The 72089-nt window shown below is 43.4% G+C and overlaps 2 protein-coding genes across 2 annotated transcripts; both read left to right on the top strand.

The window, feature by feature from the left end:
• Positions 1–16765: 16765 nt before the first annotated feature.
• On the top strand, positions 16766–38764 carry ajm1 (apical junction component 1 homolog). The gene is made up of 2 exons (XM_041897479.1): positions 16766–16983; positions 33306–38764. Exon 2 carries the CDS (start codon positions 33360–33362, stop codon positions 36657–36659), a length of 3300 nt encoding a protein of 1099 aa, XP_041753413.1. The 5' UTR covers positions 16766–16983; positions 33306–33359; the 3' UTR covers positions 36660–38764.
• Positions 38765–47843: 9079 nt separating this feature from the next.
• LOC121583185 (SUN domain-containing protein 2-like) lies at positions 47844–54982 on the top strand. The gene is made up of 16 exons (XM_041899383.2): positions 47844–47969; positions 48265–48373; positions 48533–48603; positions 49350–49613; positions 49892–49969; positions 50064–50164; positions 50390–50443; positions 50531–50584; positions 50748–50821; positions 50987–51125; positions 51225–51347; positions 51446–51533; positions 51642–51757; positions 53791–53961; positions 54173–54262; positions 54508–54982. Exons 2-16 carry the CDS (start codon positions 48267–48269, stop codon positions 54619–54621), a joined length of 1644 nt encoding a protein of 547 aa, XP_041755317.2. The 5' UTR covers positions 47844–47969; positions 48265–48266; the 3' UTR covers positions 54622–54982.
• The last annotated feature ends 17107 nt before the right edge of the window (positions 54983–72089 follow it).

Below are 72089 nucleotides of genomic sequence, written 5' to 3'. Positions count from 1 at the left end.
AGTCTGCGACTCTCACATGGATTGGCCGACCATTCCATAAAAATGGAGCTCTATAGGAGAAAGCCCTGCCTCCAGCTGTTTGCTTAGAAATTCTAGGAACAGTAAGGTGTCCTGCGTCTTGTGACCGTAGCGTACATGTAGGTATATACGGCAGGACTAAATCGGCGAGATAGATAGGAGCAAGCCCATGTAATGCTTTGTAGGTTAGCAGTAAAACCTTGAAATCAGCCCTAGCCTTAACAGGAAGCCAGTGTAGAGAGGCTAGCACTGGGGTAATATGATACATTGTTTGGGTTCTAGTCAAGATTCTAGCAGCCATATTTAGCACTAGCTGAAGTTTATTTAGTGCCTTATCCGGGTAGCAGGAGAGTAGAGCATTGCAGTAGTTTAATCTTGAAATGACAAAAGCATGGATTAGTTTTTCTGCATAAAATTTGGACAAAAAGTTTCTGATTTCTACAATGTTACGAAGATGAAAAAAGACTGCTCTTAAAATATTTTTGATATGTTCGTTGGAGAGATCAGGGTCCAGAGTAACGCTGAGGTCCTTCACAGTTTTATTTGAGATGACCGTACAACCATCGAGATTCATTTTAAGATCTGACAGCAGATCTCTTTGTTTCTTGTCAGCCAAAGGCATTATCGTGAGTGAAGGGCAAAACAATCCACCTGTTATACTAGGCTAGCGTAGGCTACATAGCTAGCTAGCTAACATGCTAGCAGAATGTTCTGATAACACTGATGGGCAAACTACACTAAAGATTATCATCATGAACACTCACCTCAATTTGGCTAACATTTTCCCAGCCTAATTGTAACCAAATATCAACACTTATATTCTGTGAAAACAAAAATCGGACATTGTTTGATTTATCATGATGAGCAGTGGTGAAGTGGACGGTATAGGTAGGTATAAGCCGTATACCCACTTAATTTTTTGTGGGCATTGTGTATACTCACTTCTTATTCCCCACGATGCGTATCAAAGTAGTGCAGTGAAGGTATACGCTGTATCAATTAATAAGGCTGATGGAACAGATCAGAATGTTAAGCTTAAAATATTGATAAACAATTATTTCTTCACATTTTAGGTGCAGCAATGTGCACATGGTGGTAAGGCCTACGTTCCAAAATGCAATTTGTGGGAAAACACAGTTCTAAAATGCGCACCCATGCAAGCTGTTTCATGGACAGAGATGGAAAGTTAAGGTCCAGGTTTCAAACAATTAAGGAACAGGAAAAATCTTGAAGTGACAAAAGCATGCTAATGATAGGCCTAACCATCTTCTGGTAGATAAAAAGGCTTTCCTAAAAACCTTCTCAATTGAATGTTAACTAGCTACAAAGTATGTAATGTGCTACAGAAACACCTCTAACCAAACAACAGTGGTCTCCTGATTTGGTTTAAGCATTGTTATGGAGATAGAACATCACATTTAGTTGTTTTTCTATAACAAAAAGTGTGACTTTGAGAGCGAAAACCATATTCTTCTTTTTTTTTACAAAATCAGAAATGTGAATTTCTGACTCCGTTCACAGACTCATTTATCTGTTTCAATAGTAGGACTATTATTAGTCTACTGCTCAGTACAGCTTGGGTTGGCCTGACTGTGAAAGACCAATATGGGATTTATCATTTTAGGTAATTCAGAGTGTCATTTTTTCACACAGGGTGCCTTTCCTTCGCCCAGGTGGGCCGTTTGGGAAGTGTATACCCAGGCACCACCACACCACGCTTGTCTAAAAGCAACGTGATAACGCTGTCCCAATTGTAACGGTGCTGAAATTATGGTTGACCACACACGGATTGCTTGAAAGTATTTAAAATGGTTGGATGACTTTGGAAGTTTCACTATGGGATGGATCACAATTTACAGAACGGTTACCTGGAGGAAAATGGGGGAGGGTCATGCTTTTTCAATTTCAGTTAAGGGGAATTTTTATTTTATTTTATTTTTTATCTAGTCCAGGGGAGGGTCATGTAATTTGTAATTGATGAAATGTCAATATTTCTCAGTGTTTTAGAATTAGTTGCTTATTAGGCTATATATGGATGTGTGCACCGTTGCCGCCCCTCACCTCTGACTCTCCGCTGGGCCTATAGGCTATTTAGTGTGGTCTCAATCAAATGATCCATAGCCTATAGGCTATAGGTTATGAATTGCATGCTGGGAAAAGCACAGAGCAAAATTCTATTTTTAAGATAGCTGCTGGGATGGTGTAAATAAAACTAGGCTGCATTACACACTGCAATGGATATTCCAACCCTGAGCCCTGGCCTGCTCTGGTCTTTCTTGCTGCCTAACCAATGACTGTGCTGTGCAGGCCTATTGTGCCAGTTCAGGAGGACAGTCAAAGGCTTCTTCCGAAAATAACGTTGCCTCACAATGTTTAGAACTGCCACGAGGATGGTAACAGCCTAGTAACGGGCGCTGCCTAGCAACCATCATTATGAAGCATCAAATCTCATGAAAGGGAAAACGGGTACATCGGACTTAGCTAAAACTAGTCTTATTTTTGGTTGGTGCAACAGGTGTAAACTCTGATCCCAAAGTCGAACATAGCTACGCCCGACCTAGCAATTAAGACTAAACGTTTTACGCCCAACTGTTGCAACCGGTCCTTTATTGTTAAAGTAAGGATTAGAGTAGGGTAAGCTGATCCTAGATCTGTGCCTATAGGATCACCTTCTACCCAGAGCCCATACTAAAGGGCTGCAGGTAGGCTATCTGCATGGGATGAAGTTGCCTATGTAAGTGCTGATCTAAGGTCTTCATAATGATTACCTCTATCTCTGATCTAGGTTCTCTATTATGTGAACAACTCATTTTTCTACCAACATTTCAGGCAGACTTATAATTCCAAGCTTACCGATGTGAGAGAAAGATCGTGTATTTACCTGATTTGTTTAATATTAATAGCTAACAATTAATATGCTTAACAATAGTAGAGACATTTTTTAACTACCAATGCTGTGCTTTTCATGAGGAGGCTCCCCTCTAGCGCCCTGCAGCTGGTCTGGGCGTGTAGTCAAGGACATGGGATGGAGATAAACTTCAGGAACAGATAGACCTGTATTGTTACAATTTCTCGTTGCTTACACATAGCCACAAGAAGAAAACAAGGTGGCTCCTGATCTGCCAGGGAGGGGCGTGCTTGTATGAAAAGCAGAGATAGTTTTAGACACTTTGCAGAACATATGAAGAGCTATACAAATTCTGTTGACTCTGTATTAACTTCTGTCTGCAATTGCATAACTAAATACATTTTACATATACTCAGAAGCCGTTGTCTGTGTCATTTTCTAAAGTTTAAAGTTTGTTTAAGAATAAGAGAATATCAGCACTGTGCAAATAATCCTCAACACCAACCAAACAAAGTGAAGGCCAGGCTGTTGAAATTACAGATTTCACATTACAAACATAAAATGATGAGGGGACATTGGAAACTTCAGAAGAGATCGAAAGATCCTTGCGTAACCCAAAATGATTACTCTCATTCTCCCCTCTCTCATTCTGCCCATAAAATATTATATCTGACATGACTCTCTGCAGTGCCGTGTGTGTGTGTGTGTGTATGTGTCAGTGTGTGTGTGTGTGTGTGTATGTGTCAGTGTGTGTGTGTGTGTATGTGTCAGTGTGTGTGTGTGTGTGTGTATGTGTCAGTGTGTGTGTGTGTGTGTGTGTATGTGTCAGTGTGTGTGTGTGTGTGTGTGTATGTGTCAGTGTGTGTGTGTGTGTGTGTATGTGTCAGTGTGTGTGTGTGTGTGTGTGTGTGTATGTGTCAGTGTGTGTGTGTGTGTGTGTGTGTATGTGTCAGTGCGTGTGTGTGTGTGTGTATGTGTCAGTGTGTGTGTGTGTGTGTGTATGTGTCAGTGTGTGTGTGTGTGTGTATGTGTCAGTGTGTGTGTAAGGATTTCTGTTAGCCGGTAATAGCCTGCTTTTGGCCGATAAAAAAAAGAAAAGCAGATCAATAAAATTGTCCTTGGCCAATTGTCCGGGAGAATAAATAAAATCCCATTGCGAAATAATGCATTTTAGCCTATTCATTGATTAAAATACCAGTCGATGTATCGTGACAACTGCTGCTACAGCTCATCAAACAGCTGTTTGTTGCTGCTGGAGTGAAACATGCTTTTATAAGCTCAATCATTGTGCAACAAATTCGAAATACAATGACGTGTTAAAAGTGCTACTATTTTCAGTGGCGTGTATTCATGGATGCCAAGGTAAGCCAGGCTTCCCCAAAACATATACCACGAAAAAAAGAAAAAAACATTGATTTAATTATTTATCTTTTGTCTCTCTGTGTTACATAACTTTCCTTCAATTCGCAAGAGGCTGAATATATCTCATCGGAGAAAGCATCAGAGCGAGCGAAACAGCGCCCCTCTGTCTCTGCATGTGTAGCCCATCTATTTGATGCTGGCTGTCTGATCAAAAAGAGGATGATATTTTTGCAGCCGGTAGCATTGAATGCAAGGGAAGCCAGCGAGCATTTGGCCTCCCTTGATAAAACAATTATACAATAATAGCCAATCAGCGTTGAGCTAAACTGAGTGAGCTCAACTGTGAATGGTCCTGGAACACCAAAGAAAAGTGTCAAGGGAAGCCAGTTTGGATTTGGCATCACACCAATCACACAGATAGAACAATGAGCTTTGCCAATCACATCACATGTTTTTGTTGACATAACTGACTATGACTAACCCACCAGCATGACCCAGTCTCCCACCTCTGCTCAGACAAGATCGGTCTTGATGGACCCCATTGCAACAAAGCCTGGATACTGTTAATTAGGTGCCAAATGGAAGAAAATCGTATTCTACAGTCAGAATGCCTAGAATTTCGATACACCCTACTCAAAAAAACTGTTAGAAAAAGTAATTTATCAGCACTGGATTTGTCAGGGGGTAAATTAGGTTTTCTGAATGCCTGCACATACACATTGTCACAGAGGCCTCTACCGTATATGAAAAGTAATTTAAATGAAATAATCTTCCAATTAACTGATCCATTGGATTAAACTGTTGCACCTGCTCTCAAATGGGCCCCAAATATCAACGGATTTATGAAATGTGTCGCCAAGATTTTCGCCCACATGTTGCTTAATTAGGTTTTTACACTACTGTCCCTTCAGGTCAATTACTTTGACCTTGTCACCCAGTGAGGTCAGATCCCAGCAGGTTACATGCACTGTACTAAGACAATTTGATTGATTGATTAGTTGGTTTAATTTCCTTTCAATGTAACATATGGGCAAACGTTATGTTTCATGTCCCTTAAATTTGCCTTCACGGAACTGACTTAAACTTGGTAAGACAGAAAGAGGTTCATAGAGCGTTCACAACAACCAATAATGGCAGGCTACTTCAAGGGTTTACAGAAATACTATTGACCACAGGAGGTTGGTGGCACCTTAATTGGGGAGGAGGGGCTTGTGGTAACAGCTGGAGCAGAATAGGTGGAATGGTATCAAACATGGTTTCCATGGTTTCTATGTGTTTGATTCCATTCTATTTGCACCGTTCCAGCCATTATTATGAGCCGTCCTCCCTTCAGCAGCCTCCACTGCTATTGAAGTAGACCGTAACCAAGCGAATAATGAAAACCACAACATTTTCCAGATTTGTGAGGTGGCTGGTAGAGCTCCCCCTTTAATCAAACCCTCAGAGATGGGGGTTAATCTATTAATAATGGGAAATTGGTTTGGAGACTGTGGGCTCTGCCAACACATGATGTCCTGAATGCCAAAAACAATAATCAGTCTGTGTAGGGGTGTAGGGGGCTTTAAATAGACTTAAATCTTCTAAATACCACAACAATGAGACCCCCTGGTGAGTAAGGTCACGTCCACCATAGATATACTGTAGTTTACAACTGAGGTATTCTATTAGTGCTGTCTGGGGTAACACTGGTACATGTAAAGCAGTGAATGGAGAATGCAGGACATCAGTTGGGTATGGAATTCATACTGAAATACAGTGTATTTAGAGGCAGTGGTCAAATCAACTGAATTGTTGTAAGTAAAGTTACAACAGACCTGCTCTGACATGATCATCATTGGCTAGCGACACCATGTACACTATGTTACCCAGCAGGAGATGCTGTATTCACCATGTACACTATGTTACCCAGCAGGAGATGCTGTATTCACCATGTACAGTATGTTACCCAGCAGGAGATGCTGTATTCACCATGTACATTATGTTACCCAGCAGGAGATGCTGTATTCACCATGTACACTATGTTACCCAGCAGGAGATGGCTGTATTCCAGGTCAATACCAAAGACCTGACTATGATAGATCTTGAGCCAGTGGAGGAACCTGCCGAGATTAATGACCTATTGAGTCCCCTGTAGCTCAGTTGGTAGAGCATGGCTCTACGTTTCGTGGCTCTTCGTTTCCCACGGGAGGCCAGTATAAAATGTATGGACTCACTAACTGTAAGTCGCTCTGGATAAGAATGTCTACTAAAATGTAAAATGTAAAAAAAATGAGAGAGAGAGAGAGAGAGTCATACCGATGGATTCCATTCAGAAGTTGATCTGCTGAGCAGGCTCTTTTTGGCCTGTATTTCCGCCTCCTGCTCTTCATCGGCCCAGGGGTGTATAGGAGGCTGATGGGCACATCAGTCATAGTCAAGGAGCAGGGCGCATTAATAATGCATGGACAGGGCTGAGCGTTAGCTGAGCATCAGGACTGCAGAGCGCTCATGATTGGGGGAAACCCTCTCCCACAGAGCAGAGTTGGACGAATGCTAATAAGCTAACGTGCTAAGTTATTAGCAGCGCGCTAGGCTATGCTATGCTAGCAGTGGTGTTTCCCTCCATTTTGGTTGTATTTCCCAAACCTGCCAATCAAATATTATAATTTAAATTGTGTAAGAGAGAACATTTCTCTACGTGAAATGAACAAGCTGCCCGTCTCATGATATGCAGGCAGTTGGGTGTTGTCAAGTTGCACATTTTCCCCTGCAGAGTCCAATCAATACTTTGCTTCACCAGATCCTGCTGTGGCTTCCTATATTATCCGTGTTGCTGTGGGCCTGGGGAAATCGTATATCCATATGTGCGCTTGTGGGAATTAACGTGGCCAATGTGTGCATTCATTCCAAGGTCATTGCAAGCATTGGCGATTTTGATGCCAGATAGTATGTCTAGACTATGTTGTAGTTCTTTCTGTCCGGAAATGATTTAATCGAAGGGGGTATATAAGACCTTTACAGAATTGCTTCAGTAGTGTTAAATGATACACAGTAGACATCAATTAACTTTGAGGAGCACAAGCAGAAATGTGACCTGTTACTTACCATGTGTACATGGTCACAGGAAGTAGTTTGGGGGTAGGGGTGCTGCTATTTGCTGAAAAAAATGTTTTTGCCCGCTCTACAGACAGCTATATCAGTCCGCTAATACATGTCTAGTAAAGCCCCAGTGCACAACTTTTGTGAGAATTATTTTTTTGTCCCCCCCAAAAAAAATTTGTTTTATTAATATATATTTTTTTAATTCAGATTTTTCAGGGGGTGCTGCAGCACCCTCAGCACCCCTACTTCCTGTGGTTATGCACGTATAGCTTATCTTAGCCTAGCTACAATGGGCCAAAAGCGCTTGTCTTTAGTCAATATCTACCAAAGTGTCCTTTTCCTATAAACATTTAGCACAAGGCTACAGTATTGCAATAAGCGAGTTTTGTTAAGTAATGGTTGACTAGTAGCCTAGCTTGAGTAATACACTGTATAGAATATCATTGCTGTCAATTGTTGCATTTTTAAAAACGGTGTGGATATTCATCATACATCACATACTGTACATGCAGGTATATGATCCGAGGCCATTACTCTTCATATTGATCGATACTAGTCAATATAAATCAACATTATTGGGATTTCCACCACCCACCACCCACATACCGACAACCCCTCCCCCCAAATAATACTATCTGTCTGGGAGGCATGCATGTTTGTTCTCGGTATGACAATCATTGATTAAACTATACTCTGCAAATTCCTGCATAATCCTATTTGAGGCAGATTATGTTCTTTGGTCCTGCCAGCGCTAGATTGACTGATAGTTCCTGAGAGGCCTCTTCGTCAAGGCAGGCCGAATGGAAGAGGGGCATTGATCCTTTCCTGCAGGCGCCTCCATGCTGCAGACTGATAGCTCGCTAATGTTACTGGTGTCCAGCCCATTAACCTTATAAGGATCTGACCCTTTTTTTTCAATTTTCGCCTAAAATTACATACCCAAATCTAACTGCCTGTAGCTCAGGACCTGAAGCAAGGATATGCATATTATTGATACCATTTGAAAGGAAACACTTTGAAGTTTGTGGAAATGTGAAATTAATGTAGGAGAATATAACACATTAGATCTGGTAAAAGATAATACAAACAAAAAAACTGAAAAAAAACAAAAAATCCTCTTTGAAATGCAAGAGAAAGGCCACAATATAATATTGCAGTTTAGGCGCAATTTACATTTTGGCCACTATATGGCAGGAGTGTGTGTGCAAAGTTTCAGATTGATCCGGTGAAGCATTGCAATACTGGACTATTTTGTATCAAGTCTGCCCAAATGTGCCGAATTGGTCAATTGATACATTTTCAAGTACATAACTATAGAGAACATACAGAAATGATATGGTAATACAAAACGTAAGTTTACACACTCCCAGGAATGTCATACATGATGGATCATTAGTTTATACATGTCACGGTTCAGACAGACGACAAGAGGACCACAATTGCGTCACACCAGAAAGTTTATTTAAACTTAAGGGGAAAGGGATGTAGGGAGTGAGTGAAGGCTCCAGGGGTTATCCCGTCCGATGTGCTGGGTCTGTGCCTCCCCCCAGTGGCAGCGATGCGTCCGATGACGCCGGTGGTTGGTGGTCCAGAAGTCCTGGGGGGGGGAGGAAACACAGACACAACGGGGCGGAATGAAACCAGGCAGCAGTACAGTTCAAGGGAAATCCAAAACACGTAGTAGCAAGGCAGAAGGCTGGTCAGAGTTACCGGGATTGAAGAGTAGTCAGGAGTCGTAATGGCAGAAGCAGGTCTGGATCTCCTGAGGCAGAAGAGTATCCAAAAACCAGGCAGGTCCGGGGTCACAAAACCAGGGTGAGCCAGAAGCGCGAGCAAACAGGTTCCGGGTGTGAGCTTTGCAGACGATCTGACACAGGAGAGCTGAAAGACAGGGCTATAAATACTGGGAGAGGTTAGTGGGTAATGCAGCGCAGCTGGCAGAGTAATTAGAGCCGAGCAGAGCAGGGACAGGTGGAGCTAGTTAGGCTGAGTAGAGAGAGAGTGGTGAGCAGAGTGGAAACAACTTAAGGTGGTAACCCAGTGGAGTGAGAGGGCTCATGACAATACACTAACTTTCACACATCTAGATGGCAGGGCAGGGTGGGTGTAGAGCCAGAGACAGCAGGGGTTCAAACTGTAGAACCAAGTTCCTACATTTGAATATAAAAATGGATTTTATCAAACAAAACTAAGCTACATTTTATCTCTGGGACCCTTAGGATGACAAATCAGAGCAAGATTACTGAATGTAAGTACATTATTTACCTTCAGAGGTGAATGTATCAAACCAGTTGCTGTGATACGTTTTTTTGTTGTTGTGCGCTCTCCTCAAACAATATATTGGACAGTGCAGTTAGATTAACAAGAATTGAAGCTTTCTGCCCATATAACACATGTCTATGTCCTGGAAAGTTTGCTGTTACTTACAACAGTCATGCTAATCACATTAGCGCACATTAGCTCAACCATCCCGTATACGGGACACCTATCCCGTAGAGGTTAAGAATCCATCTGCTCACAGTTAGCAGGCGCTAAGGCTAGTTGAGTGCATACACGTTAGGTATCTATCTACGTGGATGCTATCTATCACTAATGCTAGCATGAAGCGTATGATACCACAATAGGATTATATCTGCATTGCGACATGCAGGGGACTTCAATATTAGGTCAAATATGGTTTATGGGTTTAAGAAAACATTGGGATAAGTTTAATATGATAAGGTAGTAAACAAACAGCCTACATGTACTTAACTATGTATTGTCGTGTACATTCATTATCAATTCAATATTTATATCTTCCATGCAAAATAAAGAATTTATTGCATCATGACTGTGGAAATTGCTCCCTTATTCAATGGAGGGTGTTAGGCAATAGTGTAGTTTAATATGATAAGGTAGTAAACAAACAGCCTACATGTACTTAACTATGTATTGTCGTGTACATTCATTATCAATTCAATATTTATATCTTCCATACAAAATAAAGAATTTATTGCATCATGACTGTGGAAATTGCTCCCTTATTCAATGGAGGGTGTTAGGCAATAGTGTAGTTTAATATGATAAGGTAGTAAACAAACAGCCTACATGTACTTAACTATGTATTGTCGTGTACATTCATTATCAATTCAATATTTATATCTTCCATGCAAAATAAAGAATTTTTGCATCATGACTGTGGAAATTGCTCCCTTATTCAATGGAGGGTGTTAGGCAATAGTGTAGTTTAATATGATAAGGTAGTAAACAAACAGCCTACATGTACTTAACTATGTATTGTCGTGTACATTCATTATCAATTCAATATTTATATCTTCCATGCAAAATAAAGAATTTATTGCATCATGACTGTGGAAATTGCTCCCTTATTCAATGGAGGGTGTTAGGCAATAGTGTAGGTGGTATAGGCTGAGAGACTAGAAAATAATCACGTTACTGTACAATGAGAGCCCCGAAAGCCTTGGCAAATCCATGTCATCTCCACAGAATCCAGCAAATATGGGAGAAATTCTCCCTAGGAATTTGAGAAGTCAATACTAGCCATACATAGACATGACCACACTTGCACAGCAACTGATAAGCCAGCATAGCAACTGATAAACCAGCATAGCAACTGATAAGCCAGCATAGCAACTGATAAACCAGCATAGCAACTGATAAACCAGCTCTTAAATTGAAGTCTCTACCACCCACGTAGAACCCTGAAATTCTTGTGATTTGAATTGAAGAGAGATTCAACGCAGCATAAAGTCATCCACATTTCGTAAATTACATCGTCATAAATAATTCAATTTAAACCGCAAAATGCATTTTAGAGTGTTACATTTAAAAGCACAATATTCTTCCTCCTTTTTTGAATGAAAGACAGAGCATGAAAATTGGAAACCCTAAGGCCATTCTATTCAAACAGTAGTGAGTGATCGGGACACAGTAGTACACACACACACACACACACATTACCCATCCCAAGGACGGGAGGCTCTCTTCTTCCATTGTAGACACGCACACTCTCTCTCTCTCTCTCTCTCTCTCTCACACACACACACACACACACACACACTACCCAACCCACACACACACACTTGCACACTCACACACACACACACCCCCCCCCCACAACCACATTACCCATCCCACTGTGGTATACCCTTACTCAAATAGACACAAATCACTTGTTTAATGGCCTGTTAAAGGAGGTGCTCTCCTGTTTGTGTTTCTCCCAGGTATTGTAAACCTGGAGCGTACAGCCATCTAAAGACCTACTATCACAGCAGAGGAAACAAAACACTTCAAGATAATTCACACTGCCAGGTAAGACAAATAAGGAGATGCTAAAGGAAATCTAATCAAATTGAATTGTATTTGTCACATTCTTCGTTAACAACAAGTAGCTGGGGACCGGTTACATCATGTAACAAAGAGTACAACATCTACCGAACAAAAATATAAACGCAACATGTAAAGTGTTGGTCCCATGTTTCATGAGCTGAAATAAAAGATCCCAGAAATGTTCCATACGCACAAAAAGCATCTTTCTCTCAAATGTTGTGCACAAATTTGTTTACATCCCTGTTAGTGAGCATTTCTCCTTCGCCAATATAATCCATCCACCTGACAGGTGTGGCATATCAAGAAGCTGATTAAACAGCGTGATCATTACACAGGTGCACCTTGTGCTGGGGTCGACAAAAGGCCACTCTAAAATGTGAAGTTTTGTCACACAACACAATGCCACAAATGTCTTAAGTTTTGATGGAGCGTGCAATTGGCATGCTGACTGCAGGAATGTCCACCAGAGCTGCTGCCAGAGAATTGTATGTTCATTTATCTACCGTAAGCCGCCTCCAACGTCATTTTAGAGATTTTGGCAGTACGTCCAACCGGCCTCACAACCCCAGACTACGTGTATGGCATCGTGTTGGCGAGCGGTTTGCTGATGTCAATGTTGTGAACAGAGTGCCCCATGGTGGCGGTGGGGTTATGGTATGGGCAGGCATAAGCTACGGACAACGAACACAAAATTGCATTTTATCGATGGCATTTTGAATGCACAATACCATGACGAGATCCTGAGGCCCATTGTGAGGCTCCTTTTTTTAAGGTATCTGTGACCAACAGATGCATATCTGTATTCCCAGTCATATAAAATCCACAGATTAGGGACAAATTAATTTATTTCAATTGACTGATTTCCTCAAATGAACTGTAGCTCAGTAAAATCAATGAAATTGTTGCATTTAAATTTTTGTTCAGTATACTGTAGATGGCAGAGTCACAGACTTCTGAACAATCTACCACAGAAGGAAAAGATCAAAGTTGTGAATCTAAAGGGGGGAGTTTACCTGTGTGCCTCTGCCATATCATCCTAATACGTGTTGCCTAATGTGTGACGTTCCAGCCATGTACAGTGGCTTGCGAAAGTATTCACCCCCCTTGGGATTTGTTTGTATCATTTGATTTACACAACATGCCTACCACTTTGAAGATGCAAAATATTTTTTCTTGTGAAACAAACAAGAAATAAGACAAAACAACAGACAACTTGAGCGTGCATAACTATTCACCCCCCCCACCCCTCCCAAAGTCAATACTTTGACCCACCTTTTGCAGCAATTACAGCTGCAAGTCTCTTAGGGTATGTCTCTATAAGCTTGGCACATCTAGCCACTGGGATTTTTGCCCATTCTTCAAGGCAAAACTGCTCCAGCTCCTTCAAGTTGGATGGGTTCCGCTGGTGTACAGCAATCTTTAAGTCATACCACATACTCTCAATTGGATTGAGGTCTGGGCTTTGACTAGGCCATTCCAAGACATTCCAAGACATTTAAATGACTAGGCCATTCCAAGACATTTAAATGTTTCCACTTAAACCACTCAAGTGTTGCTTTAGCAGTATGCTTAGGGTCATTGTCCTGCTGGAAGGTGAACCTCCGTCCCAGTCTCAAATCTCTGGAAGACTGAAACAGGTTTCCCTCAAGAATTTCTCTGTATTTAGCGCCATCCATCATTCCTTCAAGTTTCCCAGTCCCTGACGATGAAAAACATCCCCACAGCATGATGCTGCCACCACCATGCTTCACTGTGGGGATGGTGTTCTCGGGGTGATGAGAGGTGTTGGGTTTGCGCCAGACATAGCGTTTTCCTTGATGGCCAAAAATCGCAATTTTAGTCTCATCTGACCAGAGTACCTTCTTCCATATGTTTGGGGAGTCTCCCACATGGCTTTTGGCGAACACCAAACGAGTTTGCTTATTTTTTTCTTTAAGCAATGGCTTTTTTCTGGCCACTCTTCCGTAAAGCCCAGCTCTGTGGAGTGTACGGCTTAAAGTTGTCCTGTGAACAGATACTCCAATCTCCGCTGTGGAGCTTTGCAGCTCCTTCAGGGTTATCTTTGGTCTCTTTTTTGCTTCTCTGAATAATGCCCTCCTTGCCTGGTCCGTGAGTTTTGGTAGGCGGCCCTCTCTTTGCAGGGTTGTTGTGGTACCATATTCTTTCCATTTTTTAATAATGGATTTAATGGTGCTCCGTGGGATGTTCAAAGTTTCGGATATTGTTTTATAACCCAACACTGATCTGTACTTCTCCACAACTTTACCCCTGACCATTTAAATTACAGGTTGTAATGCAACAAAATAGGGAAAAAATCAAGGGGGATGAATACTTTTGCAAGGCACTGTACCAACTAATTACTGTGGCTAAAGGATACAACCATATTTAAAACCTCATCCTAAATCTCATCAGGTATACAGTGCATTCGGGAAAGTATTCAGATCCCTTGACTTTTTCCACATTTTGTTACGTTACAGTCTTATCCTAAAATGGATTAAATATATATTTTTCCTCATCAATCTACACACAATACCCCATAATGACAAATCAAAAACAGGAGCGTTGCTGCACAGCTATTTTCAGGTCTCTCCAGAGATATTCGATCGGGTTCAAGTCCAGGCTCTGGCTGGGCCACTCGAGGACATTCAGAGACTTGTCCCGAAGCCACTCCTACGTTGTCTTGGCTGTGTGCTTAGGATTGTTTTCCTGTTGGAAGGTGAACCTTCGCCCCAGTCTGAGGTCCTGAGCGCTCTGGAGCAGGTTTTCATCAACAATCTCTCTGTACTTTGCTCCGTTCATCTTTCCCTCGATCCTGACTAGTCTCCCAGTCCCTGCAGCTGAAAAACATCCCCACATCATGATGCTGCCACCACCATGCTTCACCGTATCGATGGTGCCAGGTTTCATCCAGATGTGATGCTTGGCATTCAGCCAAAGAGTTCAATCTTGGTTTCATCAGACCAGAGAATCTTGTTTCTCATGGTCAGAGTCCTTTAGGTGCCTTTTGGCAAACTCCAAGCGGGCTGTCATGTGCCTTTTACTGAGGAGTGTCTTCCCTCTGGCCACTCTACCATAAAAGGCCTGATTGGTGGAGTGCTGCAGAGATGGTTGTCCTTCTGGAAGGTTCTCCCATCTCCACAGAGGAACTCTGGAGCTCTGTCAGAGTGACCATCAGGTTCTTGGTCACCTCCCTGACCAAGGCCCTTCTCCCCCGATTTCTCACTCCTTCCACATTATTTATGGTGAATCCTCATAGTATGGACATTACTATCAGGTTTTCAGCACCATACTACTGCACTTCTGAGGAAGAATCTGAAGCCTGCTTTACAATTACAACCATAGTCATCAATTATCTATTTGTTATTTGTTAATTTTTACTTATCTATTTTTTACCTAACACTTATTTTTCTTAAAACTGCATTGTTGGTTAAGGGCTTGTAAGTAACCATTTCACTGTAAGGTCTACACCTGCTGTTGTATTCGTTGCATGTGGCAAATAAAATTTGATTTGATTTGATTTGATAGTTGCAAGAACCATGACAACGTGAAAGGACATTAACAGAGCCAGCATGGTACAGTTTGGGTCGGCGCTAGTCTGAATCAGGTATGAGAGTCAGCATGACTTTTCTTACTAATAGAGTAGCCTACAAGGCACAGTGATGTGTGTCCTTGAGTATATGGGACAGGCAGAGGCTAAGTAATACATAACTAGAGTTAACCAAGTCCTTGCTGTTATTGATTGATAAGATGGAAACATTTCTCGATCCACCTGACCTAACTGCAAGTCTGGGCTTGTTCATGATAAGGTCCCTACTTTCAAAAATATCCCCTCAGGGTTCGTACTGGGAGTTCATCTCAAAGCATATCCAGCCACTTGAGACGGCAAGGCCCGCCCCCACAATTCCAGATACACATTGCTTATGAATATTCATGATGTAGTAATGAGTTTCCATTTCTAAAAGCCCCTATCTAAACAGAATCAGAAGGCAGACACAATTTATTTTAACAGGGTAAGCTGTGAACAGTGAGCTCAGATCCCATCGTTGATTCCCCTTGTGTTATATTTGTAACATGGTTGACATTTTTGAAATTAGCCATATTGTTATTCCGTTATCTATGTTTTGGAGTCCAGACATAAACATTTGACATTTAATTTGCTTAGTTTTATCAGGAAATATCACTTACTATAGCCTACTCTTGAACAGGGAATTTTCTGTTCAATTGTTTGCAATGAGAACAACATACCACATGTCTCTTTAAGGTCAAGGCTGCAAACCACTGTACTAGCCTACACTTTACACTTCTGTTAGTAACCATGCTGCAGAAATAACATAGTCCATTGGGATATACTTCAAGTTGACACTCCAAGACCAGCAGTAAGCTCATCAATCACAATAACCCTCTACATCTTGCTCTCCTAGGTAGGGGTAGGGGTCATGAGGTCGTGGTCATGGTAACTATCTTAAACTCCACTATGGATATTGTTGAACAAACACTAAGAACAAAACACACTTAAAGGAATATAGTTCGATTTACCATGCCAATGACTGCACTTCTTCTTCGTTGGTTTTATATTAAAAGACCCTCCCCCTTAGACTCAGTCCTCCAAAAACTGTAGGGTGATACTTTAAAATAAAGGGGAAATAATGTACGCTTGTACCTTTAACTAATTAATCAAGTTCAATAATTCAATTGATGAGCGAGATCATGAGGCAATCATGATAAATGTAACCATGTACAAATGTTGACTATAGTCCTGTCATAATACATCTTTATTATGCAGGCTGTATAATAAATCTACAAAATTCATGCCTAGAATGATAATATTTCAAGGTTGATTGTCATGCGTCGATAGCACATAGGTCTACCATCAGTACTAGTTGTTATATTGATAGGCCCTTGGATGAGCAGTAATAATGTAGTGCGTCAGTGTAGCAGTAGCCTAACGTGTAGTCTGCTGTGGTCTCTCTCTCTCTCTCTCTCTCTCTCTCTCTCTCTCTCTCTCTCTCTCTCTCTCTCTCTCTCTCTCTCTCTCTCTCTCTCTCTCTCTCTCTCTCTCTCGCACACACACACACGAATCGGCACGCCCCTTTTAAATGCATATTAGACGCATTGGAAGCTCCGGGTGCAGGTAGTGTGTAGTCAGTCATCCGACGTAGGATAGATGGTGCAGAGCATACGCAGAAATCCACTAGCAGTTGGGAGAGAAGGAAGAGTAGTACATGGTTCACCGATAAGGCGGATTACAGTTCTACCTCTAAAGATGCTCGATGTCGTCGTTGTGTAGCAGCATTGCATCCCTGTCAAAAATGGACAAGCATTCGCATGGAATATGGACTAAAGCGGTAAGAGTCACGTTATTGGTTCTTCACGGTTCTTTCAACAGATATCGACATAAGGAAATATATTTCAGGGGATGTAACATTCTATAGTAGGCTATCCTAACCTATCGTTTTTATCGTTTGCATCTCAAGCGTCCTCTGTCCTCGCATCCCAATTTTCTAGCGTTCACCGACTCATTGGCAAACTATGGATGCATGCTTAAACTAATCACGGGAAGGACAGATCATCATGCAATGATTTTGAGCGCGCTTCACATAGGGAGTGCGTCCATACTCCATACTGGATCGATTACAATTAATTAACGTTTTAAAAGCAATTTTACACTTTGGTAGCCCAACGCAATTTGGATGTGATTAAAATGCGCATCAAATGTGTTTGAACTCTACCACCATAGCCTATAAAACCAGAATTAAAACCAGAATAAACATCTGTTTTCACCCGAATATAGGCTACTGCCTACTGCTGCATTTTGCGTTCTTATAGAGAGGTCAAATATCCTGAAATATAGCATTCTTCATCCACAATAAACCGTCTCCTTCCCGCCATAGCCTGTGTCACATCTTGAATTGATAACGTGGGACCTCACAACTCGACGAATTCAAAGCATGTGCTGTCATGGTAATAACCTTACCATCCCCCAAGCATGTAGCTTTACTACACTGTTACTACACAGTAAACCACGTGACCCAGGGGGGGAAAAAAACAAGCTTCATGGGCTTCCCAACTGAGATTAAACTCCAGCTAAGCATGATGAAATGGCCTGCTGAGGTCACGTGGTGGAGGATGCTGAGACTCAATGCATGCCTTGCCTTGCAACAAGAGCAGAGTGGTATAGGGCCATAATGCATTACTGGGTGCAGTCAATGAAGCATACAACTGCAGGAGGTATGATGCCTTTTGCTTGGCTCAATGGCCCATCACTGTTGAGTAGAAATTATTCTATGTTTAGGCTACAATTGAGAGATCAGTTTTAAGGATAGGTTTGTAGAAAAGGTGTGTAGCCTATGTGGTTGTAATACATCCACAGGCAGTATTGCTGTTGACCATTAAATGATATTCGCATAAAACATGCAATATTAATAAATACACTCAATGCCATGATTAAGGATATCGAATGGATGGTCTGTGGTATTTAATTTAGGGCCAGGCCAGCTTGCATCAGCAGCAGTGGTCTAGCCTGGTCCCAGATCTGTTTGTGCTGTCTTTGCAACTCCAATGGTCATTGCCAGGTCGCAGTTGTAAATGAGAACTTGTTCTCAACTGGCTTACCTGGTTAAATAAAGGTGAAATAAAATAAATAAATAAAAAATTGTTTGGCCTGACAATAACCATAGGAGTTGGCAAGACAGCACAAACGTATCTGGGACCAGGCTAACAGTGAACAACCATCGATGTGAAGTGACAAATGGCACAGGGCCAACATTGCAATGGACTTTCCTAGAGTAAGTGAAGTCCTACTATTGATCACTAATGGCATTTTTAGCAGATGCTCTTATGAATTAATTGATACTTAGTCACACACACATCATAGCCAGCTTGTTTTGTAGGGTGCCATGCACACCTTTCACCATGGATGAAGAGTAGATATCATTTGTCTTGAGCAGGGACGGATTACCGAATGGGCACGCAGGGCTGGGGCCCCCCTGGAGGTCGGGGGGCCCTCAGAGACCTCCAGGGGGGCCCCCAGATAGCATATAGAATTACAGGTAATTAGCTTTGAAACTGCAACATTTTCTCTCAGCCTCATGGCAAAATGTGTAGAATAGCAGGAAATGTGCTTATTTCCAAAATAGTAATAATAATAAATAAAAAAAAATATATATATAATTGTTTTTTGGCGGGTGGGGGAGTTCGGTTTCCTGGGGCCCCAAAGTAGTCCAGCCCTGGTCTTGAGGTGTTTTTGTAAAGTTTGTTAAAATTCTTAAAAAATATTTTTACCTTAAAATGCCTAAGTGGTAGATGGTATTATTAGTGTGTTTTTCTGGACTCAAAGTGTACCTTGAGGTCGGCATGTGAAAAATGATTGTTCTTCATGTACACTACACATTGTCCACCCATGCCCAAATGAACTCACACGTGGCATGTGACACACACACACACTAACCCTGCTTTTGACTGGTTCCTTACGAAACCCAAACAAAAAAAGGCCATGATTTGGGGGATTTTCACGAAACGTAATCCATGGAATAGTCCTTTGGAGGAAGGATTGTTGACATATGTTTGACATTTGTATCTAAAAGCATAATTGAGAAATAATTAAAGTCGGCATATCTATGACATTTTGGCCTTACCCAGGCCTCCTTTAAGACTCCATAATGTTTCATCTGTTGATGCTACAAAGCAAAAACTGGTTTCATAAGAAGCTTTACTGCTTGCTCTGTAATATGATTAGTATTTAGATTTAAATAAAACAATTAGTACATTCATTTATGAATATAGAATAATATAAACATGAATATATTCATATAAAAAAAGTATAAATGTTGATTTGGCAAATTTTGCAATATATTGTTGAACATAATGTACTCTATGGGCATATCCCATATCCCGTGGTCCTCTGTAGCTCAGCTGGTAGAGCACGGCGCTTGTAACGCCAAGGTAGTGGGTTCGATCCCCGGGACCACCCATACACAAAAATGTATGCACGCATGACTGTAAGTCGCTTTGGATAAAAGCGTCTGCTAAATGGCATATTATTATATCAAAGCTCTCGATCCTTCTCAACTCATGACCAGTAATGCATGATGTACTCTAACACCTTAGAATTAACATAGGCCTAACCTCTTGAAAACCCAAGAAGACTAAGTGATCTTGAACATAGCCTCATTGTACAGCTGTGATGACTTATTTTTCAGTCATTCATACCTTCATACATGTTGGCCTAGATGTCACTGTCTCACACATGACCCAGTACATGAAAGCCCTGATATTCTCCCCTGTAGCTGGCCATGTCTTTATGTTCAGTTCTAAGGATCATAGAGCACTAACAATGTTTGGTTGACTGCATGGCTAAATTCAAATGGGTTTCACTCACTAGGCCTACACTATCCACGTGTAGGCATGTTGCTAAGTATTTGAGTACAGCCCAGTTGCTAATGGTTAGCCGCTAGCCCGACTCACTAGGCCAGCTGAACTGCCCTGAGGGCTGGAGTATGCCATGTAATGTGTGTTTTCTACAAAGTGAAAAACATGGCCTTCTGTGTCCTCCGCCCCTACCCCTGCTGTGGCCTAATAACAATGACACATCCCCACTGTTTACAAGCTTAATCACAGGGCGAAAAGTTTTTACATCAGGGGATATCTTTACATGACAAGTTTTTGATTTTCTACAGAATACATATTTTGAAGGCATATTTTGAATTTGTGGATTTGCACTATATCCTGACAAATTCTGAATCTTTTAGACAATATGATATTGGGATTACTCCGAATATCACACATGGACATTTCCTATTGCCGGATATGGACTCATTCAATATCCTGAGATGTGACATCCTATGCTCTCTCTTCATAATAAATAAATAAGTCATTTAGCAGACGCTCTTATCCAGAGCGACTAGGGTTAAGTGCCTTGCTCAAGGGCACATCAACAGATTTTTCACCTAGTCGGCTCGGGGATTAGAACCAGCAACCTTTCGGTTACTGGCACAACGCTCTTAACCACTAAGCTACCTGCTTCATGTTGATGAATACTGACTGTATACATCGCATATCTTGTTTTTTTCAGCACATTCAAGGTATGAAGCTTTATTGATTCCAGATATGCTTCTCTTGGCTGAGGTCCATATCCGGATCTTGATATGCTTTTTGATATGCTGAAAATAAGGAACATTTCTGATGCATTTCTGAGTTTTAAGCACATGCTCAATCCATATTTTCTTTTATGCACAAATCAGTTTTGGATTCCCTTCGGATATCATACATAGTATGGACGGATATTGATTCATTAGATATACTGATATAGGCCTATGTGGACATTTTATTACTGATAGATAATTATTATAAAGCGAGAAAGAGGGGGGCAGATAAAGACTGAGGGATTTGGGGATGGAAAGAGAGAGTGAAAGAGAGAGAGAGGCCTTTGGCAATGCATGGTAAACTGGACTGCTAGGCCACAAATGCCAATATCTCCAGAGTGGCGCAGTGGTCTAAGGCACTGCATCGCAGTGCTAGCTGTGCCACTAGAGATCCTGGTTCGAATCCAGGCTCTGTCATAGCCGGCCGCGACCGGGAGACCAATGGGGCGGCGCGCAATTGGCCCAGTGTCGTCCAGGGTAGGGGAGGGAATGGCCTGCAGGGATGTAGCTCAGTTGATAGAGCATGGTGTTTGCAACGCCAGGGTTGTGGGTTTGATTCCCACAGGGGGTATGAAAAAAAAGAAAAACTTCATGCATTAACTGTAAGTCGCTCTGGATAAGAGCGTCTGCTAAATGACTAAAATGTAAATCTAAGTAAGCCTACAAATACTGACAGCAGACTAGTATATTTTCTCAGCACATACAATGCATATGCACTTGACAGGTCCATATTAGGATCTTGATATGCATTTTGATTAGCTAAATAAGTACAATTTCTGATGCTTATTTGATTTGACGACATGCTCAGTAATTTGACAAATATGAAATTGATATAATTATTTCAGACACTAGCTATAATTATTTTATTCCCTCTGGATAAAGACGCGCACAAACCGCAAGCTAAAAGCATTGTAACTGGTAGCCTAACATCAAGAATCACATATTTTCTGCTGTGGAGTTCCAACTGTCATTTTCGAATTTGGGCGCCACAAATGAGTGTGTAAACGGTGTGTGCTCGAACTGACAACTGGAGAAACAAAGAAGTGAGAAGCTGTTCAGAAAATACCCCAAAGAAGTTCACGCTAAAGTGAGTAGCTAATTTGAGATGTTGTATTTATCTTAGTAACTAGAATCAAGAAATTTAGCTAATTTGGCCAGCAGCCAGTAGGGATAGCTAGCTAGCTAGGCTTGATCGGGGAGATTGATGAGGGGGAAAAAATGATTTAATACATTTAAAATAAGGCTGTAACGTAACAAAATGTGGAAAAAGTCAATGGGTCTGAATACTTTCGGAATGCACAGTATAATCCTGAACTCCTTTCGAGGAAAAGTCCATTGACGCAGTCAGCATGAGCGATCACTAGGACGACCAGATGTAAAACTGATGCGTTGCACCTTTGAGGATGGGAAACACTCGAGCTCGGCTGAGGCCGCCACACGCCATGCTTTGGAATTAAAACAATGTGGTGATTAAATAAGAAGATGAAAGGATCATGAGTTTGCCAACCTATACAGATGGAGAGAGAATATCAGATTACGTCAACATTGCGCCCATTAATGTTGTCCCTGGGTAAGAGATTTACCATTAGTATACCCCCCACATGGGTTCCACATGGGTTCCACTGTAGTACACAGCACAACAGCTTGTGCTGTTCAGCTCTCATTGATAGAAAGGCTGAAACACACGTGTATTGCTGGGCCGCAGCATCAACAGCTACATATTTGGATTATCACTCACTTGACTATAAAGCAGGTCCAAGCTTTAAACTGGCCATTGAAATCCTTTCAATGGATATACCGCACATTGCCACAAAATGACAAACCTGGCGCCATAGTGATATTCTGTAATGAAGAACCCAGTTTTGGTGCTATTGATTTTACAATGAAGTGTGGTCCAATCTCAATATCTGACCGTTCTATTTATACAGTGAAATTCATGCTCAAAGATGAAGCATCCTATGAAACGCTGGCCAGTGCAGTAGTTTCAGTGTTTCCTCTACCACTCTATAGGCAGTGAGCTCTGTTGCAACTTGCCATCCACCTAAAAGAGCTCGGATGTTGCATTGGGTGTCTTTGCGCCTCGCCTGGAAAGCAATTTTAGGGGAAAGACTTAAGTGTGTATGCCTTTGCGTGGCGTTTTTGGTGGGTTCGTTTAGATGACTTCATGCAGTATCCCGGGGGCCTTTGACTGGATTCGACAGATTAGAAAGTGGAGGGTTGTGGATTGAGTGACAGGGCAAACATTGGGATGGGACGAGCCTCTGACGGGGCAGATAGAACGCTGGCAGGGAGTCTGATTGCGATGCAATTAACGAGACCAGTCAGGGGTGGCGAAAATGGGGCAACTGGGGAATGAGATGGGGGGGGTAGATAAAGCGAGAAAGAGGGGGGCAGATAAAGACTGAGGGATTTGGGGATGGAAAGAGAGAGTGAAAGAGAGAGAGAGGCCTTTGGCAATGCATGGTAAACTGGACTGCTAGGCCACGAATGCCAAGTCTCCACGGATGAAGCTTTCGTAAAAACACCATCCAATGTCTCCTCTGCGTGCTTAGCCTCAAAATCAACGTTAATCGCTCATTCTCCTCCGCCGTTACCCAGCCAGAGGTGAGACAAAGCTGCAGCTCTTGTGGGGAAGATGAGAAAGGCATTAGCTAATGTCTTAGAGGTCTCAGAGTATCAAGACGAAGACATGATGAATGCGTTGTATCGCTGTTCTGACGCAGGTCAAGTTCCATTCACTAACACGGATTCAAAACTTAGAATTTTTCAATTTAAATTATTATACAAAATTATTGCAACCAATAGAATGTTATTTATATGGGAGATATAATCTTCCCAGCTCTGCAGATTTTGCTGCGAAGAGACAGAATCATTAGATCATTTGTTTTGGTACTGTCCATTTGTAGCTTGTTTCTGGTCACAGGTCAAGGAATGGCTGAAGGATTGCAATATTTACCTGGAGCTAACCCTGCAGATAGCACTACTGGGTGATCTGAAAAGTCATAGTCAATCAATCAATAATATAATCATACTTTTAGCAAAAAATTGTATTTTCAATTTACAATCTGTAGAAACAATGAGAATAGAAGGGTTCAGAACTTTTGTGAAACATCACAGTACAGTTGAGAAAAATATGGCAAGTAGAAATCCAATATGGATGGTGTTAAGAGATAGATGGAAGGGGTTGAATGGAGCTGAAGGTTGGGACTAATAACAACTAATAACATCAAAATAACTAATGTAAAACATACTGTGTCCATAATAAGTATATAGGTTGAGAACTTTTGTGAAAGAGCACAGTTTGGGGGATATGGCATATAGAAGCAAACCGGATGGACATCATGAAAATGATCGGAGAGGTTGAGGGTAGAGGAAGTTCAGGAGTAAAAACAAACAAAATATAATTATTGTAAAATTGACTGTGTCCATAAAATTTATATAGTTTGTATAAGCTGGAAGTAGAGGCCTAAGCGTTGTTGTTCACTAGTTTACTAGTGGGGTTGGAAAGTAATAAAGGAAAATACATTTAAAAAAAGGATATATGTATATATACAGTATATATATATGCTAGAAAACATATGGGGGATTGGAAGTGATGCAGACAATTACATTGATGGAAGTTACAATCTATCTGCAATAATAAAGCTGATCTACCCCCCCAAAAAATAAAAACAATTAACCAAATGCTGTAAAAAAAAAAAAACACAGGTGATAAGGGGGTTGAGGTTGATGTACTGCTTATAATAGCACACCTCTACTCCAAACTAAAAGTTCTCTATCGAGAGATCTCTACATGGGTGATTCTCAGGAAACTGTTATAAACATGTCTGTAGCAAATTGAGTTACAAAACCGTGATGCATCTGCAAAAATCAACTATCATTCTGAGGACTAAGATTTCTAGTTTTTGGCAAAGTGTCTTATTTTAAATACATTTTACATTTCGCTGAAATTTTATACATTTTCACCCCAAATTGTCATCACTGAATTACATCCGGATTAAATTCTCGGGTCATTTTATACAATTATACAAAATAAAAACCTTATTTATATAAAAACACAAAACATGTTGCTGCAGTTTGTCCAATAATCATCAAAATGGTATACTAGTTGAAGTTTACGTTAAACTATAATATTTATTACGTACAAACACAGTGTCTGTGGGCATGTATCTCATTACCATAACGCTTTTTCAAGTTCCTGTAAAAATTCCAATCCGTTTTTAAATAAAGTTGTATTCAGCCATGATGCATCATCTAGAGGAGAAGTAGAAGTTAAGTTAATTTATTTGCTTATATGCCTTCAGAATGAGGTTCTTATTCTTATACACTCCCTTCACCTCACTTGGCCTTCTCATTACCGAAACGGCTAAAAAGCTCAAATATGGATAAAGTCCGATTTCAATTTATTATAATTATATAATTTCATTTTCAATATTTATATTTTCAGTGTTATGTTTAACTCAGGCCTGTTCATTAGGGGAGCAATGTTAAAAAAAATATAAAACATTTATTTGTTTATTACTTTTTTGGACTGTTACAGTAATTACAATTTTGGGGAAACTGTGATAAAATGCACAATATCTGATCAATAATAATATCTAATCTCAGTGATCCAAGAGGACATTTTGTGAAAAAGTTGACTTGAGAATTTATTGGTCTAATGTCCGTTTCGTGAGAATGACCCACATGTGCGGTGAATGTGTGTGTGTGTCTCTGTACATTTAAGATCCGACTGAGATCCTAAGCAACTAGCCTTGGTTACTAGCCTAGTCACTACTGATATCCTGTGAGGACTATTATTGAGGGCACGATGTTACAGAAAGCTCCTATAGAGAAATACATGGTGTAGAACAGACTTGATTCACTGTCATTTAGAATGAAGAAGTGTGTCAGCTCCATACATTAGCCTATATTCATATCTGCATAATTCTCAGTAGGGGTGTCTGCAAACCTGCTAGAGCAGGTACAAAGAAGTGATGGTGGAAAGGGAATACTCCATGCTACACTGCATCTTGGTGTGTTACCTTGGTCAGAAGCTCAGACACTCAGGAGTTTTGATGAAAGCCACAGAACGAAACGTCTCATTATAGTCTGTGTAATGTTGGAGGGAGATTTCATTTTCCCAGTATCTGCAAAGCTCTGAAAGTTGTACGCCACTGAATAAGCCCCAGGTGTTATTGGGTAAATAGAAGGTTTAGTTGTGTTGCCACTGTGATGTGGCTCAGTTGGTAGTGCATGGTGCTTGCAACAGCAGGGTTGTGGTTTCGATTCCCAAATGGGACCAGTACAATAAAGTACGAAAATGTATGCACTCACTACTGTAAGTTGCTTATGAGTTAAAGTGTCCACTAAAATGTAAATGTGCATTCGATGAAGGGGTGTGTGGTGGGTGGGTGCGGAGAGTAAGAGGTCCCAGGTGTACCCATGTTTTAGGTCCCCCTGAGTCAGGGTAGAGGTCAGATGAGGTTAGGGCGGGGTGGCTGTGACTTGTCACCAGGCAGACCAGCATGGCCAGATGGTCCTATAAGAGATCCGACAGGAGGGAGCCAATAGTAGGAAGACATTCAAGAGGCACTTATCAGCCTTTCACTGATGGGACTCGAATAGTGTCCTCACAAAACATTCCATCGCACCATTCACTTGTTTTTTGCTTCTTTCAAACGATTCCCACAAAATAGAATTGCATAGAATTGCAAATTCCCATATGATGAGGAAGTACTGCTAGTCCTTATTGTGCCCGCACTGTTTTGTACACAGTGAAGGTCCAGGTCATCTCACTCATATAGATAGACAATATGTTGTAATTGTGAGCTGGGCTTGAGTGCTATGCCATTTACAGGGCTGGCCATTGTGCTATCTTACAAATGGAGTAATTAGGGCGGGCTACACAGGAATTGCTGGAGAGCCAGGCCTTTCATGGAGCGGGCCTGTTACTTTGACACTCAGCTCATTTGGCAGAAAGAGGTTAGACTGTATGCAAGGCTGCAGATTGTTTAATAGGCAACACAATGGCACCAGACAGAAACATGTGGATGAGGAAGTGATGAAGAAGGATATCAGATCCCACTATTAGCTAGATGCTGCAATCTCACCATTGCCATAGTAAGAAGTCAGTTCCTCCAGCCTTTTTTTTTGCAGTGTTAAAGTTAATTACCTGCAATTCTACACATTTTGCCACGGTGTGTAAAGCAAATGTTGCAGTTTTAAAGCACATTGTCTAGCGGAGAAAATTAGCAGTTGAAAAAAATGAATCCTGTAATTTTACACATTTTGCTATGATTTATGCCATGTTCATATGATATCTGTGTACGAGTGACTAACAAAATCAATGGGGGCCCCCCTGGAGGTCAGGGACCCTGAACACATGCCCTGCGTGCCTGGTCGGTAATTTGGTGATGATTAGGGCTACTACAAGGTCTAGATAGCTGGCTAGACTACGTTACCTAGTGACCTTTTTATTGTTTTTGACACGGCTAGTTGAGTGACTGACATAAACTGCTGATGCACTACCACTTTTCAAAATGGGGGATCGGGGCCCTACGCACAGCGCAATGTCTGTGTATAGGAAGAGGCGGCTCTGTAAGTAGCTGTCAAGTGGTGGGGTTGACTTTGTTTGGTAATTTTTTTTACATTCTGTTCTCATATTCATGAAAGCACAGCTGACATCTTGTTCAAAATGCCTGCTGCTAAGTCTACATTTGCCCAAGATACAGTATATGAAAACATTTTTGTCTGTAAAATTGGGGGGAGGAGCCACAATGAGTGTCACTCATACCACATTATCTTTCCAGATCTGGTACAAAGCTCATCAGTGTCTATTGGACTGTAATGGATGGTCTAAGGGCCCTCCTGTAGCTCAGTTGGTAGAGCATGGCGCTTGCAACGCCAGGGTTGTGGGTTCGTTTCCCACGGGGGGCCAGTATGAAAATGTATGCACTCACTAACTGTAAGTCGCTCTGGATAAGAGCGTCTGCTAGATGACTAAAATGTCTAACAAAGAAATAGGTGAAGACCGCAATGCTGTATGGTTGCCAGGGGAAATGCATAGGGAAACTGAATGCTCCAAGTGCACTAGTCTTTAAGTGTTACACATTCAGATGGATGAGGGGCTTTCATTGGAGCCATTGATTTGACTCCCTGGCTTGAATCTAATGGCATTTGCCTTTCAACAGGAACATGATGCCTCTTGTTGACTTAAGGGCTTCTAGTGTCTTCACGTACTGTAGAAGCACACAGCTGGGTTCAGCAAGTTGTGGAAGAGAGACCATACAAAGCTAGTCAATTCTGGTCTCTATTTTCGGCTGGCGGTAAGGAGGCGCAAGTGTCAAACGCACGTTAGTTTGCAATTTCGACCTGTTAAAGACAGCGCTCTGTTATTTTCAAAATGTTGCGCAAGGATTGGTAATTTACCTGTCTTATAGCAGCTCGCTTGCGCTCAGATGGGAGGGGTGGAACTATTTGAGGTGTGTCCTTAAAAACATGATCCAAAGTGCGAATTTAAGAGCAGCCAAAAGCTGGTTTTAGTTGGAACGCGTTTGGTTTTGGCATGAACTTTGATAGCGGAAACGCAGCCTATCCAGCCGAGACGCACATTGCCCATATGCGCATGGAATAAAATGCTTTTGGTGCCTGTATAATTCGTATTTAGAAACATAAAAACTATGTAATGTTTTCCGTTTCATATGCCCAAAACCCAAGGCCGCCGTAGGCTACCCTTACCCCAGGTCTACTATAATGAAGGCTGGTTCAACAGCAATGCATTTTTTTTTTCTCCTGCCGATTTTATGATATCATTACATTTTACATGTATTTATTGTTGTTATTGTAAAAAAAAAAAAGATTGTTTTAAATTTAATTTATTAAAACCAAACGTATTAGAATGATTCACCTTGGTTTTATGGTGACGACGTCCGTGGCACGCATACAATGCAACTTTTGGAGATGTGTGAATGGGATCTGATCTGCAAGATGGTTCCGATTATGTTCATAAAACATATTTGGGAGTAGTTTAACGGTGAGGACATTCTGCCTTTCTCTTTATATTGCATCCTTGTCCAGCTACTGTGAAATGTGTGGATGTGCGTAAAACCCTCATAGTCTGTGTTGTTATTAAATGCCCACGGGGAGAAATGATGGTGCCTGTAAGTGTGACAGAGCCTATTTAAAACAAGTTGTTATTTCGTTTCTGTAAAGCATTAAACAAACCATAACGGATTAACATTGGAATTGGAGTTGATTCCAAGGCAATACATAAAATACCATAAATACACAACTTGAAGCAACCGCATAATTTGCCATGGAGCACGTTCTGATCGGCCAACTGATTGGCCAACTTCTTTATTTATCAAAACCCAGCCCTTTCGCGCCAACGCCAGCAAGTCCGCCGATAATTGTGGTTGTGAAAATAGCAAAACTATTTCTGACACACCACCCGAACCTATAGCTCTACCGCCAACGCTTAGATTTACCATTGCATTAGGTTTGTTAAAATAGAGCCCTCTGTGTCAGCGCGTTGCCTATTTCTCCTTTCATGTGCTGAATGACGTAAACATCTGCTGAGTTGGCTTTACACACCACTGCATTTCTTACCAAAGCTCATTGTTTTACACAGTCCCATAACATCCAGAGACAAGGCTCTTATTAACTTCGCTGTTTAATCTTCGCTGTTTAGTTTGTTTGTTAGCTTGTTTTTCAAAATGTTTGTGTCACATGCTATTATGGGGACAACACTGTCCAAAGAACCTAACACTGTCCAAAGAACCTGCCTGCTGGAGCTTGGTACAGACATGGTGTCAATGTGTGTGCATTTAAACGTATCCATATGGCATTGAACACATTTTCAGCAGCAGACCACTTAGTCCTCTCTCCCAAAATAGCATTTTGGAACGACCAGGTTTGTTGCAATAATTGGCGAATTGGGACGGTGCACATGCCAGATCAGCGTAGCGATTGTATATCAGCCGTGTAGAGAATTTTGCTCATGAATGAACTGCACAGCCATGCAGAATCTTAGCTGAATAATTAATATCCATCTACGCAGGCAGAGGTACCAGGTTAAAATGGTATGGGCATGTAGACTTAGCTGGCACCTGCAACCATTCACACACATTCGCACGGTCAAATCAAATTGTATTGGTCACATACACATATTTAGCTGATGTTATTGCGGGTGTAGCGAAATGCTTATATTCCTAGCTCCAGCAGCGCAGTAGTATCTAACAATTCACAACAATACACCAAAATCTAAAAGTAAAAGAATGCACAAAAAAAGATATATACTGCAAAGTCGCTTAGGAGCTAGAAGCAGAGCTGCATTGTCTGTCGGTGCCATCTTGATTCCATTAGATGCGAAGACCCTAGAAAGCATAGTGCAGTGGAAGAGAAAGGTGGATGGAGAGGACCAGTCGGGCTGTATCACCGCCTGGTACGGCAACTGCACCGCCCGCAACCGCAGGGCTCTCCAGAGGGTGGTGCGGTCTGCCGAACGCATTACCGGGGGCAAACTACCCGCCCTCCAAGACACCTACAGCACCCGATGTCACAGGAAGGCCAAAAAGATCATCAACGACATCAACCACCCGAGCCACTGCCTGTTCAACCCGCTATCATCCAGAAGGCGAGGTCAGTACAGGTGCATCAAAGCTGGGACCGAGAGAATGAAAAACAGCTTCTATCTCAAGGCCATCACTGTTGTCGATGTGTGCAGAGGGTCCCTGGTTCAAACCCAGGTAGGGACGAGTAGGTGGACGGAAGCAAAACTGTTACACTATGATGGAGTAGTAATAGAATGAGCTAAACCTTACAGGGATACTTTGGGATTTTGGCAATGAAGCCCTTTATCTAGTTCCCCAGTGTCAGATGAACTCATGGATACCATTTGTATGTCTCTGCATCCAGTGTGAAGGAAGTTAGAGGTAGTTTTGCGAGCCAATGCTAACTAGCACTAGCAAAATGACTGTAAGTCTATGGTATCTTCTAGCATGCTAGCAGTTACTATAGGCTTCCAGTCATTGCACTAACGCTAGTTGGCAATTGCGCTAACACTAGTTAGCAATTGCGCTAACACTAGTTAGCAACTTCCTTCCTGGAGGGGTCCGGGGGTAGAATCTGAGGAAGATATGTAACTTGTTGTAACTTGTCACTCTGATGTTAAAAGCGAGTCTCGGCAGAAATTAAACCATAAAAAATAAAATAATAATTGCAGTGGCGGTAACTAATTTAGAGGAAACACTGAAGTCACTACTAATACTTTTACAGTGCATTTCTCTCTCCTTGCAAATTGTGTGTCTCTGTCATTCACGTTTATGTTCCGGTTGTGCTGAGCCATTTAAAACAGGGCGAGATAATCCTGTTACGAGAGCTGAGAATGCATCTCCCTTCCTGCGCTGGCATATCAACATACAGACGGATTCATGAAAGATCACGTGGGGATTCCGTTGTGGATCGGTGTGATGCATATAGGGTTATTTTTATACGTTTTTCTTTGCAGAGGCTGAGTGCGGTGTGGCCACCCGGTGGTCACGTGATCTTGAGGGATCATGAGAAGCCGCCAAGTGAGACACACCATGGATAAACACAATCCTCTGGGGAATGTGTGTGATGCTTTATGGTCTTCATTTACATATCCCTGAGATCCGACCAGAAACACAACACAATGCAAGCTTCTTGTTCCTCACACTTGAGCATCTTTTTAATGAATGCCTAATACAGTTAACCCTTAAAGACTAGAAGGTGGGGGGGGCTTGGCTTAAGACTCCCTCTCTAGACAAGAGGACAGCGAATTGACCCAATTTTCTTATTCATCTCATGTGTCACAGTAACACAGTTGCAGCTTGTGGTTTGGCTGAATGCATTAATAGGAGGTACATGACAAGTACTGTATATGACAATTATTGTCTTATTTAACATTTAGCCATCAGCTTTTCCCATAAGTCTTCACCTTACAGCAAGCATTCATGTTTTTAACCATAGGCATGTATAATTATTTCTGATGTGCGGGCGAGGCATTTGAGGTATATCTAGATGGTGTCTCTCAAGCAACTTGTACATTATACCACAACAATCGTGTGCCCTTTAGGTTGAATAATGCACCTTGGTTTGTAAGTAGCAGCGGTGACAGTTTCTGGTTCTCTTACTTGGGGCCCCATAGGAGTTACAGAGCTGGCGTTGTCGTGGTGTTGCTACATTGCAGGTGCCCATATGAACGTGCAGCGTATGTTTCACTGCATATCTGTCTAGTCTGAGGAAATCTATTTAGCATCAAGCTGTGGGAGCACCTGCATCTACACATGACCTAATATGACTAGACTCCCATTGACTGGGAGAAAAGGTTATCTGTAGGTCAAATCCTTACAACATGCTATACTTCCAAGTATTACATTTAATCATAAATCCATCATCTTTGTCTGTTGTCAGATAAAGGAGGTATGTTAGCGAGCTTAGTACTATTTCAGGCGTTTATAAATTCATGGTGTACTTGCAGTTTGGTGTACTCTTGATGTCACGGTTGTTGTCGGGAGTAAATGAGATTGTTGTTCTGTCTCTGGCAGTGTTGGCAGCTTGGTCCCTTGACATTTAGCTAAGACAAGATGAAGTGAAAAGCCTCAAGAGAAACTATTTTGAGCCTTGAATCCATTTCTTGCTGTTCTGCTGTCAACTGTGATAAGAACAAGACGTTGGGAACAGTGTTTTAATGAAGCTGTGCAAATGGAACGTTTAGTAAGACAAGTTGCTTCTTTTGTAATGGGGTATTTACGGGTTAGGAATGTACAGCAGTTTATATTAATCTGGGGATCCGATAAAGGTTTATAAAACAATCTACATTTATACACAATATATTCATACTTTATGATAATGGGAAAAACAGTTGCAGATGTAACACATTGATTCCATTCATGTTCCATCCACACAGCTTTGATATTATTAATGCCGTGGTCAGTACAGGCCTGTTATGAATCAAGCCTACTATGCAATACTCAAACAGCAACATTAAGATTCAAATTATTTATTTAGTGTGAAGCTTGTGTGTGTGAATTATTTACGCTGGGTTATTTAGTGTGAAGCTTGTGTGTGTGTGAGAATAATTTACGCTGGGTTATTTAGTGTGAAGCTTGTGTGTGTGAGCGTAAACAAAGCCCAGTTAGATAGACTGTCTTGACTGCTTGCTAGAGCTGGTTCCGCTCAGTCTATCTATGGGGATCAGGATTAAGATAGCTCTCGGTGTGCTTCTCCTGTGCACCATGGGCAAAGTGTGTTGAGTAATGTTTTATTTTAACCTTAGGGCTAGACGCAGTGTGAACAGCAAATGCACGTTGATCTCATTGATTTACCAGTAGAGATTTGTGGTAATTCCAGTTCTTTGTCTATGTGAGTGTTTCATGGTCCCACGTTTTACGTCAAGCTCTTCACCCTCTACAATGTCAATCATCCTTTATGAATTTGTATATTCAATATATGTTATGAATATTACATTGCTCACATGAACATCACTTTTGCTTACATATGCTACTTTCTTTTTACCTCTGCAGGGAACGTCAACCTTAAATCAACTTGATGGAGAAAACTAGAAGAGTCCCTTTAAGATGACACGCACAGACCCGCCTGACATACTGGTATCGACTGTGTATAAAGATAAAGAAGTGTTCCCCATTTCTTCGCACTCCAAGTCCTCCCAACCCCCCGAACAATGTGATTCCCCAAACCGAAGCACACTGGAGAACAATCAGGATAACAAGAGGCACTGCCGTACCTTTGACTACAAGTCACTAGAGCACCCCAAACACCACACATTCTCAATGGAGCACCCTTACAGGAGGGCTGACAGGCATGCAGCCAATCCAGACGTGGCCTGGAATGCCTTGGGCCGCCAGCAGGGATACCGCTTTTCTGCACCGGACATTTTCAATCACAGACTGACCCCTCAGCCAATGGTCTCAGACATGGCTAGTGAGGTGGTTGTTCCAGTGCAAAGGAAAAGGACCAGGTCAAAAAGTGCCCCCAGAGTCCAAACCAACCTAACCCCTGTGTCCTTTGAGGAGTCCCCTTCCATGGGGAGGAGGGGTAGGGAGGCCCGGAGGGAACCTAGGGACCCTAACTGGAGACCAGAGGTGTCACCACGTAGGGAGTGCTCCTATGCAGCAACCAGGGCACTCATGCACGAGGTGCATCCCATCAAGCTCCAGCCACAGAGGAGTGATGTCAGCCGATATTCACCCCTTTATGTTGCTGACCATGTAGAAGAGGGAGGGCCGGACAAGCCGGCCACCAGCCCTCACGTCAGGTGTCGGGTGGACATTAAACCAGATGCGGCTGTCTTGCAAAATGCTGGACGCAAGCCTGCTACACCCAGAGTTGACATACCTTGGCAGAGGTACCCTAGTGGAGGAAGCAGGAGCCTGACAGTACCTCGCCATTTCACCTTCTCAAGGACCTCAACTCCCACTGACTCTTTCGGTGGTGAGTACAGGCAGGCATACCAGTATTCCCGCAGCATGCCAAATAGTTACATTCAGCCCATGGAGATGCCTCTGCAAAGAATGCCTTCCCCAGGTGATTACTATGGTAGGGAACGCAGGGCTCATTCCAGCCCCAATGTGCCAACCAAATTATTTTATGCAGACGACCCTGGGAGGTATGTGGCCACAGCCCCTCCCCAACCAAGGACTTACTATCAGGATGATCGCTATAGTATGCCAAGCCAAAACCTTACTCCCAAAATGCAGTATGTACAGGATCCAAGGACCCACGTGGTGCATACTGTACCAGCCCAATCCTATTACACAGAGGTAGAGCCTTACCCATACCCAGTTCAAGCTGCATATCCGAAAGCCTATGCAGCAAGTGAACCAGGGCCATATATCATTCAGACCCCGCCGGCAAGAACATTCTATGGGGATGATCTAAGGACTTATCAAATTCAGTCCGTTCCTCCACGGATATATTACGCAAATGAGATGTATACACCTTCACAGGAGCATCACATTCCAGCAAGGGCATATTATACAGAGGGGCGTCGACATGCGCGAGTCGTCCAGCCTCAACCAGATGACTGGTATGGCTCTGAGGTGTCTGGTTATTCCACCCATCACCCTGCCTCGTATGGCTCTCAGGTCACCCCGACCAGAGCTGTTAGGCAAGAGCCGGCGCTAACACCATGGTATGCAAACCCATGCATTGAGCCGCCACGAATCGGCACCGATTCCAAACCTTACTCGAGGTCTTGGGATAACATCCTCAATTCCCGTGTGGAGAGGGAGCAGCCTATTCCAGTTCAGCGGGGTCGGAGTTATGAGAATCTTATTGCCCAAGCAAAGCGCACTGCGTCCGAAGATGACAGACCACAGCCAGTAGTTGTCAACCTTTCCAGTTCACCGAGACGTTATGCAGCCTTGTCTTTGTCTGATAACTCTCTAATTGACAAAAGCCCAACATCAGAGTCAGGGAAGACTACCTCCAGTAAGCTCTGGTTCGTCGCCCCTGAGATCACCATCACTGATAATGACATTCGACCAGGCAACCTTAACAAGTTCGAGGCACGAAGAGCCAGCTGGGATGTGCTGCACTCTAAAAGTGCTGTGGTTCCAGAAGCTTCTCAGCCAGACACTATGTCCTGCTCTGTGGACTCTACCAAAGAAAAGACGCACAACAGCGCCTCTCTACAGCAAAGCCTGGAGCAACTTGATGAGCTTCTAGCTGATCTTGTTACTGACTACAAGCCCCCTGCTAGTAGGAGGCCAAGTGAGGACTTGCTGGACCAACTCAAGAAGCTGATCGATGAAGAAGAAGCAGCATCTCTGTCCAGAAAGGGTTCAAAGGCAGGGTCAGAGGAACCACCCCTGGACAAGCAACCCACCTCTATAAGAATGAACCCTGACGCCCTTCGAGATATGGATTGCAGCAGTGATGCCCTGAGGAGTACAGACGAGTGCTCCCCAGACCAGAGCCCAGACGAGGACGACAGCATGATGTGCTCAAACAACAAATGCCGACGGACAGAGACCCTATTCAACGCTTGCCTCTACTTCAAATCCTGCCACAGCTGCTACACTTATTACTGCTCCCGCAACTGCCGCAGGGAGGACTGGGACATTCACAAAGAGAGCTGCCTGTATGGCCGAATCGGCAGCGTGTGCCGCCATATCATCAAGCACTGCCGGGAGACTGTCGAGGTCCACAAAGCCTTCTCGCGCATTGCCAAAGTTGGCTTCCTTTCCCGGGGAAGGGGAGTGCTCTTCCTGGGATTCCCAAACCCAGGGTTGTCCGGTAACTTCCTACAGTACGGCCTGGAGAGCCTCCAGATGTCCCCGACTTACCTGTCTCTACGGGAGCTGGACGGCTTCAAGGACAACCTGGGGGAGTATTGCAAGGAGCTCCAGGAGGCAGGCAAGGACTATGACCCAAACGAATGTTTCCTTTTGAATGTATCCATTGCCGTCGGCGAACAAATGCCCGATGGACCTTCACCAAGGAATCAAGCCCCAACTGTCAGGAAATATGCCAAGGTGGCGCTCGCCTCCTACAGCCCGGAGAAGAGTAAGGTTCACAAGAAAGAGAGGGATATGGAGACGTTGATCCTCACGCCACCCCCTGGAATGGCTGACATCGACAAAGAGGGAGAGGAGGGCAGGAAGGCCAGGGAGATCTGCTTCATCAACATCCAGCGCGAGCTGCGAATTCGAGGGGTTTTTCTACGCCACGAATATCCAAAGGTATACCAGCAGCTCTGCGAGTTTGTGGAAAGTAACAGGAGGTTCACCCCCACAACCATCTACCCCATTGACAAGAGGACTGGTAAGCAGTTCATGTGCATGATCATGGCTGCTTCTGAGCCTAGAACACTGGACTGGGTAGGCACCCCCCATCTCCTCGATGACATTATTTAAGTGCACCTTTGGTTGTACATATATATGTATAGAAATACATATATATTGTTATACATATCTATATATCAAGCCTATTTATTATAAATGTTTGTAGATATGTATTTTACTATTGAAAAGAGATATATTCATGTCTGTGTGGTCAGTATTATTCATTATTTGAATATTGCCTGTCAGATGCGGATATGAGTACAATAGGCTACATTATTGATTTATTTTCATCTTTGAACTTAATTCAGCATTTAAATGGATTCACAACATTATTCATTTATTGATGCCAGGTCATTTTCTATAACATTATTCTGCATTATTCTTGTCGGGGTAGGATATTTGGTAGTAAAACTTTTTTTGTATTAATTAATTCAAACATTTCTGAAAGCATTATTTGAGGCTAAGTAAAAAGTGATTAAGTAAAAAGTGACTATTTTTCATATCTGATTGAAGTGGCATAATAATGCAGAAAATGTTAAAACATTTATTATTTTTTTAGCTACTCTAATATGTTCTATGCAAAGGAAAATGCTTAATGGGATAATTTCGACATTCTAGTAAAACTGTTATTTGCGCTTGATAAAATAATACAGAAATACTATTTATATTATATTATATTATACAATATTATATTATATTATATTATCCAGTATCCACAGGACAAAACTATCCTTCTTTTAGAATTTCACATATTTTATTAACTCTTTAACAAAAAGAAACAGTTTCTGATGTAATTGAAATGAATGAGATTAGCAAAATACAATACTTTGGGTGGATTTAAACTAGTTCCTCAGAATGCTCAGAAAGACACTTTTTAATGAAAAAAAAGGAAAGCTGTGCCAGTCTAATCCTCTTAGAAAGAGGTTTCGAAGTCTCACTGCTTAGATGGTAGTGCTGTAAATTGTTACCTTATTCCTGAAAGTGGTTTTATTAATGTGAGTTTCAATATAATTAATTCAATGGTGCTTTAATGTATGCTTGGTAGAATTACTGGAGCAATAATGGACTTGAAGATAAACGTAAAATTATTGATATGGTACCAGTCGTCTGCTATACACAATAGGTGTTGACTTGTACTGTTCAATTTGAAACACTGTGAATAGTAAAATAATTAAATCATTCTTCAACTTTAGACATGGTTGGTACTGTGGAATCATGCAATCTCATATAAGCTAGTTTATAAGTTGCTATTTTTACATAATTTACAGAGCATAATATATATGAATTAGCGAGCGAGATTTGCGACAGTTATTGTCCTTAGAAAAAGGTGAGCCAGGTTTGGCACAGTAGCTGTATGGTACGTAAAGTTGAAACGCTTGAAGAAGTTAGTTGTGTATTTGTGCTGCACTAGGTTGATTACATGTGTAATATTTTTTGTATGAGAATGAGAACCTTCAAAAAGAAAATGGGATATGAACAGCTATGTTGCCTCAAAATTATCATTTTATTTAGCCTTAGTTTGCAAATTAAAATATCAAACAAAACCTCAGTATCCAGGAAATGTTACAAAGAGAACATTTCTCTAAAATATTGTTTTAGACAGATCTCTTTGACAAGGGACTCAATGAATAAGTACATATATATTGTTTCTGGGTGAAAAATGGAAATGTTTCATTACTCTATGAATTCTACAGTTTATTTTAAACCAATGTTCAGTATCTACTGCTCTTTTGAGCTCAATTATCTGTCAGCATCAGGTTTACATAGAGTTCATATCATAGCTCAACACTTTCTGAGGAAGGACAATTGTTTATAGCCTGTAGCACATATTTCATATATACTTGTTTGGCTGACTGGATGTGTACAGATGCAATGAGAAGTAACTGACTGCATGTAACTGTATTTATTTTACCCAGCTTTATCATAACCTCAATGATGACAAAATACAATAACCTGCTTGATGATTTGATATTTAAACATGGTTGAGAACTATTATACTAGAGAAAAAATAATTGATATTTTTTATTGTGTCAGCCATTCAAGTTAAAACAAGGAAATAAAGAGACCTCAGATTTAAAATGTTTAGAAAATGTTGTTTGTTGTATTTTTTCTACTTTCATCATATGTATCTGAGTATGTGGTATTTATAAACCATATCTAATAAATGGAATGGGAACACTGGGCAATGCTCTCTGCCTGTTTTTTAGGTGGAAATACAACCACCTGATTATCTTGTGATGAGCCACATCACATTGGCTAAAATGTTGTTTGTGAGTTCTAGTGTGTGTGTGTGTGTGTGTGTAAACAAAGAGCTCCTTTCAGCTTGGTCTCACACCAGCCAATAGCAGGACAAGCAAACCAGTTACCATCTTTACCCGTTGCACCATTTACCCTTGTTACCCAGCTCCCCTGAAAAGCTACCATGGATATCCCCAAGTGACTGATCGCTAAGTGGATGGCCACTGGGAGAGAGGTAAAAATGCAAGTGGAGGGTTAAGCTAAGTGCAGGCTGGCAGGGGGCACTAGTCCCACTCATTAGTTCATGAAAGGAAGTGAACGCGCAGGGTCACTTTAATCGACAGTGGCCCATACGTGGCAGTGTGTGTGTGTGTGTGTGTGTGTGTGTGTGTGTGTGTTTGTACTTCCCCAGAGTATGGGTGAGGGATGCCTGAGAGGATCTGGGCCAGAAGAACAGAAGAAGGGCAGGACTCTTAGTGATCTTCAGCCCATTCAATGCCTTTGAAACTCAGGCAGTAAATGTACTGGGCCCATTCCTTTCATGAGTCTCCCTAGCACCTAAGGCTATGTCCTATTTCAAGTATCCAACATTTGCAGAGTTTTGTCCTCAGGAGAGGTAAGTTGCCCAAAGACGTAGCACTATGAATTATGTTTGAGATGTAGTGGAAAAATGTCACTATTGATACATTATGATTCATGTACTCAAATAGAGACTGTTATATATGTTATATAATATATCATATTAAGTAAAGACACTAGTAAGATGGAGAATCCCTTGCCTAGTTTAGTCATTGTACTACACAGCAAGCTCTTTATACAGTTCAAGGTTGACATGCAAACGAGTCATTAAACAAGCACCAGCGACACCCACTGGTCACATGAAACTGCATTGAATGCGAACTACTGGAATGGCATTTTGCACTTTATAGTCCTACTGTGACAAACAACACACAACTCAGTCTTCCAAAGTATTTTTTTGCTGTTAAGGTTTTGCATAAATTGCAATAATATGGTATATTAGTTCTGCACTCAAAGGTTTAGTCCTTGTTTATGGTTTTAAACACAGTACTGGTCCAACGCTTTACATTTCAGACATGAGAGAAAAGTCAATATTGACGTGCATCATTCACCATTTTGGGATTAAATCTGGTTGGAAGTAATTTCCTAATTTGCCATGCTGGGATGTTTATGCTTGTGCTGAAATGGGACATTGGCATCCCCTGGTGGTAGAATCACTAACATGTTTTTACCTGACCTGAGAAAATATAATACATTTTCCCCTCCTTGCAACACACCCCAGGTCAGCGGTTCCCAAACTTGTTTGACCCACGACCCCATTTTGATATCAGAAAAGTATTGCGACCCCACCATGTAAAAAACAAAAAACTGCCAGTGTTAATTTTTTTATTTGGGGCTGTGACAGTTATAACAAGTCAGTCTGGCAATATTTTTGACAGTATTTCAATCTGAAGGAAAATACATTTTAAAAATTATGAAATGCAGCAGAGAGGTATTGGGAAGATGAACGTCTAATTTTGATTCACAGATGAGTTATCAACTAACGGGAATTGAACGTGAAAAAATAAAATAACCATGTCATTAGATTTAGGTAAAAAGTTGGGTGAAAAAAAGACAAACATTCTCGAAATCCATTTACATTGATGACTGTTTGCAAATCCAATCAGTTTTCCACGCTGTGATCTAATGTCATCACATAGATTTTTTTTTTTTTAGTTGTTTAAAGTTTTGATTGTTTTAATTTCAATATTAGACGTACAAGGAGGACAGCGACACTGACGTTTTATAGTTTGAGTTGATAGTTTAGCTGCATCTGAGTAGAAACGTGATGACAGTGACAGCTCGAGTTCCACATGTTCTCCACTGAAAAGGGATTTAACAAAGTTGATTCAACCAGTTTGTGCCCAGTGGGTTATACTTCCAACCGTTCAAAAGTAAGAGCCACATTTGTAGGAAGTAAACAGAAACCGTTCCGTTTGTCCCAACCGCTAATAACAACATTTAGAAGGTTACACAGGTAACCGCGTGAGTTTCTCTGGTGAGCCCATTTTCAAATCAGGACCCATTGTTTGGGAAACGTTGCCCTATCGTTTCCCAGTCCGGTCCAGTGCAATTTGTATATAGAATGTATTTGTTGTAGTTATGACTCATGTTTTTTTTGTTTTCGTTTTTTTACTGCAGGTGACATGTTGCCATCCCTAGTTTTTCCCCAATTTGAGACCAACCCTTTTTGTGTGAATGTATGACTTATTTTGGAGTTTACAGTGATCTTTTATTTAACATATTTTGTGTGCCTTATTCTAATTTGCATGAATTTCTATGGTTTGCTGTGCCTCTCCATCTTGTTGTGCTTTCTGATTGATGGATTGTAGACTCCTCCTCCCCTTGGCTGGTCTCCTTGGAGATGGGAGTTCCTTCTGATCTACTAACAAGCTACCTGAGCTCCTTAAAATGGAGCTTCCAGTTCACTACTGCTGCCACTATCTAGTGACTTTGATTATCAGAACGCCGGTGGACTTCTGTTAAGAACACTTTCGTGAAGGGAAATTCCATTCACCCACTCCAAGCTCTAGGCCTCAACCAGAAGAGGTAGAAAATAGCAGTTTACATTGCTTCTCTGTAGCCAAACACCAGGATCAGCTGGTCACACCAAAGCTCTTCAGAGTGAGGGAGGGAGAGGGATGTCGACAGGGATGGAGAGGTCTTGAATCAGGCAGTATCAGGGAGGCCTTCCTAGATGAGGAGGAGCTCTATAATGCCCTGTGTAACTCAGTAGGTAGAGCATGGCGCTTGCAACGCCAGGGTTGTGGGTTCGATTCCCACGGGGGGCCAGTATGAAAAATGTATGCACTCACTAACTGTAAGTCGCTCTGGATAAGAGCGTCTGCTAAATGACTAAAATGTAAATGTGGTCAGACATCCCAGCTGAGCTGAGTCAGTATCACTATGAGGTGCCTTTGGTGTCCTCATCAGACTCACTCAGTCATCATGAAAATGGAGCAGAATAATGAAAGTCTGAGGTCTTATTATAAGTGGCCAAACATTTGCACACATATCAGTAGAATGATAAGTCTCTAAAAAAGTGTTTCCTTCATTTTATTAAATTTTTTTCATTGGATGTACGTGATTTTGGCATGTCCCACACACTGCTCTGCTAACTACAGTGTGTGTAATAAGTGGTTAAATGATACTAAATCCATTTTTTTTTTACATGGTTTTACTGTCCACAATAAGTTATTTGATAAAAAAGTAATTTTGATCATGTATATTGTATTTTCATAATCATATTGAACATTTTGCATGTGTCCCTGAAATTGCTGTCCACCCTGTCATTATGGGGTAACTGCCCCTTTAAGAAACCCACTGATGTTTTCAGTGACATCACTACGAGCATTTTGTCTTTCTTCAATGAAGGCTGAAGCAGTGTCTAGTTGCAGAGTAAGTATTTACACTTATGTTTCATAATTTTCATCATATTATGTGTGTAGTTGGATGTTGTTAAGCTTAACATGTCCACTCTGTCATAGTGAAATATCAATTGATAGAAAAACCTATCAGAACTTTGAAATATATTTGTAAAACAGTACACAGTCAGCTTGCTAACTGTAGTATGTTGCTAAGTGAAGGTCCACCATGTGCTCATTAAATGCTAACATTAGCCAAAAATGTCCACCCTGTCATTGTCCACACTGTCAGCAAGCCTTCCATGACAGGGTGGACATGGTTCATGACAGGAAGGACATGTGCATAGTTTAGGCCACATACTGATAATGTTACACATATTACAACAGCTATTACACACATTTTATAACAGTACATGCTATACATAGTAAGAATGGACAATATGGACAATTTTTTTGGCTATATCGGTATCAGCAAACCTAGTTTGATAATGCAAGCCTAGTTTACCGGGACTGCCAATTAAAGTGTGTAAGGGAACATTTTGAATCGTCTTTTTTCAAGGAATGAGATCAAAGGAGCTGAGACAGCAAGGAGATATCGGGAACGTCGTGATGCTGACCCAGACAGAAGAAGAAAGTACCTTGAGAAAGAAAGGGTCAAATGGAAAAAAGACAGAGAGACAGGAAAGAAGAAGGGTGTCAATGAGCTCAGTGAGAGAGAGAAGAGGGCAAAAATAAAGAAATGGAGAGAGGCAAAAAGTCAAGCCAGAGCCAGAAACAGGGCCAGTGCTTTGCTACAGTCAGAATCAAAGCCTGAGGTACCTGCAATAGCTGCCATAAAAGGCACTATGAGAATCCACCAAGCTATCAGTCTGACACCCGGCCAATTGAAATACAGAGACATTTCATGTCTGTGTAAAAGGGAGGAAGGTGTTTTGGACTGCCCCTGCTTTAACCTTCAAGAGGTCACTCTAGTTAATGTTCCTGTTTCATCTGACAAGTCCCCAGCATGTGGAAAGACACCAGATAATCCTAGGAGACCAGAAATGATTGAGGTAAAGCACACTGGAGAGTGGTGCGTCGTTAATTATGACAATGAAGCATACCCAGGTATCATCATGGATGCAGAAGGGCACAGTGTGAAAGTTAAGTGTATGCAACGCCATGGCATAAACAAGTTCAAATGGCCAAGTCTTCGGGACGACATTTGTTGGTACCATGACTGGCAGGTACTTTGCCTAATACCAGAACCACAGGCTCTGAACAAGCTCTGTACAGATTGAAGTGTCTGCATGGAAGTATGTGGAACAGCAACTGCAGAACTGAGCCATGTCTCTGCAGAAAGGGAGAGACTGTTTGGAGATGCGTCCAAGTGATCTTTCTGTAATATTCTGTTTTTTCAAATCAACTGTTCTCCACTTAAAAAACATTTTTCTTCTTGTTCTACAGTTGAATGTTTGACTTTCACTGTGCAGAATGATGTACAGAGTTTAACGCTAGAAGGCCACATTAATGTCTCATTTTGGGCATCTTTATTCAGTGGCTGCATGCAGGTAGAGTGGATCAAAAACAGTCTGTTCAACTTGTAATTTCCCCCTACATGGGAAAAGGCATTTTTTACATCATTTTCTTGCATTGTTCCTTGCATTTATGAGGCCATTCAATGACATTTCACAACGTGTCCACCCTGTCATGCCCAGGGTCCACCCTGTCATGTCACTGTCCACCCTGTTATTTTCATGTTCTATGAAAATAAACAAATTATTTTCACAAGTTAGCTAAATCTTTTGTGTGATTCCTTTATAAACAAATGAGGGCCAAATAGTATTGTTTGAAAGTTTGACCAGATATCTTTTTTGTTAGATTTTATTTAGAAAAGGAAGTGCAACTCTCTCAGATTTTATCGAGAAACAAATAGTTTGCCATAATTTCATTATTATCCAAATACTTTTCCCATAAACTAAAATATATTGTTGAGAAAGTGACTAAATAGTTTTCTGAAAATGTACGTTTTATAATCACTATGTAATTACAATGTATTTATTCTGCTTTGAAATTGTCCATGACAGGGTGGACATATTTTGCTGTTTGCATGTAAATTGTCTGCTTGCAGTTAATTTATAAAAAGTGTGGGAGCTTGACCAATATGCATTTCTAACAGCATAACATATACTTAATACAATGAATATGAAGTTCAATGGAAAATCTCAGCTTTTTGGGGGGGAAATGGGGAAGTCTCAAAGCCACCTTATGGTGATATTGACCCAGCTGCAAGACACACAGATTTGCTGAAGGGTCGGGGTCGGGGTAGGGGTGGAGGTCCATAGTGCCTTCAGAAAGTATTCATACCCCTTGACTTAGTCCACATTTTGTTGTTACAGCCTGAATTCAAAATTAAGTTGTTGTTTTTCTGACAGTGAAAACATGTTTTACTTTATTTTTGGAAATGTATTAAATTAAATACAGAAATCGAATTTACATAAGTATTCACACCCCTTTGCTAGGACACTCCAAATCGAGCTCAGGTGCATTCAATTTCCTTTGATCATCCTTGAGACATCGCTACAACTTGATTGGAGTCTACTTGTGGCCAATTCAATTGTTTGGACATGATTTAGAAAGAAACACACCTGTCTATATAAGGTCCCACAGTTGACAGTTCCTGTCAGAGCAGTCCAAGGAACTGTCCGTCGATCTCCGAGATATAATTGTGATGAGGCATATATCTGGGGAAGGGTACAAAACAATTTCTAGAGTGTTGAAAGTTTCCAAGAGCTCAGTAGTCTCCATCATTGGGAAATTGAAAAAAGTATACACACCTCTGCTTAGAGCTGGCTGTCCAACCAAACTGAGCAACCGGGCAAGAAGGACCTTAGTCAGGAAGGTGACCAATTACCCAATGACCACTCTGACAGAACTACACAGTTCCTTGGCTGAGATGGGAGACCCTGCCAGAAGGACAACCGTCTCTACAGCAATTTAAAAATCTGGGCTTTATGGGAGAGTGGCCAGACGGAAGCCACTCCTGAGAAAAAGGCACATGACAGCACGCCTGGAGTTTGCAAAAAGGCACATGAAAGACTCTGAGATCATAAGGCAAGAGATGCTGTGGTCTGATGAGATAAAAATTGAACTGTTTGGCCTGAATGCAAAGCGCCATGTCTGGTGAAAACCAGGCACAGCTCATCGCCCGTCTAACACCACCCCTACCGTGAAGCATGGTGGTGGCAGCATCATGCTATGGGGAAGCTTTTCAGCGGCAGGGACTGGGAGACTGGTAAGGATAGAGGGGACAATAAACCCAAATACAGGCAAATCCTTGATGAGAACCTGCTTCAGAGTGCAAACAAACTTAGACTGGGGTGAACATTTATTTTCCAACAGGACAATGGCCCCAAGCATACAGCCAAAGCAACTCTGGAATGGCTTCAGAACAAGAATGTGAAAGTCCTTGAGTGGCTCAGCCAAAGCCTAGACTTCAATCCCATAGATCTGTTGAAAGACTTAAAGATTGCTGTTCACCGCCACTCTCCATCCAACTTAACAGAGTTTGAGAAAATCTGCAAGGAAAAATGGGAGAATTTTTTTCTCCAGATGTGCAAAGCTGGTACAGACATACCCAAGACGACTCAAAGCTGTAATCTCCGCCAAAGGTGCTTCTACAAAGTATTGATTCAGTGTGAATACTTATGTAAATGAGATATTTCTATATTTCATTTTCAATAAATTAGCAAAAATGTCTAAACATGTTTTCACTTTGTCATTATGGGGTATTGTGTGTAAATGGGTAACACAACAAAATGTGGAATAAGTCGAAGGGTATGACTACTTTCTGAAGGCACGGTATATGGTCAGTTTAACAGTGGTAAGAGAGCACATAGGGAGAACTGATGGTGCTGAGAAAGAACACTGTTTGGCGCAAACACTGACCCTCTCCTCATCACCATGGAAATAGAATTAGAATTGGACATGGGTTCTATTTCTATGCTCATTACAGTACGATCAACCTGTCAGGTGAAAACAAAGAGTTCAGAGGCTAGAGCAGGGATCATCAACTAGATTCAGCCACGGGCTGAATTCTTCTTGAGCGGATGGTCAGGGGGCTGGAACATAATTACAAATATGAGAAATACTAAAGGCTGATCCGAGAGGACCATGTACACCGAACAAAAATATAAACGCAACATGTAAAGTGTTGGTCCCATGTTTCATGAGCTGAAATAAAAGATCCCAGATACTTTCCATATGCACAAAAAGCTTATTTCTCTAAAATGTTGTGCACAAATTTGTTTACATCCCTGTTAGTGAGCATGTCTCCTTTGCCAAGATAACCCATCCACCTGACAGGTATGGCATATCAAGAAGCTGATTAAACAGCATGATCATTACACAGGTGCACTTGGTGCTGGGGAAAATAAAAGGCCACTCTAAAATGTGTAGTTTTGTCCCAGAACACAATGCCACAGATGTCTCAAGTTTTGAGAGAGCGTGCAATTAGCATGCTGACTGCAGGAATGTCCACCAGAGCTGTTGCCAGAGAATGTAATGTTAATTTCTCTACCATAAGCCGCCTCCAACGTCGTTTTAGAGAATGTGGCAGTACGCCCAACCAGCCTCACAAACGCAGACCACGTGTATGACATCGTGTGGGTGAGCGGTTTGCTGATGTCAATGTTGTGAACAGAGTGCCCCATGGTGGAAGTAGGGTTATGGTATGGGCAGGCATAAGCTACAGACAATGAACACAATTAAATTTTATCGATGGCAATTTGAATGCACAGCGATACCGTGATGAGATCCTGAGCCCCATTGTCATGCCATTTATCTGCCGCCATCACCTCATGTTTCATGTTCCATGTCGCAAGAATATGTACACAATTCCTGGAAGCTGAAAATGTCCCTGTTCTTCCATGGCCTGAATACTCACCAGACATGTCACCCATTGAGCATGTTTGGGATGCTCTGGATCGACGTGTACAACAGCGTGTTCCAGTTCCCGCCAATATCCAGCAACTTCGCACAGCCATTGAAGAGGAGTGGGACAACATTCCACAGGCCACAATCAACAGCCTGATCAACTTTATGTGAAGGAGATGAGTCGTGCTGCATGATACAAATACCGACTGGTTTTCTGATCGACTGATCGACGCCCTACTTTTGATTTTAAGGTATCTGTATTCCCAGTCATGTGAAATCCATAGAATACACATAATGACACACAAATAATGCAAGAAAATCAAGTTTCCCTGCAAGACAAGGATTTTCCCGACTTTCAAGAATCCCTGAGCTAATTTCTAAACATTTTGCCATGAGGCTGAGAGAAAATGTTGCAGTTTTACAGCTAATTTCCTGTAATATCATGGTTTATGACGTGTTCATGTGCTATATGGTGGCTAAATGTCGCCATCGTGTGTGGAATAGGCAGACATACAAGAAATGAGAGAAAAGTGGCGATATTTATTTATTTATTTGTATTAGGGAACGAAACAATCAAATGGATTTTGGAGAGCTGTCAATCAAAATACGTTTGGCGAGGAGAGCTGATTATGACGTAAACTGCGTCCCCCATTCTATTTCTATGGTTCCATAGACGCAACAATGTAAACGCTCTGTAAATTCCAGTGTTTTCAACACAGTGGCTCATTAGCAAAGTTACACTTTCTGCTGCTACATCTTAGTTTAAAGACTGCAAAAATTACTGTATGAATTGGCCTACAAGACTCCGGTAAGTAGAAGGCAATATTTGATCCAAAAAGCCCGGTTTTAGTCGGGGTTTTTCGACGCATCATCTTGTAATGCTATGCTGATTTAAACTCACAAAATGCGAGAAAAGTTTCCACGATGAATCAATTAATCAGAAGAGGAATTTGTACAAATTAGCTGTAGGACCCACTATTTTCCACTGTTGTCCAGTTTTGTGCTCTAAGTAAGATGAAGTTGTCCATGACAACACTGACCTAAGGTGGGGTTTGCTTAGGCTTGGCATTTGAAATCAATCAATCTCTTTATTTTTCTCTCAGTCATGTCTAGAAGAAGTGCGAGACTTCTTAATGTAGGGTACTATGACCAGTCCTCAGATGATGAAATCTCTGGCTCCATGGTCTCCTACAAGGAGAGCCCTGTGCCTAGGTAGGTAGGTGTGTGTGTGTGTGTGTGTGTGTGTGTGTGTGTGTGAGTGAGAGAGTATCGCTGTGTGTGCGGTGATGCTTATTGCACTTACGGTGGTATTAGCACAGTGTTAACTGTGTGTGTGTCAAATCAAAATGTATCTGTGTGTGTCTGTCTCAGGGTATTCAACAAGAGGAAACCGAGAACAGGGGGCCATAAGGGAATCCAAAAGCCAAATCAGCCAATCAAAGGTGATGAATTAATTGGTACTGCTGACATCACTTCCTGCCTGCGCTAGGGGTTGTCCAGATTGATAACCCCTATCTAGCCCCCTTGTCCCTAGGACATGGTTGTTCTGTCTTGCCAACTCCATGACAATGATCATAGGAGTTGTGACAACACAGGATATGTCCCTAGCCCGGGTTAGACACTTTTGTAGATTGGAAATCATATGCGATGTATTACTAAAGTTCTTTCTCTCTCCCCCCACCCCTCTTTCCCTCTCTCTCTCCCCCACCCCTCTTTCCCTCTCTTTCCCTCTCTTTCTCCCTCCTCCCCCACCCCTCTTTCTCTCTCTCTCTCTCTCCCTCCTCCCCCACCCCTCTATTTCTCTCTCTCTCCCTCCTCCCCCACCCCTCTCTTTCTCTCTCTCACTCCTCCCCCCACCCCTCTCTTTCTCTCTATCCCTCCTCCCCCACCCCTCTCTTTCTCTCTATCCCTCCTCCCCCAACCCTCTCTTTCTCTCTCTCCCTCCTCCCCCAACCCTCTCTTTCTCTCTCTCCCTCCTCCCCCAACCCTCTCTTTCTCTCTCTCCCTCCTCCCCAACCCTCTCTTTCTCTCTCTCCCTCCTCCCCATCCCTCTCTTTCTCTCTCCCTCCTCCCCCACCCCTCTCTTTCCCTCCTCCCCCACCCTCTTTTTCTCTCTCTCTCCCAACATCCTCCCACCCCTCTCTTTCTCTCCCCCCTCCCCCCTATTCCTTCCCTCCCCCTCTGTCAGTCATGGCGCCAACTGTGAGGGCCGTCCAGAGAAGGCAGACCTTCCTGTCTCCTACTGTGGCACCCAGTGTGGCCCCTGTTCCTTTGGCCCCCGCCGCCTCTGTGGCCCTGCAGCCCAGCATGAGCTCCTCCAGCATTGGATTCACCAGAATTGACAGCTCTGGCTACTGCTCTGATTCTGAGGAGCCACTGAGGGTCAAGACACGCTCCAACAGGAGACTATCCAGCGGGATAGGCACTAGGACCAGTGCCAGCGCTAGCTGCAGTGAGTTCAGTGTGTCTGTCTGTGAGAGACAACACAAGCTTGGCATTTGCATGTCTTTATATGCTTGTAAAAAATAAGAAGATAAAAAAAGCTGGTTAGTTAGCATTAGCTTAGCATCAGTGTGTCTCAATTCAATTTTCAATTTAAGGGCCTTTTTAATTTATGCGTGTCTCTCTGCTTGAAATTTGTCAGCATTAGTTTAGCATTAGCTCGTCGCTTTGCTTTTGCCTTGTTTGTTAGCATTAGCATTATCTTTGGCTCTGTGTGTCTCCCTGTAGGCCGTTCATGTTTCCCGACTGGTTTGCCATCCTGGTTTGTCATCTTCCTCTTCCTCCTGCCCGTTCTCCTGACCTTCCGTGAGTGTGACGTAACGTTCATGTTCACACATCTAAATATCCTCCTATAAACCTGTCCTCTGTGTGACCCCGAACCACAATGTCTTCCCTGCAGTATTTGTCTTTCCGACCGTGTTCCCCACCATGAACCTCAACCTTCCAATGAACCGGCCGACTCAACCTGACTCTCCGCCCGACCTGACATCAAAGGCTACAGTAGGACCTCTGTTTTTCATCTGTCTTCTGGTGACGTCTCACATGGCACACTATACCCTATATAGTGGCCCACTTATGTGGGCTCTGGTCAAAGGTAGTGCGCTACATAGGGAATAGAGTGCCCTTTGGGGCAGACTGTGTTATCTATGTCTTGATTGGGTGAATGCTGCAATGAAGCTATGCATGGGCAACACTCTGGTTGACTAGTTAAAACTCTTTCTACAGTATGGAACTTCTATCATGGATTCAGCTCTTGAAGACAAAATGGACAACATCCAGGTACAAAATAGAGAGAGGGGGGGTGGAGAGAGAATGCACAAAATGTTTGGCCATATTAATTTATCTGTCCATGTGCTTGTCTTGCAGAGAGAGATTGAAATTCTTAAACAGAAAGCACACCAGCACCGAGGCATTTCCCAGGTGAGAATAGTCAATCTATCCCTTTGTAGTGGAAGTACCTGGGATTATTTTCTATTTGTTGCTGTAGTATTGCCAGTTTGTCAATTGAGATGTGGTGTCAATAATTGCCCTTCTGGAATTAATAAAGTTTATTCAATTGAATTGTGTTTGTGTCCACCAACAGATGGTACAAAGACTCAATATCGACATGAGGGGAGTAAGGAGCGAGATGAACAACGTCAGAGGGAAAGGGAACAGGTGAGTGTGGACCAGTCCTGAAACTACCCATATAGTCCCTAGCTCCTACCCCATAAAAAAACAAGACAAAAGTTATGTTGTATTCTATTCTAGAAGACAAATATCTGTTTCTCCCAAAATAGAAAATACATTTGTTTTGTGTTGTTTCATTCTATTTTATTGTAGTGTCTCTATTGCTGTCTCTACTGCTGGAGAGCGTCTGGCCCAGGACGCTGCCGAGTTCGGCAGCAAGATGGCTGATCTCCAAGAGGAACAGTCCATTACCACACAGAGGGTCAGAGCCCTGGAGGACACCAGTGATACGGTAACACACACGTACACGCAGGCACACGTGCACACACACACACACACACATACACACACACACTTCTCCTAATATGCGTGATCTCTGTGTGTTCTCTAGCTGCAGCAACAGGTGACCACCATTCAAAACCAGCCTCCCCCTGCTCCCACACCAGAAAACATACACCTGACACCTGATTTTAAAGAGGCCATGGAGAAATGGCTGCGTGACCAACTGGCCCAGGTGGGTTTATTTATTTTCTTGTAAAATAAACAGAAGATGTGATGCGTTTTTAAAGTTGACCGTGCATGTGTGATTGTGTGTCTGTCTGTGTCTCACAGGATGAGAGATGGGACATGAAACGGGTGATAAGGATTGCAGTGCGTCCGTTAGCGGACCGACTGCCTGACTTTGCCTTGGAGTCTCAAGGTTTGTGACATCACTGTACTTCAGCATGTTTTCCGTATGTGCCACAGAAATAGTCCCAGCACGTGTGGATGCTTTATAGACTACAGTATCGTGTGTGTGTGTGTGTAGGTGGCAGTATTGTAACCAGCAGATGCTCTGAGACGTATCACACCCGTTCGGCCTGCGTGAGCTTCCTGGGGATTCCCCTGTGGTATCCTGAAGAGACCCCCCGGACTGTCATCCAGGTTGGTACCTCTCTCTCCCTTTGTGTCATCCTATATCTGTCTTTCTGAAGTGTGTCGTCTTGACCACCATGTTTAAATGCAGGTTAACCATTCTCCTACAATTTCCGTGGCCTGCGGAAATCTAATTAACATAATACAAAAATTCCCATCTAAATCCATCTGTTTAAGCTAGAGATATTTGTTTCTTTGTATGGGCTGCGTCTCAATCCACCACATCCACCGATATCGCCCTTCCGCATCTGCGGTGAAAGGTGGCAAATTATTATGAGACTCTCACAAACACGATGATGTTCTGTTTTTTTATATTTTTATACACTAAATTTTTTACATTTGAGTCATTTAGCAAACGCTCTTATCCAGAGCGACTTACAGTTAGTGAGTGCATACATACATTTTGTAATTTTTCATACTGGCTCCCCGTGGGAATTGAACCCACAACCAAGGCATTGCAAACGCCATGCTCTACCAACTGAGCTACATCCCTGCCAGCCATTCCCTCCCCTACCCTGGACGACACTGGGCCAATTGTGCGCCGCCCCATGGGTCTCCCGGTCGCGGCTGGCTACGACAGAGCCTGGATTCGAACCACGCGATGCAGTGCCTTAGACCACTGCACCCCTTCAAATGAGTGGATTCTGTTATTTCAGCCACACCCATTGCTGACAGGTGTATAAAATCGAGCATACAGCCATGCAATCTCCATAGACAAACATTGGCAGTAGAATGGCCTTACTGAAAAGCTCAGTGACTTTCAACGTGGCACCGTCATAGGATGGTCCTCTGTAGCTCAGCTGGTAGAGCACGGCGCTTGTAACGCCAAGGTAGTGGGTTCGATCCCCGGGACCACCCATACACTAAAATGTATGCACGCATGACTGTAAGTCGCTTTGGATAAAAGTGTCTGCTAAATGGCATATTATTATTATTATTATTATTATTATGCCACCTTTCCAACAAGTCAGTTTGTCAAAATTCTGCCCTGCTAGAGCTGCCCCAGTCAATTGTAAGTGCTGTTATTGTGAAGTGGAAACATCTAGGAGCAACAACGGCTCAACCGCGAAGTGGTAGGCCACACAAGCTCACAGAACGGGACCGCCGTGTACTGAAGCGTGTACCGAGGTCCAAACTGCCTCTGGAAGAAACGTCAGCACAATAACTGTTTGTCGGGAGCTTCATGAAATGGGTTTCCATGGCCGAGTAGCCGCACACAAGCCTAAGATCACCATGCGCAATGCCAAGCGTTGGCTGTAGTGGTGTAAAACTTGCCGCCATTGGACTCTAGAGCAGTGGAGATGCGTTCTCTGGAGTGATGAATCACGTTTCACCATTTGGCAGTCCGACGGACTAATCTGGGTTTGGCGGGTGTCAGGAGAACACTACCTACCCCAATGCATAGTGCCAACTGTAAAGTTTGGTGGAGGAGGAATAATGGTCTGGGGCTGTTTTTCGTGGTTCGGGCTAGGCCCCTTAATTCCAGTGACGGGAAATCTTAACGCTACAGCATACAATGACATTCTAGACGATTCTAGTGCTTCCAACTTTGTGGCAACAGTTTGTGGAAGGCCCTTTTCAGCATGACAATACCCCCGTGCACAAAGCGAGGTCCATACAGAAATGGTTTGTCAAGATCGGTGTGGAAGAACTTGACTGGCCTGCACAGAGCCCTGACCTCAAAATCAAATATCTAAATGATCCTTGGTATGACCATCTTAAAACAATTCCATATGTTGGCTTAGTAGAACCGACCCCCCTCACCGCTGGCTTAGACAGGCCTTAGACTCTAGATCAGTGTTTCCCAACCCAGGTCCTCCCAACAATAACAAAAAATGTATTGTAACCCTGGACAAGCACACCTGATTCAACTTGTCAACTAATCATCAAGCCCTCAATGAGCTGAATCAGGTGTGCTTGTCCAGGGCTATAACGAAACAGTGTACTGTTGGGGGTACTGGAGGACCAGGGTTGGAAAACACTGCTCTAGAGGGTTAAAGACTGATCCAAATACACCTGTCACTCATCTTTCACCCCCTCAGGGCCAGCAGGTGCTGCCTGGCAAGTGTTGGCCGTTTCCTGGGGCCCAGGGCACTATGACCATCGCCCTGTCTCACCCCATCCACGTGACCCATGTCTCTCTGGAGCACCTCTCCACCGCCGTCTCCCCTAACGGACGCATCGACAGTGCCCCCAAGGACTTCGCCGTCTACGTGAGTCACCTCTGAGGGCCTGTATTCACAAAGTCTCTGAGTGTGGGGGGGGACCCTTTCCTTCCCTGTTCAGCACTCCAACTCTGAGGCTCTTTCCTTTCTTGTACCACATAGAATCTACAGTGGGATGATTTGTACAGGGATGTTTTAGTGCTATGTTGAATACCTTTTAATTGACTCCCTCACTTTTTCCCACTCGCTTTCTGTGTAGGGCATGTCTACTGTCAGCGAAGAGGGAACACTGCTCGGAATGTTTACATATGACCAGGCTGGAGATCCCCTCCAGACATTCAAATTGCCTGTGAGTCCAATGCTGACAAACTATTAGAGATACATAGTAAAGATACAGGCTAATGAGACAGGTAGGGATACATAGTAAAGATTCAGGCTAATGAGACAGGTAGTGATACATAGTAAAGATACAGGCTAATGAGACAGGTAGAAATACCTTTTGGGGCCTAATGTGTATGCATTAAGACTTATCTCAAAAGTAAATAAGCTTGGACCTCTCTCACCCTCTTCTCACTCTGACTTTTTTTTTCTCAGAACCCTACTGCAGTGTATCGGTATGTGGAGCTCCATGTCCTCAGCAACTGGGGTCACCAGGACTACACCTGTGTGTACCGCTTCCGGGTTCACGGCAAGATGGCTTCCTTTTGAAGGGGATCGTCTATCTATCTTAACCCCTGTGTGTGTGTGTGTGTGTGTGTGTGTGTGTGTGTGTGTGTGTGTGTGTGTGTCCACCCCAACCCCAGAATTTTCACTTTCATACTGGAGCATATATTTTGCCTCTAAATAAAATCTGTATCAGGCAGTGTTTGTATGGTTTTGGCACTAATTGGAACTGAGTGTAATGATGGTGGCCATATTGGATTCCCAATAGAGTTGAATTACACCAGAATAGTTGTAAATGTCATAAGTATAGTACGCCATTCTAAAAGATGTATCTTATTTGCAAAACTCATTTACAGGTGATTAAACCCCCATCAAATGGTATTATGGCAGCCATATTGGATTTTGCACACTATATTGGATTTGGGGGCAAAATCCAGGGTGGCCCCGAGGCTCAATAACTCTCCATGCCCTGAAATACACTAAGGAGCCTTTGACTGGGGAAGAAAAACATAACTTTTCAGTGTCTGGGTCTGGGCCCTTTGTTTTCCTTAGAGCCATAACACTAAACAACTTTTTGTCAGGAAGTACCATACAGTAGGGTTTCCCAAACTTGGGGGGGGCCTGGTTGCACGTTTTGGTTTTTTGACCTAGCACTACACAGCTGATTCAAATTATCAACGCTTGATGATGAGTTGGTTATTTGAATCAGCTGTGTAGTGCTAGGGCAAAAACCAAAACGTGCACCCAGGGGGGGCCCCAGGACCAAATTTTGGAAGTATTGAATGGGAGTAAATTTGACTTGGAACATTGTCTATTAACCAGCTACCAAAAAGTAAAGTCTACATTCATCATTAATATTCATAGTTCATATTTCTGCCTATTGTTAATCTGTGTTGATATTTCCACAATGCATCAAGATATCCTCATGCTGTTTGTGTATGTAGGGCAGCCAGGCAATATTCTGCACTAACGCAGCTGACTGTAGACGAAAGTCAACGAGTGAAGTCGGGGGAGATGTGTCTGCGACAGCTGAAAGTCAGACAGTGTTGTGGTCATAGAGAATGATAGAGGCCTCTAGTGGCCAAAAGGCATATTACCATGGGCAGAGCCATTGAGGGCTTCCACCATTTTTAATGTAGTCAACTGGGTGGGACTTCCAACTTGTAACTTGTTGGAGTCATCAGGGGGGGATTGTTGTAGAAACATTTGACTAAGAGATAATCAACTCAAACAAAATATCTCTCAAGACACAGGAGCTTGTGAATTCAAGAATTAGACGTTATTGCATAACAAAGTCAGAGTTTGCTCCATGAAGCAACTGCTTGCCCTGAACTGGAGTGCTCCTTTTTATACAGAAACATTGATACAACTGATGGTTACACCTCCCTATGTGAATCAACAGCATCTTTCAGTATCACATGTTGGCTGCTCACGAGGGCTACTTGCGCTTCTCTAAGTGGGGCCTCTGTGTCTTATTAGTGGCATGACTCAAAAAATTATGCACATACGTACGTTAAAGAACAATCACATTCTGTATTGACTATATTCACTATCCAGGCATGCATCTGGAGTACAAAGTATCAATCATGTTCATTCTGTTTCACCATTATCATTTCATAACACATTATAAAACATATCCATTAATACTTAAACATGATTTAAACATTTATCATTTACCATCCTCCCTGGCCCTTAAGATTATGTGCATGTGGCCATGTGTCAGGTCATAAGGTCATAAGCACAAAGAAATGATAACACTAGTTCCATTGTTACTCCAATCTCCACACAGCCACCACGAGGAGTTGTATCTCCATCACATGTCATTGACATGCCCTGACCATCTGCAGGGAGTTTATGATAAACACATAAATGTCTCTGCTCTGTATTAACCTTTCAACTGGTTCTCAATCCATAAACATTTTAAGGCATATAGGTGTTTAATTCTACAACATATGTACTTGAAAATCATCTATATATTTCCCCCTCTGGGACTTTTAAGTCCCAACCAATAAAACAAAAGATAACATAAAATGAGTGTAAGCATGTGCATATACTTATTCTTAGCCTTGCCATCTGTGGTTACATTTTATAAGAATATATATTCAGACCAATGTATCTTCCTCATTGTCTGACCCATCCTGATGAGGACCCATAGCCCAGTCAGGTATTGGATACAAGTCTGCAAGGTTTTTCTCTAAATTAACCTCCCCATTTTCCTGTTGGGCTTTGTAACCATGGCAGGCCCATCCACCCCCAGGAACAACTCCATACAGACATTCAGGATTCCCAAATGGACAGTCCATTGGTCCTCCTTTAACATTACAAGATTTCCCATATTTATTAACATACTGTCCTGGAGCTCCCTGAACTGGGTGTATTTCTTTGGCTGAACTAGTAACAATTGTCTGTACAGTCATTTGTTTTACTGTGGTTTGAATCAAAAGTGATTTTAACAGAGGTAGTATACAACAAAACACTACTCCCATTACTACAAGTGATATTCCTATCATTATTGCCATTTTTGTAAACATTGCACCCCATTTTCCCAAAGTTAATTCCATCCAGTCCCAAACATGAGCATCATACCCAGCATTATCCTTAACCTCTTTTCGTAGTCCTTTGAGCTTAGTCATTGCTTCAGTGAATGAACCATCCGGAGCAGTATTATTGGGGATAAAAGTACAACATTCATCTCCAAACATAACACAAACTCCACCTTTTTGCGCCAATAGCCAGTTTAGAGCCTGCCTATTCTGCCATGCCATTCTACTGGTAGCCTGTACTTGCTCTCCTAGAGCTGATAATGCAGAGTCTGTGTAATTAATAAACCTTTGTTGATTATAACAAATATAATTGATCCATTCTAGGTTTCTGTTGGCTGAAATCCAGACAAGTATTGATTCAAATCCTGCTTTAATTTCATCTCTTGCCTTATATTCATTTGGAATTCCTCTGGGTTGACCTATTGCATCTAAATATACATTGGGGTCATGTTCATATGATCTTTTTACCCTTTTATTATTATTCTGTGCATCCCTATTTGTTGTTTTGTCTACCTCCCACTCTGATATAACCACCTCCTGAAGCATTTGTACTCTAGCACATACTCCCTTCCATCCTTTAGGCAAAGTAGCTCTAATCTTTTGTCCTCCACATACCCAAAATAAATCTGCCACTGCCACCGATTGATCCTCATAAGGAGAAATCAATGGCATTGCCAGTGTTTGCTTCTCACATTCCCCAGGATCACCCGGCCCTCCATTTGTAGCTATTACCCCAGTACTTGATCCTGCTGCCTGATAAACTGCTCTGTAGGGGGTATCTGCATTCCAGGACGTATCATTATTTAGGTGCCATGTGGTCTCACACTTTCCCCTTAAATGTTCCCAAATCGTGCTCCCCATCTGTTTTATTGTAGCATTCATAATTTAGATTATAGTCTATACGGTATTTTTCCGGTGCTTCCATTTTTCTGGGCTCTATTCTGATATCTAATTTTTTACACCACTCTCCCCATCCTGTTTGATTATAGAATCTGTAATGATAGGGATTTCCCAAAAATGATAAACATTCTGCAGGACAGTAGGGCCTTTCTCCTCTTTTAAGATGACAGTAGCTTAGTTGGAAGTTAGCACAGTCCTTGTAACTGTGTGGACTTGGTATTACTATCAATTCTTTTAATGGAGAAGGAGCACATACTAAACAATTTGTTTTTCTATTAATTATTTTAGCTGAATATTGTGCCCATTTGTACCAATCATTTTGCATGGCTCCCTCCCATAGCCTTTCTAATTTTGGTGATGCTATTATTACTTTCGGTATTACTGTTGGGGCTGAGGTAGATTGTCTATTTTCCTGACTTCCCCAATTTGTTAAAGAATCCCATACATTTTGAAAAAACCCATTTGTTCCTATTTTTTCTAATCCTGTCTTTGTTGGTTCAACTGCTATAGTAATTAGTGGTCCTTGGGTAGTGGTCATAGTTACATTAACTATTTCAGGTTCTTCCTCCTGTCTAGATTGGTGTTTGGAAATAGGATCAATGTCCATTGTTGTTATACTATTTCCTTCTAACCCTTTAACACTATCTATTTCCAATATGTACTTTGCATTATTTTCTTGAGTCAATTCCTTAAAGGTAATTTCCCAACTAGTGTCTCCTTTGTTAACTTCTATTTGGCAGCCATATTCATCCCAGATTGCTTCTCCTCTTGTTCGATGTTTAGCCCACCCACAAAGTGATTTTTCTGGCAGAGGTTTTATCCTACGTATTGAAAAGGATCTTTGAGTTTCTTCAACTGTCAGTACTTGCGCTGGAATAGAAATACTAGTTCGAGCTATCCCCAATAGTACATGCTTTTTTTATTCTATTCTTCAATCTAACTTTAGGGGCCAATTTCTTAAGCACTGATGGAATCATGAGATGTTTAGCTTGTTTTATATCCATTATTTTTCCATGTCTATTTACTTTTGGCTCAACTTCTACACAATGATTTACTAGACATTTTATTCTAAACATTACATATCCTTCAACCTGACACTTCCCCAATCTAGGCCATCCTGTATACGATACTTGTTCTTTGTTTACAACAGCAATTCTTCCTGGCTCAGTAAGACTATCTCTAGAATATTGTATAGTTGTAGGCAGACCCACCACCATCTCTCCTAGGTTAACTGCTATTACCGTTAGAGCAATTCCACAGTTCTTAAATTGTCGGAGATCATGTGAGGGCAGAGAAGTCAATTGTGGGAAAGTCTCTTTCCTCAACAGCAGAGGAGTCTCTTCCTTCAATGGTAGAAAGATCGCTTCTTCCTCCTTCTCCTGTTGTCCCTCCACTCCCTGGGTGTCTGCTTGTGTTTGGGGGATCTGCCATAGCAGGCATCCTATCAGCAATATTCCCCACATCATCAGGCCCCTCCTCCCGACTCTCCGGATTTTCAGGTGGGAGTGCCTGTTGTCCTTCGACGTTGGCACTTGGACTCGTGCATGCTTCTTCTTCTTGGACTCCATCTGGTGCCTCGACATCCTCCTCTTCCCCATGGCTCGACGATGGCAGACTGGTTCTCTTCGGGACCCTGGTGCAGTGGTTTAGATGGTACCACGTCGTACTTCCTTCCACCTGTACTGCTGTGGGCGTCGCTCGGATCCCCGTATATGGTCCTTCTCTCCTGGGCTCGTTCCACTTCCCACGAAACACTCGGATGTAGACTTGATCTCCTGGAATCACCGGTCCTGGCTCCTCTAGTCCAGGTTCCGGTTCTCGCCCTTTTTCCTGGAGATAGATCACTTTATGTATAGCAGTTAGTTGTCTTACATATGCTTTAAGTTCCATCTCTAATTGTTCCAATGAGGGTCCTTTGTAGGGCCCTCTTAGACCTGGCACTGGCATGGGTCGACCCGTAAGCATTTCATGCGGGGTTAGATGCGTATTTCTGTTAGTTTGCATGTGATAACTCATCAATGCTAGTGGTAGTGCATCCACCCAATTGAGTTTTGCACTAGCACATATTTTATTCAGTTTAGCCTTGAGGGTGCCATTAATTCTCTCAACCATCCCCTGAGATTGCGGATGATACACACACCCTAATCTTTGCTTAATCCTTAGCTGCTGTAATACTTGCTTCACTGTTTTCTGAATAAACGCTGATCCATTGTCTGAACTGATTTCTGTTGGTATTCCGAATCTGGGTATTACTTCTCTAGTTAGAAATTTGATTACTGTTCCTGATCCTAGATCTGCTGAGGGTACCGCTTCTACCCATCTACTGAATCTATCTATGATCACTAGCATGTACCTTTTGCCATTCACCTTTTTTATCATATCTACATAGTCCATGACTAAATGTCGAAATGGTCCTTCAGGAACCGGTATGTGCCCTATGGGTGTTGTTATCCCTTTCCTTACATTGTTTTGTGCACATACCTCACATCTTGCTAATGCCTCATCTATTGTTGCCTGTAGGTATGGAGACCAGTATCCTTGTTTTTTAATTTTCCTTACTATTTCCCCCCTTGCGCAATGGTCAAAACCATGCGCATCAGTTATCAGTAAGTTGAGCAACACAATGGGTGCTACTATGGTACCTTCATGTGACCTCCATAATCCCTTCACATCTTTGGTGGCCCCTCTTTTGTGCCACATAGTCTGTTCATAAGGTCCTGCTCTTTCCTGCATCCTTATTATATCGTCTGGCTGTGGCATGGATTCAATAATGACCATTGGTGCTGTTAACACTGGGACGGTGCATCTAGATGCCTTTCTTGCAGCTTCATCAGCTGCATTGTTTCCTTTAGTTATAAATCCTTTTCCTTTTCTATGCGCCTGACATTTCACTATCGCCAATTTAGTGGGATACATTAACGCCATCATTAATTCCACAATCTGCTCGTGGTGTTGTATGGGTGTACCATCGCTTTTCTTGAACCCTCGCTGCTTCCAGACTGCCCCAAATAGATGACACACCCCATGTGCATATGCTGAATCAGTATAGATATTAACAGTTTTTCGTTTCCCTAGGATGCAAGCTGCAGTGAGTGCTTTTAGTTCAGCCAACTGGGCTGAGCATGGCTGTGGACAGTACTCTGCTATCACCTCTTTGAAACTTTCTCCTTGTTTTTGCACTACTGCATAGCCCGCATGATTTCCCACATGATCTTTATAACAGGATCCATCAACAAAATACTCTTCTATGCACTCTTCCCCTAGGCTGGACAATGGGGTTGACTCTAAGTCTGGCCTTAGTCGAGTAAATGTCAATGAATCTGCTACACAGTCATGTGCTCGCCCCTCAAACTCTAAGGGGATTCTTTCAGCTGGGTTTACTGTACTGCATCGTTTAATGGAAACATCTGGATAGGTCAATAGAGTCAAGTATTCCAAAGTTCTAGCATTGGTAAGGACAAACTTCCCTTGTTCTATTAGTTCCACTATTTTATGGTGTGTATATATTATTACCGGGTATCCCATAGTAATTGTGGACGCTTTGTCATATGCATATTGTAATGCAGCTAGACCTTGATAACAGGGTGGATATCCCTGGGCAACAGAATCTAGTTTAGAACTATAATACGCAATAGGTTGTTTTCGTCTTCCACTGCATGTCTCTTGCATAAGTACCGCTGTTGCATACCTATCACATCTATTTGCCACATACAACAAGAATGGTTTTGTGTAATCTGGGGCTGCTAGAGCCGGAGCTGACTGTATTTCCTTCTTTATTGTTTCGAACGCAGTCAATGCGTCAATGTTCCATTCCTGTCATGAGCCCTCTCACTCCACCGGGTTACCACCTTAATGTGTTTCCACTATCTTCCACTCTGCTCATCTCTCTCTCTCTACTCAGCCTAACGAGCTCCACCTGTCCCTGCTCTGCTCGGCTCTAATTACTCTGCCAGCTGCGCTGCATTACCCACTAACCTCTCCCAGTATTTAAAGTCCCGTCTTTCAGCTCTCCTTTGTCAGATCGTCTGCAAAGCTCACACCCGGAACCTGTGTGCTCGCGCTTCTGGCTCACCCTTGTTTTGTGACCCCGGACCTGCCTGATTCCTGGATACTCTTCTGCCCCAGGAAAACCAGACCTGCTTTCTGCCATTACGACTCCTGACTACTCTTCGACCCCGGTAACTCTGACCAGCCTTCTGCCTTGCTACAACGTATTTGGATTTCCCTTGAACTGTACTTCTGCCTGTTTTCATCCGCCCCGTTGTGTCTGTGTTTCCTCCCCCCCCAGGACTTCTGGACCACCAACCACCGGCGTCATCGGACGCATCGCTGCCACTGGGGGAGGCACAGACCCAGCACATTGGACGGGATAACCCCTGGAGCCTTCACTCACTCCCTACTTCCCTTTTCCCTTAAGTTTAAATAAACTTTCTGGTGTGACGAATTGTGGTCCTCTTGTCGTCTGTCTGAACCGTGACAGTACGATCTGACCATCATGGACTCAGCGCACACTTCCCCCGACATGGAAACCGAAGAACCTGAGCAACCCACCGCCATGCTACGCCTGGAACACACTGAGAGAGAGCTAGGCCGCATGAGCGGCGACATCACCTCTCTGCTTCAGGTCGGCTACCAACAGCATCAGCAGTTCCAGCAGCACCAGCAGCAGTCCCAGCAGCAGCAACAACAACTCGCCAGGATCATCCAACTCCTCACCAACCTTACCCCAGCCAGTCTGCCCACCAGCCCTGCCTCCGAGTTACCTGCCCCGGTCATTTCAGCCGCTGCCCCGGAACCCAAGATTGGAAACCCCGAGCGGTTCAACGGCGATTCTACCCAGGTCCGGCCATTCCTGACTAGCTGCCGACTTCAGTTCTCCTTGCAGCCAAGGACCTTCGCCACGGAGGGGCTAGGGTCGGGTATGCCATCACTCACCTGACGGGCCGAGCTCGACTCTGGGGAACAGCAGAGTTCGAACGTCAAACCCCCGCATGTGCAACCTTCGACCTGTTTGCTGAGGAGATGCTGAAGGTGTTTGACCTGGATTCACCAACCGCAGAGGCGTCTCGTGAACTGTTCAGTATTCGACAAGGCAGACGTACAGTCGCAGACCATTCCATCGACTTCCGAACCCTGGCAAGACGAAGTTCTTGGAACACACCATCGTTGGTGGACGCGTTCTTCCATAGCTTGGCTGACTATATCAAGGACGAGTTGGTCTCCCATGAACTGCCTTCCACTCTTGATGAAGCCATCGCACTGACTGTCCGGATCGACAGAAGGATACAGACCCGTCATCGTGAGAGGGGGCGCCAAGGTCCACCAACTACCGGCATTCGGAGAGATCCGACTGGGCTCCTGTCAGCTACTGCCACTCACCCAAGTCAGCTTGATCAGTCTGAGCCTATGGAGATTGGGCGAGCCTCTCTCACTCCTGCAGAGCGCCAGCGCCGCTTCACCTCAAACCTCTGCCTCTATTGTGGAGGTGATGGACATCGTGTGGTAACCTGCCCTTTAAAGCCGAAGCTCACCGGGCATAGGGGGAGTCCGGTTGAGCTCAATGACCATCCAGTCCTCCGACCGCAAACCCTTGCTGCAAGTTCACCTCCGCCTCTCTGACTCTACTCACACCCTGGCTGCTCTGGTGGATTCTGGCGCCGAAGCCAACATAATGGACATCAAGCTGGCACGCCAACTGGGACTGGAGAACCTCCGTTTGACACCTCCTATTCCTGCCCGGGCACTGGACGGACACTTACTCGGATCGGTCACTCATGTCACGGCCCCGGTCTTGATGGGTCTGTCCGGAAACCATCAAGAAACTATCCAGTTTCACCTGCTCCCCTCTCCAGGCCAACCCCTCATCCTGGGTTACCCATGGCTCCGCCGGCACAACCCTCAGCTCGACTGGGTGACCGGGGTGATCAGGGAGTGGGGAGAGGACTGCCACCGAACCTGCCTGCTTGCTGCCGCACTACCCCCTCGGCCAGTACCTACTAACTCCGCCCCTGACCTCTCCCATGTCCCAGAATGCTACCATGGTCTCAGAGAAGTGTTTAACAAAGCAAGAGCCACATCTCTGCCCCCTCACCGACCGCATCGACTGTGCCATCGACCTCCTCCCTGGAACAGCCCCTCCAAGGGGCCGTCTTTATTCGCTGTCTGCTCCTGAAAGAAGGTCCATGGAGGACTACATCAATGACTCTCTGTCCACAGGATTGATCCGTTCATCTTCATCTCCGGCTGGTGCTGGCTTCTTCTTTGTGGGGGAAGAGGGACGGATCTCTTCGCCCCTGCATCGACTACAGGGGACTCAACGACATCACAGTGAAAAACCGTTACCCTCTCCCTCTGCTCACCTCTGCTTTTGAGTTGCTCCAGGGAGCCACTGTTTTTACCAAGTTGGATCTCAGAAACGCTTACCACCTAGTGCGGATCCGGGAGGAGATGAATGGAAGACCGCATTCAATACACCAACAGGCCACTACGAGTATCTGGTTATGCCTTTTGGCCTCACCAATGCTCCTGCTGTGTTCCAGGCTCTAGTGAATGATGTACTGCGGGACATGTTAAACAAGTTTGTCTTCGTTTACCTGGATGACATCTTAATCTACTCCAGAAACCTGTCTGAACACACCCGCCATGTCCAGCAAGTCCTTCATCGTCTTCTGGAGAATTCCCTCTACGCCAAGGCAGAGAAATGTGAGTTTCACGTCAAGACAGTGGCCTTCCTGGGGTACATAGTGGCAGAGGGAAGTATCCAAATGGATCCTGCCAAAGTATCAGCAGTCACGTCATGGCCAGTTCCGGAGAACAGAAAGAAGCTGCAACAGTTTCTGGGGTTTGCTAACTTCTATAGAAAGTTTATCCGGAACTACAGTACCGTTGCTGCCCCTCTCACTGCTCTAACCAGCACCAAGCAACCCTTCACCTGGACCCCAGCAGCCGACAAGGCCTTCAGTACCCTCAAGGTAAGGTTCACCTCCGCTCCCATCCTCCAGATGCCTGACGTGGACCGGCAATTCATTGTGGAGGTGGACGCCTCGGATGTGGGAGTTGGTGCTGTGATTTCTCAGTGGGCTGCGGAGGATAGGAAGCTCCATCCCTGTGCCTTTTTCTCACGTCGGTTGTCCCCCTCTGAGTGCAATTACGACATAGGGAACCGAGAGCTGCTGGCTGTGAAGCTTGCCTTGGAGGAGTGGCGTCACTGGCTGGAGGGGTCCACCATTCCATTTCTCGTTTGGACCGATCATAAGAACTTGGAGTACATCCGCACGGCCAAACGGTTGAACTCCAGGCAGTCCCGCTGGGCCCTGTTCTTCACCAGGTTTAATTTCACTCTGTCATACCGGCCTGGATCACGCAACACCAAGCCAGACGCCCTCTCCCGTCAATTCCAGAAGGATGACAACCCCTCCAAGGATCCTGTGTCGATTCTGCCAAGTCCCTGCATCGTAGCAGCTCTGACCTGGGCTGTTGAGGAACAGGTGCTGGAAGCTCTCCGTAACCAGCCCGGTCCCAGCACTTGCCCAGCTGGCCGCCTTTTTGTCCCCGAAAACCTAAGGTCCCAGGTCGTTCAGTGGGGACATGACTCCCGCCTAGCTTGTCACCCTGGCTCCACCCGCACTTACAACCTGCTCGCCCAGAGGTTCTGGTGGCCCGCTCTGAGAAAGGATGTACGGGAATTCGTCCAAGCCTGCCCCATCTGCAACCAACACAAGTCGTCCTGCCAGCCCCCAGCCGGATTGCTGCAGCCCCTGCCTGTGCCCAGACGTCCCTGGTCTCACATCGCCCTTGACTTTGTCACGGGGCTGCCCCCTTCAAGGGGCAAGACCGTCATTCTCACCATAGTTGACCGATTCAGCAAGATGGCACACTTCATTCCCCTCCCCAAGCTCCCAACCGCCAAGGAGACCGCCCAGGTGGTCCTGGTACACGTCTTCCGGATCCACGGACTGCCAAAGGATGTAGTTTCTGACCGTGGTCCACAATTCTCCTCCGCTTTTTGGAAGGAGTTCTGTCACCTGCTGGGAGCCACAGTCAGTCTGACTTCCGGATTCCATCCCCAATCCAATGGGCAGTCAGAGCGGGCAAATCAGGAGCTCGAGAAGGCACTGCGATGCATGACTTCACGCAACCCCCACTCCTGGTCGCAGCAATTGACATGGGTGGAGTACGCACACAATTCTCTGACCTGCTCTGCCATCGGTATGTCCCCTTTCCAATGTGTTTATGGATACCAGCCTCCTCTATTTGCCAGTCAGGAAGGGGAGGTTACTTGCCCATCTGCACTTGCGTTTGCCCGTCGATGTCGCCGCACCTGGTCACAGGCCCGAGCCACACTTCTCAGATCCGTTGCCAGCTACACTACCGGGGCCAACCGTCGGAGAATCCCTGCTCCCACCTACCATGTTGGTCAAAGGGTGTGGTTGTCGTCAAGGAACCTGCCACTCAGGGTGGAGTCGCAGAAGTTGGCACCTCGGTTCATTGGCCCATTCCCTATCATAAGAGTGATTAGCCCAACTGCTGTCCGGCTCCAACTGCCTAATTCCATGAGGGTGCACCCCACTTTCCATGTGTCTAGGATTAAGCCCATTCATGAGAGTCCGCTGGTCCCTGCTGCGCCTTGTCCTCCTCCTCCACGGCTCAGTCGATGGTGGTCTGGTTTACACCGTCCGCCGCCTGCTTCGGTCCAGACGGAGGGGTAGGGGTCTCCAGTACCTCATTGACTGGGAGGGCTATGGACCTGAGGAAAGGGACCTGGGTGCCAGCTAGTCGGATTGTGGATAGGACTCTCATCACCGCCTTCCACCAACGGCATCCTGATCAACCTGCAATCCGTGGGGCCGCCCCAGAGGGATCCCTAACCGTCCTGCCCGCTCGGCTTCCTGTCCTGTGCCTGATCCTGTCTCGGGACCTGTCCCATCTCCCCGACCACGGCCCTCCGGCTTCCTCCGAGGATGAGGGCGTTCGCTCGGACCGTTCGGAGGAGTTCTAGCCCTCCTCCGGCTCCCCTCCTCCCGCCCGGCGTGGTGTTGCTCTTGGGACTTCTGGGGCCGTCCCTTGGGGGGGGGGGTCTGTCATGAGCCCTCTCACTCCACCGGGTTACCACCTTAATGTGTTTCCACTATCTTCCACTCTGCTCATCTCTCTCTCTCTACTCAGCCTAACGAGCTCCACCTGTCCCTGCTCTGCTCGGCTCTAATTACTCTGCCAGCTGCGCTGCATTACCCACTAACCTCTCCCAGTATTTAAAGTCCCGTCTTTCAGCTCTCCTTTGTCAGATCGTCTGCAAAGCTCACACCCGGAACCTGTGTGCTCGCGCTTCTGGCTCACCCTTGTTTTGTGACCCCGGACCTGCCTGATTCCTGGATACTCTTCTGCCCCAGGAAAACCAGACCTGCTTTCTGCCATTACGACTCCTGACTACTCTTCGACCCCGGTAACTCTGACCAGCCTTCTGCCTTGCTACAACGTATTTGGATTTCCCTTGAACTGTACTTCTGCCTGTTTTCATCCGCCCCGTTGTGTCTGTGTTTCCCCCCAGGACTTCTGGACCACCAACCACCGGCGTCATCGGACGCATCGCTGCCACTGGGGGAGGCACAGACCCAGCACATTGGACGGGATAACCCCTGGAGCCTTCACTCACTCCCTACTTCCCTTTTTCCCTTAAGTTTAAATAAACTTTCTGGTGTGACGCAATTGTGGTCCTCTTGTCGTCTGTCTGAACCGTGACAATTCCAGGCTTGCTCTAAGGTCTAGTTGTCCTGCTTCTTTCATGATTTCCGTAGAGGAGCAGTTTTAACTGCATACTCCTCTATCCAGTCTGAGCTGAATCCAGTCATCCCTAAGAACGTCATCATCTGAGCAACTGTTTGAGGTAGTGGTGCCTTGCTGATTCCTTCCAATTGTCCTGGTGCTATTGCCTTTGTTCCATGTGCAATTGTTCTTCCTAGATATTCAACTAGGGATTGGCAATACTGAAGTTTCTTTTTTGACACCTTGTGTCCTCCTTCTGCCAGTCGCTTTAAAACCTTTATAGAATCAGCATGGCATTGTTCTAAGGAGGTAGCGCAGATCAACAGGTCATCCACGTACTGGATCAATGTTCCTTCAAGTATTAGATCTTCTAGATCTACTCTTAACACCCGATTGAACAAATGAGGAGAATGCTTAAATCCCTGTGGAGTTCGAGTATACGTAAGTTGTTTACCTTTGTAGGTAAATGCAAACAAGTGTCTGCATTCTTCTGCCAGGGGCACACTAAAAAATGCTCCACATAAGTCAATCACTGTGAAGTACTTTGCTTCTGGGGGAACATTGGTGAGTAGCGTATGAGGGTTTGGAACATCAGCAGGCCAATCGTGTACTATTTCATTTATGGCCCTTAAATCATGTACCAGCCTCCACGTTTTCCCATCTGCTTTAAGGACCGGCAACAAAGGTGTATTACAACAACTTTGTGTTTCTATTAGTACTCCTGCTTTTATCAGTCCTTCAATTTTGCCACTGATGCCCTCTTCTGCTTCAGGTTTCATATGGTATTGAGCCCTCCAAGGGGGGCTTAACATGTGGCTTTGTTTTGACAAACACAGGACTTGCCGATTTTACCAATCCAACATCTGTATCATGTTGTGACCATACCTCCTGAGGTATGTTTTTCTCCATTTCCTGTTTTAGCTTGTCCTCCAATTCTGTTACTTCCCCTAGCTGTGTTAGCTGTTGGGATGTAACTTCCACTGCCCTGGGGTCCCCAGTCATTATTGTAGTATGGTGTATTTTGATTAAGGCTTTATCTTTCGAGTGATAAATCTGTGGATTTTCTGTTTTGTTCCATTGAATTGTTTTTGCTCGCATCATCATGGTGCCCAAATCCTTAGCCTCCATTCCCTTGTTCACCAGCAAGGTAATGTGTGGGGCAGCTTTAGAAACATTATACCATTTTGCCACAAAGTCTGAGCCATCCATGTCCATCACCTCCATTGCTGCTCCTTGATTTCCTATAATTATGTACTGAGACATTATAGGTACTGATTTCCCATTTGTATTTAACAACCACAGTTGCTCTAAAAGATCATCACGATAGGGATCATATTGCATGGTGCAGTGAAATTCTGACTTTCCTCTTTCCGCTTCTGGTATCTGAGCCTGAATAAACCTACCCCATTTCTTTACTGCTCTATCTACTTCTGTCTCAATATCCCCTAACCAATAGACATTTGCTGAATCCTGTTTCATTACCATTTGTAAGTTCAACCCTGCCCTTTCTATAATTACTCCTTCAGAGGAACATCGAATTTGTATACCCATTTTGCATAGGGCATCTCTTCCCAATAGATTGACAGGGGTGTGTTCTGATACAAGTATAGGGAGGGTTGCGGATTTGTCATCCGCTGTCAGGCGAACTGGAGCTGTCATTGGAATTAACTGCGTTTGTCCCGAGAATCCTATAGTTTTTGCATATTTGCCAGACATGGGGAGGTGAGAGGCATAATTTGGACTTACACAAGTGTAAGTGGCTCCAGTATCAACCATCATTGGTGTGCCTCTGTTCTCTATTTGAACCTGCAGCATAGGTTCTTGATCAGCTTGTGTAGTTAGTACTGTAAACTGACCCTCCCCGGTAGGATTCTCTGGGCACCCCTAGTACCCCTGATTGGGCCCAGCCCATGGATTCACAGAACCTTGGATTTGTTGCTGATTTTGTTGCCAGCCGTCAGGTTGCTTCCAATTATTTTGGTTTTTGTTCCCCTGTTGTTGCCAGGGTTTTGTGGGGCAGTTTCGTCTGATATGCCCTTGCTGCTGGCATCCCCAGCAAATTCCAGGTTGCCCTTGTGGGCCCTGATTTCCTCCTTTTTGATTATTTTGCTGACATTTTTGTTGTTTATTGTTATTATTCCATTGCCGGGGTTGTTGTGCATACACATTCACTACTGGTACTGTGGGTTGTACTTGGGCCTGTGGCGCGGGAGGCAGATATGGCCCTCCTGGAGTAACTGCAGCCATCATTCCTGTTTCATTCGCAGGTGCTGCTACTGGGGCCTGGATTTTCTTCTTCCCTCTGTTTGTCAGTTCTTCCAATTGGAGTTGAGTCAGCTTCCTCTGAATGTCTCTCCCCTGCTCCATAAGTCTCTGTTCATCCTTTCTGTGTTTTTCTACTGCATGTATCACATGGTCACAGAATTCTTTGTGTGTCTTTGAGGTTAGTCCCACCACATCCTCCAGCCTGCTTCTTACTGATTGGGGCATTGCCTCTATTATGGAGTTTCGAATAGAGTTGTCATCAGTGGGTCCCCTTCTGGATCTCGTTCCGTTTCCAGTCTCCATCGTTTCATCTGTTCATGTAGATAGGCAGCTGGATTCTCAGTTTCTCCCAGTGTCCCCCTTTCAGTGACTTGGGGTCAATTCTCGCCGGGTATTCCAGTCTTAGTGCTTGCCAGACTTCGGGGCGGTGTGAATCAAAGTCCATCCCATCTCCTTGCGGGTCACTCACTTCTCTACTCAGGTCACTGTTCCCCAGTATATCCTCCATCTTTGCCTTTCCAACCACCCTTGCCAACAGTGCCTTCAGATCCCCCACAGCCAGCAGTTTCCCCATGGTCTGTTCCTCAAAAATCCTAATCCATTTTTCCCGCCCCATCATGCAAATCTGGCAGACGGGCAACCAATCCCTTCCAGGTCCTGTGATCCCCACGGAGCATAGTGAGCCTGGGTACCTTTATCAGAATTGGATATTGTCCCTTATATTTTTCAGGCCTTCTCAATGTTCTCCTATTGCGCAATCTTTCTTCTCTTATGCCTTGATTGCAATCCCCCCATATGTCAGCTGCTGCTCCCTCCTCCTCTAGCTCTCTACCTGTATGCTGTCTTACCTCACTTTGCTCCCTTTTCTTTTCTTCCTTTTCTCTCAACATTCGCCTCATCCTGTCCATTTCTCTCTCTATTTGTTCGTTTGTTGCTTCAATTTCTGCCATTTCTTCATCTGAGAGTTCTCCATCATCTCTCTTCGTCATTTTCATTCTTCCCAATGCTTCCCTCAGCTCTCCATAGCAGTCCAATCTATTTGGCTTGATTTCTACCCTTCGCTTGATTCCTTCTGTTTCCTTTGAGTTTTTTTCCATCCTTTGGGAGGATGTAAACAAAGGTCTTTCTTCTTCCATTTCTATTTCTCCTTTTATTGATACTACTCCGGACACCTGGGGATATTGTCCACCAACATATGGTGGGGGTCCCACAGACCAATCTGCTTTCTTTTTGTTTGTTTTCTCATCATCTTTTCTCAACATGTTTCTGGCTTCTCGCATGTTCCGTAGCAATCCTTCTCCTTCCATTTTGAACATGTTGAGTACTTCTTTTTCTCTTTCTTTTTTGACGCTTCTCTTCTTTCCTGTGTCTTTTGTTTTATGGTTCTTTATCAGTGTTTCCATTTCCTCACACACCGAGACATCAAATGTTCCTCCTTCTGGCCATTTGGTGCCCATTTTCCTGGTGCGTTTCTCCCATTTTTCAGATGTTTTCGCTATTTCTTCCTTGCCTAAGGGATACCTGGCACTCAGTATTTCTACCACCGTTTTATTCATATTTATGGCCTATATTTTTTAACTTCCTTTTTAATCTATTTTAGTATTCCTCCTATTTATTTATTCTTATATTAGTATTTGTTTTTATTGTTAGACTATTTGTGCTTCTTTGATTATTGTTTGGTTAGAACTTATTTATTATTAATGGGCATTTGACAGTCTCCTTATATCATAATAATATTTCCTGATGTCCACTTTTGTGTGGACACCTCATAAATCTTTCTCTTCCTCGTGTTTTTATCTTAGCTTTAAATCACTCAGCTATATTCTTTATGTAATAATAAAATGACTTATCCTGATGTCCACTTTTCTTTTGTGTGGACAACTTATACATCTTTCCCTTCCTAGTACAGAGATTTTCACACTCACTTGCTCTCTCACTCTTTTACTCTTTCACTCTCGGTGTGAGACCGGGTGCGTCCTTCCTACCGGGTCACACTTAAGTGACAGTCCAGAAAAGGTGCGCCAACCTTTCTCCACCCAACAC

The sequence above is a fragment of the Coregonus clupeaformis genome, chromosome 15 (assembly GCF_020615455.1).
Source record: "Coregonus clupeaformis isolate EN_2021a chromosome 15, ASM2061545v1, whole genome shotgun sequence".
Taxonomy (NCBI): Eukaryota; Metazoa; Chordata; class Actinopteri; order Salmoniformes; family Salmonidae; genus Coregonus; species Coregonus clupeaformis.
The sequence above is the reverse complement of the archived record's forward strand: the minus strand, read 5'-3'. Positions and strand labels throughout refer to the sequence as shown.

Excerpts from the sequence above, each read along its gene's own strand:
- LOC121583185 (XM_041899383.2), top strand. The coding sequence starts at position 48,267 with ATGTCTAGAAGAAGTGCGAGACTTCTTAATGTAGGGTACTATGACCAG. Across the intron at positions 48,604-49,349 it reads GCCAAATCAGCCAATCAAAG|TCATGGCGCCAACTGTGAGG; the intron begins GTGATGAATTAA and ends CCCCTCTGTCAG. Across the intron at positions 49,614-49,891 it reads CAGTGCCAGCGCTAGCTGCA|GCCGTTCATGTTTCCCGACT; the intron begins GTGAGTTCAGTG and ends GTCTCCCTGTAG.
- ajm1 (XM_041897479.1), top strand. The coding sequence starts at position 33,360 with ATGACACGCACAGACCCGCCTGACATACTGGTATCGACTGTGTATAAA.